The 70,534-nt window shown below is 44.3% G+C and overlaps 3 protein-coding genes across 7 annotated transcripts; 1 reads left to right on the top strand and 2 right to left on the bottom strand.

Annotated features, from left to right (window-relative positions):
- Positions 1–11,552: 11,552 nt before the first annotated feature.
- CBX5 (chromobox 5) lies at positions 11,553–45,360 on the bottom strand. Of its 3 annotated transcripts, none has more exons than XM_006203082.4 (5): positions 45,203–45,360; positions 29,396–29,574; positions 24,860–25,046; positions 21,690–21,790; positions 11,553–20,015 (listed from the first exon to the last, which is right to left on the bottom strand). In XM_006203082.4, exons 2-5 carry the CDS (start codon positions 29,530–29,532, stop codon positions 19,865–19,867), a joined length of 576 nt encoding a protein of 191 aa, XP_006203144.1. In that variant the 5' UTR covers positions 29,533–29,574; positions 45,203–45,360; the 3' UTR covers positions 11,553–19,864. The 3 variants fall into 3 exon arrangements, with proteins under 3 accessions (XP_006203144.1, XP_072828801.1, XP_006203145.1); XM_072972700.1 differs by lacking the exon at positions 45,203–45,360 and adding an exon at positions 44,873–45,025; XM_006203083.4 differs by lacking the exon at positions 45,203–45,360 and adding an exon at positions 31,397–31,483.
- A 516-nt stretch (positions 45,361–45,876) lies between these two features.
- Positions 45,877–52,424, top strand: HNRNPA1 (heterogeneous nuclear ribonucleoprotein A1). Of its 3 annotated transcripts, XR_001458903.3 has the most exons (12): positions 45,877–46,028; positions 46,585–46,701; positions 47,003–47,149; positions 47,263–47,473; positions 47,569–47,661; positions 47,747–47,839; positions 48,133–48,207; positions 48,415–48,573; positions 49,114–49,269; positions 49,537–49,603; positions 51,971–52,042; positions 52,280–52,424. XR_001458903.3 is itself a non-coding variant. In XM_072972698.1 (11 exons), the coding sequence occupies exons 1-10, from the start codon at positions 46,014–46,016 to the stop codon at positions 49,590–49,592; spliced, it is 1,122 nt and encodes a 373-aa protein (XP_072828799.1). In that variant the 5' UTR covers positions 45,877–46,013; the 3' UTR covers positions 49,593–49,603; positions 49,837–50,543. The 3 variants fall into 3 exon arrangements, 2 of the variants coding, with proteins under 2 accessions (XP_072828799.1, XP_072828800.1); XM_072972698.1 differs by lacking the exons at positions 51,971–52,042; positions 52,280–52,424 and adding an exon at positions 49,837–50,543; XM_072972699.1 differs by lacking the exons at positions 48,415–48,573; positions 51,971–52,042; positions 52,280–52,424 and adding an exon at positions 49,837–50,543 and having other exon boundaries at positions 45,878–46,028.
- Positions 52,425–54,808: 2,384 nt separating this feature from the next.
- NFE2 (nuclear factor, erythroid 2) lies at positions 54,809–62,422 on the bottom strand. Its single transcript, XM_006203087.4, has 3 exons — positions 62,176–62,422; positions 57,265–57,433; positions 54,809–56,078 (listed from the first exon to the last, which is right to left on the bottom strand). Exons 2-3 carry the CDS (start codon positions 57,376–57,378, stop codon positions 55,071–55,073), a joined length of 1,122 nt encoding a protein of 373 aa, XP_006203149.1. The 5' UTR covers positions 57,379–57,433; positions 62,176–62,422; the 3' UTR covers positions 54,809–55,070.
- Between the last annotated feature and the right edge of the window lie 8,112 nt (positions 62,423–70,534).

Genomic DNA, 70,534 nt, shown 5'->3' with positions numbered 1-70,534 from the left:
GGTGAAGGGCCGCTCGGCGGTGCTGCCAGTGGCCAGCAGAGGGCGCGCGGGAGGCGGGCTGGATCTGGAGAGGGCGGTACCCAGGTGGCTGGAGGGCAGGGGCGCCCTCTGCTGGGGGCTAGGCCCGGAAGCCCGGGCTCGCGGCTCCCACGGTGGAGCCTCCCATCTCGGGTTTCTGCCGCCGCGCCTGCTGGGCTACACCCAGAATCCCGCAGAGAACTGGGGTCCCGCCCTGGAATATCGGATCCTAGGTCTAGGACAGCCAGTTCTGGGAGCCACCTGTCGTATCTTTGGGTTCCTGCTCTAGCATCTCTGACAGTTGGCCCTGCAGCTTTTGCTTGACCGCCTCCAGGGACTGGGACCTAGCGCCTCCAAGAGCCTTAACTTGTGTCTGTGAGTGTGGGTGTCCCTCTGCCTGTGTACGAGGGCATCTGTGTGGCCTGAACTCCCACAGCTCACAATTTGCTTAAAATAGTGCTTTCACTTCCATTCTTATTTCCAACTGCCGGAAAGTGAGCGAGACAGGACTGCATCCCCATTACACAGATGAGGAAATGGCGGCTTCAAAACGAGGTCACACGGTTAGTAAGTGCAAGACTTAAAACCAGCCTCCACCCGAAGGTTGTATTTGGTGTCCATACTATCTGCGAATCAAGGTGTGGTCACCTTTCACAAGCGAAGGGTCACCTAGGGAAACAAGCTAGAGGACCAAGAGGCAGACCAGCCCGGCTGGCGAGAGCAGAGCAGGCTTCCCAAAGGGGCCCCTTCCCTAGAGTACAGAGTGGACATTTCAGGAAGTGCCCCGAGCGTGCCGGCGAGGTGCCGCGGGAACCTGTGAGCAGAACTTCCAGGAGGTCTGTGCCGCCAGTATGAGGTCCGAGACTCAAGACTTGGGCTCACCCAGACACAGTTCACCCCACTGGCTGGGGATGGGCCCCAGGAAGCCCCAGGCGGGGGGCGGGTCGCAGAGCCAGCCACCCAATGTCTGTCCCGATCGGGACACCTGGTCGGACTCCGCCTACCCCTCGGGACGCGCAGCCGCTTCCGTGGGGGAAGAGCGGCCGCCTCCACTTAGGCTTCTGCCAACTATGTCTGACTTTTTTTAACTATTATCTCTCTCCCGCTCACACCAACCCTGACGGGTTTCTATGGTGACGGGGTTTCAGGTAATTCGCCTCCAGCCCTCGGGTACGGGGCATCATCATCCCCTTACACCATACCCTGCAGGTCTGACTCCAATGGGGAAGTCCTTCTTGGTGTCTGACCACCGTTCCTCCTGCTGCAACTAAACCTAACAAGTTCTGTCCTCACGGGAGAAAATGGGTGCTTTAACTTTCCTTTAGCTAAACAATCCACGCCTCTAGCACCTTTTCCACGTTGACATCCCATTTCCCCAACCTGACAAGAATCCCTTTAAAGATCTATGCTTCTTCTGCCTTTCATGGACGAAGTAATCCAAGGTTGTTTTCTGATTGGCTGCCCTCTCCCTTCCAATTTCCCCCTCTCGGTACAGGACCTCCCCAGCTGTACTGATATCCAAGTCCCAGGCTCCTGCACCCATAGATGGCCTCAGTTTCCCCGGAAGGGAGTTGCGCTGCCTCTGTGGAGCCTTCCTGTTTTGTAAGGGTCCTGCTCCACGGTATCTAGGTCATCTCGCCCCTCCCCCAGCTCCTGAACAGGACACCGCCACGTTCTTTCATTCATCTCAAGAAAACCTTTATTCAGCGCCTGCTGTGTGTCCGGCCCGAGTGCCTCACCTTGACTGCCAGCCCTCCGGCTGCTCCCTAGGCTTAGAGGAAGGGAGGGGAGATCCAGGAGTACCCATCTCCGGTCTGGAGCTCAGAGTAAACTGAAGGTCGTCCGCAACCGGGTGAAGCCACTGGGGTTAGGGCGGAGCTGGCTGGGCGCCTGCAGATTTATCTGGGTGCCCAGGGACCGCAGAGAGGACACTGCGCCAGGCGCCCCAGCCTCCCAGCGCTCCAGTCGGGCGCTGGATTTCCCATTCTTAGCGCAAGGAAGACCCCTTGTGGCTGTTGTGGGAAGAGCTGGCAAGGAAAGGGGACAAGAGCGGAAGATGACAGTTCCCAGCCCAGACATCCTCCCAGGTCTTGCCTGGGGTGGAGACTTATTTCCTGAGGGGCCTTGGTGGCTAACTGTGCCCAGTAATCCTTCACCCCATTCCCACACCCTCAAAACACAACAAATGGGACTTTGGGAATAGTTTTCTCACCAAACCACAGGAAAAAATAAGACAGAAACAATAGCATGTGTGACTGTGGTTAGACTTCTGAAAGAATCTCTCTAGAAGCGGTTGGGAGGACGAATCGCAATGAAAGAGTGAAAGAAAACAGGCCTTCCGACCCTCCGCTTCTCTGACGGCAAGAGAGGCATCTCTGAGGCTGGGGCGGCTGTGGGATTATCAGCCCCTGCCCTGCGGCTGCTTCCGCACAGAGAAGGAAGCTCTCTGCAGCAGGGGCGCGCAGGTAGGGTCCGCGCCGGGAAAGGGGAGTTCCTCTGCCCACACCCTAGACGGGGTGAGGGGGTGCACAAGATTATCAAGGACAAGGAGGAAACCCCACGTTCGTCACGGTCCTGAATGGGGACCGTCAGGGCAGGGAAGATGCACACTTCCCCCCTACCCCCAGCCTATCTGAACTCCTTTGGGGAGCGGAAGAGCACTCACCAGGCGGCGCCCCTTCCCCCACCCTTCGACACTGCCAGAGACCAAGCCGGGGCCCGGGCAGAGTAAATTTGCATATATTTGCATGCCCAGCTGCGCACAGCTGCATCCGGCTTTGGGCCATAAATTCGTGGCGGGTGGCTGCGGGCCAGCGGGCTCCACGCGGGGCGGGCACTCTCCGCGCGCCTCCGCCGTGTCTGTGCACGCCCTGGGCGCTAGCCGGTTCTCACGCCTCTCTGAGCCGCCTCCCCCGGTTCGCGCCACCTTCTGGGCATCTGTCTGCCTCGGCCGGCCGCAGGCCAAGCCTGAAATCCCAGATCTCCGTCTCTCTGGGACTCCACCCGGTCAAGGTCCCCGGAACGTATTCAACTTTCTCTGACACCTCGGGCCAGGGACTTGTGGGCGGATCTTCCTGCCCGGACTAGTGCGTAGCCTCCTAGGTGCTAGTTCCGCCTCTGAAGCCACTTTGCCAAAAAACAGGACTAATCATGGTCAACAGCTTAAAACTATGGACTCCTTAGGCCTGCAGAATGAAGCTTGTACTGTTCTCTCACCAAGGAAAGCCCCTCACACTCTGCTGCAATTTCTCTTCTTTATCTTTAGCCTTGTCCCCTGCATCGTAGCCAGACCCAGGCACACCCTAGCGTCACACAAAACTGCGGGAGAGGCATTACACTCCCCACGAGCTCTCTCCCTCTGCCTGGCCTTTACTTGCTCCTTGTTTCTACCTGGACTGCCCCTCGCTCTTGTCGGCTTGACAAACACACCCTTAAGTCAGTGCTAAAACTTTCCCTCCTCTGGGAGAAATGAGTTCCCTCCCTAATTTCTCTCAACTGTAGCAATTTGTAATGACATCTGTTAACACTTACAGTATAAATGTTTGGTCAGTTGCACCCACCAGATTGTGGCGCTCCCTCAGTTAAGTCAGGGACTATGTTTGTTGTTGTGTCCCCAGCTCCCAAGCACAGAGCCTGGTGCCCAGGAGATGCTCAGAAATACTGAATGAGTGAATGAATGAATGAATGAATGAATGAAGCTGCCATTCCCCCAGGCACTTGGAGTATGACACACATATGAGACACTCTGCTGGTCCCAAGCATCCTTTACATGACATCTGTGAACCCACAGGAGAGTTCCTTCCCCCACCACATTCCCTTTTGGTCCAAGCACCTCTCCAAGCACCCCCAAGATTGTGAGGAGTGAGAAAGCAGAAGGATTATGAGTGGAGAGCTGGTGTGCTGGAAGAGCACTGGACTGAGAGTTTTGAGCCCTAGGGTCCAACTCTAGTGCTGTATGACCTTGGAAAAGTAACTACCTCCCACTAAGGCTGTTCCCGCAACCAGGAATAATGGGAATAATATTGACCACTTACTAGGGACTTCATAATGATCAAATGAAATGCTTAGTACATGTCAAAAAGTGTTGGATTCCTTGATTCCAGGCAGATGATGTGAGGATCCACCTTGTCCCCTTCCCCTGGGGAGGAGAGAACCTCCACTAACAAACCAAGCCAAGAAGCTAAAGGGATTGAGGCTTCCAGGGCCTCGAATTTCACCAGTATGCATTCTGCAAGACCGTGTGGCTCAGCAAGAGGTTCACCGGCTTGGGTGGAAGTCGTCCTGCCCATTCGCTGAGGACCGTCCTCACTGCTGTTCTCCTAGTGGCTACCAGGGGGCAGCACAAACCCCCAAACCACAGCAGGCAGCTTGATCGCAAGAGGCAGGAACCCTTCTGGGCCATCCTCAGAACTGAGTCCTGGTCCCTGACTCCCTTGCCTGTTCTTACCATCCCCTCCCCCAGACTGATCTTGGTGTCCTGTCCATCTCTCTCCCCCACCTCCACCCCTCACCCAGTGCCTCCTGTCTCTGGTGGCTTTGTGCTCCCCTGGCCAATTTACAGCAGACTCCCAGGTCCCCCTAACTGACCAGCCTCTCCTTGATCATGGCCAGTCTTGCCCTAAATAGGCATCCCCAGATTGGGGGGAGGGGCAGGGCGCAACCAAAGCCTCTGGGAGCAGAACACAGAAGGGAGTTCTGGGGAAGAAAGACCTGGGTTCTAGGCCTGACTCTACCACTAACCAACTGTGACACCACAGGCAGATCGCAGAGGGCTTGATCTCCTCTCAGTGTGAGATGTAAATGCATTCATTGCACAGAAAGCTCTACTTGACTCTCTGCTTATGTCCTTCAACGCTGATCCTTCTGACTCTGCCCAGGGTTCACCCTGCTCCTGCTCAGGCCAGAGCCTCCCTCGTATCAGCCCTATTTTCGGTCTAGTCTCATTTTCCTTGAATTGGTGACAAGAACCATCATCCTTCTGACACCCCCTTGGATAGACCCACACTTCCTCCACCCCATCCCACAGACAGGTGGCTTGGTAAATCGTCCCTGTCAAGACTCTCATCACCTTTCTTTCATGGCGATGGTGTCCAGGAGGTGCCTGGACACAACTCAGGTGCCCCTCCCTCGTGTGATGCCTTTTCCTCTACTCTCTACCATACCTCACCCGTCTGGCCTTCCTTCTCTCTTTTCTTTTTCTCTCTTTTTATGCACACACCCTTTCTACTTCCTCTCTCCTCTTTCTTCTGGCACTTAGTTTCTGCCCATCCCTCTAGAAATCCTGTCCTCTCTCCATCCCAAATGTTTCCCCTCATCTCCTAGCGGAGCTCTCCATTCTCTCCCCCAAATCCCTCCTCTGTTCTCTATGCTTCCCCTCCCAGACTTGAGACTCCACCAGAGCATTAAAGGATTTATGAGCCACTTTTTGGAGATTCTCAAACCCAGAAACCAAGGTCTTCTGGTGCTTCAAGGGACATAATGTGCAACCTCACTGCTGGGACAGCTCCACTGATAAGGGTATTGTGACCAAGACAGTCCCATGGAGAAAGCAGGAGGGCAGAGGGGAGGACTGTGGAGCTGGGCCAGCGGTGGCCAGACAGTCTGGGCAGCGAAGGTCTTGCCAGCCATGCTGGTGTTTTTGGTGAATCTCACACTTGCCGGTGCTGATGGAGACAAACCCAAATCTCCCTCAATGTCATGTCATTCTTTAAATTATATCCACATGCTTGTTGACTGTCCATCTTTCAGAAAGTCCGCAATGACCATCCCCCACCATGAACTGTGTCCCAGACTGTGAGCTCCACAAGGCAGGGATGCCATATAACTCCATCCTTAAAGCTCTGCACTTTGCAAAGCCTCCAGGATCCTCAGAGGGAGGCAGCAGAAGGCAAGTGGACACAGAGGGGACAGACAAAACAGCTGAGGCCCAGAGTTACAGATTTGGGGGTCATGAGCCTTATGTTAAGCAGTGGTTGAAATTATCAGAGAAGTTTAGCTCTCTCAGGAGGAGGAAGGAAACAGAGGGATGAGAATAAGAACTGAGGGAGGAACATTGGAACCACCACTAGTTCGAAGGTACGAGGCTGGGTTAAAGCAGCCAGAGAGGTAGAAGGGGGCCTTCCAGACCCCAGATCCTGATAGAACCCATACGCAGCACATTCATAATAATTTTAAACAACAATTGTTACGAATACATAGTGCTATTTGTGTCCCACCTGGGGGTACCAAAAAAAAAAAACCTGAAAAAGAAACAGTACTGTGGAACTATTTTATGATATGTAGAAACATACAAAACAGTACCCGGTATCAAAATAGAAATTTGTTTTCTATGGACAAAATCTGAGCAAGCACACAAATGTAAAAATACGTATTATATTAATGTGATAGGATTCGGATTTTTCCACTTTCTTCTTTTACCAATGTTTTATTATGATTATAATAAAAGATAAACTATTTTGTGAAAAGTGAAATAATTCTTCAACATTTGAGCTGACTCCCCTCAGGACACTGGTGCCCAAAAGGGGAAATTATCTAACCCATTTCACACCGCCCGTGAATGACAGAGCCCGGCTTGAATTCTCACCTAATGATTTTTCCCCAGTGCCTGGGCAGTGCTGGGCTGGTGCTTCGGCTAATTCTGGAGCAAGGTCAGTTGGGAGTTCCTATCACTTTCTAACCTCTCTCAAGCCACACTTTATCCTGCCACTGTCTGTGCCCTTGGCCTCCCAACATGCTTGCTGGCCTCACAGTAGTGTGCTGCCTGCCCCCGAGGCCCGTTCTGGCCTCCCTGCCTTTCCACCTGAACAGACACATTGCCTGCAATTTTCTGCTTCTGATCTGTATGGCTGTCCTGGTGCAGAGCTTTTCTTTGCTGTCATTAACGACTCCCTTGTCTTGGCCCAGAGAAGCCCGCCATGCACCTTCCAAAGCCCACCCTGAGCACAATCCAAAGCGCCCTTCAACCATATTCATAAGTGACTTGGGGATTATCTGCTGCCCTGAATCACCTCAGCCATTGCTTCCCCTCTGTTACAGAGACTCACCTCGGACTCCATTTAATATATTCAAATGAGCAAAACATGTATCTGGAGAGTTACACTCAAATTAACACATCCCTCCAACTCTCATACACACACAGACCTGCCATTTCCTTGGGGATGAAGAGGGAGCTGTTTGCCCCATCTGTTCTCTGGAGACAACAACAGCTATTCAGTTCTGAGAAATGTCTAATGCGTGTTAGCGCACACCTATCCGCAGCCCATGAGACCCCCTGCATTGCCGACCCCCCAATCTCCGCCCCCGAGACACACTCTCCTCTCAGACCTTTCCTGGCACCACCTGAAGCAGGATTGAGGATTGAAGGAAGAAACAGCAGGATTCCAGGCCCTCCACCCCCCACACCAGGGTGGATATTGAAGTCATTCAGGATGCAGATAGGCCTTCTGAAGTAATCAAAAACATTTTTTAGATTTTCAGGGTAGTCATCCAGTCCAGAGCAAAGACTATACTAACTCGGAACACGTGAGGGGATAAACACGGTGTTGATTCATGGCCCAGAACTCTTCAGAAGTGAAGTTCCAGCCGGCTGTGTCTGGGTGAAGAAGACATTATGCCTGGAGGCAGAGGATGCAGACTCAGAGGGCCTTGCAGGTCCCTCTGTGAGCACCCACAATCCTCGCATCTGTTTTATCACACGCCCCCCCCCCACACACCCCCTGCACTTCATGGTTTTCCAAGTCTCTCATCTCCATCCTTCCTCATTTCATTCTCCCAGGTTTTCACAGTGACAACCTTGTACGCTCTTCTCTCTCTCACCTCCTTTATCCACACCCTCTTCTCTGATCCAAACCTTCAAATCATCAATGAGTGAAAGAAGCATGGGGAGAAGTCAAGGGAGGGGATGAGAGATCCAATCACTGAGCCTCACCTCCCACTACAGGCAGGCTGCGCTGGCCTTTTAGGGGTGGGGGAGGGAATCAGAGAAAGTCTTTCTACCTGCCCCAAGATCCTTTAGGCTGATGAATTGGGGAGTTCCTCAAGAAGAAACTTTTCACTCCCATGCTGAATGGCAGCAAAAAATTCAGACAGAAATAAGGACCCAATTGGCTCGGCCGGATCCTAAATACCAGTGATTTCCAGCCTTGTTACAACACCTCAGACTCCAATCTTCTCAAGGAGGGTTATCAGATTCTTAAAAGTGACTATCTTAATATTTTTAAGGGGAAAATATCACACAGTGAACTTTGTTTTCGTAGGGATGGCAAGGTTTTTCTCTCACCTACAAATCACAAAGAAACCAATGAAAAATAGAAACTGTTTTTCAAGGTTAAGAACTCCTGTTTTAGACATCATTGCTGAGCAAATCGGGAGGGCTGAGGGTGAAGAGATGCTCCAGTGCCCAGGAAGACGGGCGTATTCCTCTTCCCCACACCTCCAAAGAGGAAGTGAAAAAAAAAAGTCTGTGTCCTTTATCTCTCAACCCCTTCCCTCAAGCCCTCTTATTAAGGGTCTGCTCCTAGAAACATGGAAATAAAAAACAGGGAGAGAAAAAAAGGGAAAAGGAACTGAGAAGATGATAAAAAGGGAAAAACAGGAACTGAGAAAGGATAATGAACAGGAGGAAAAGTCAGAGAGGTGAGCAGTCGGGAGAAGTGAGAAGGGCGGAGAACACGTGGGAAGAGCGCGCATGCTGTGTCCTGGTCTAGAAGCAGGAGAGGAGCTTGCATCCTCCCCAGCACCCCTGCCGAGCAAGTAGCCCCAGCCCTACTTGCTCCTGGATCACAGGCAGCTCCATCCCCTCTACCTCCCAGCTCCCTGTGCGGACAGGACTGGAGCAGTGAGGCGGGAACTAGAGAAAGGGGGAATGTGACAGAGGACAGAGGAGCACAGTCAGGCCAGGTCTCTGGAAGCTGGCTCTCCTGGCTCCTGCCAGAAGGAGTTGAGACAGAAAGCAGCAGAGGGATACAGCAAGGGTGAGAGGGGGGACACAGGCTGCACGGAGAGGTGCTGCATGGTATTGGAAATAGCAGGATGGAATGGTCCATCCCATCCCCACACAGCAGAGGCAAGGCGTTTCAGTTCACCTGCCCTCCTCCTCTTCGCTGCGGATACCACCTGCCCCCACCCCTACCCTTGCTGCAGATGCAGAAGCGGAATTTCATAGGCTGCAGCAGCTGTGGCCAATACCTCAGCTCCCCACCAGCTTCCTTCCCCAGAAGACAGCAGCAGCAGGAAGGGGGGGAGGAGAGGGGGCAATAAAACCCCAAACCCTTTCATCTCAGCTGCCCCCATATTTATCAGCAGGCTCAATTCTCAGTGGCTCTTCCTCTCTCCTTGGCTCATAACCAAATAATCACACAAGGCTTTGCTGAGAAGAGGCACGAGGCTGTTGGGCCAGCATTGCCTTTCCCAGTCTGGGAGGGGGCATCATATTATTCGCAGAGAGATGCACCTGTTTCCAGAGGTGGCATGGGGTAGAACGAGCTCGTAAAGGGTCCCAGATTGTTACAAGAAAGATAATAATTTGATGGGGTTGAAATTAAATGTCCAAATTGAGGCTGCTTATGGAATTTGAAGGGGGTGGAGAGAACACGGGGTGCAGAGACCAGAAATGAGAAGAAAAAAAAAAGACAAAGAAGGAGAAAAACACACACGATATAGTAGACAAAGGGGAGAAACCATAAAAAAATACAGACGCACAAATAAAGACAGAAGCTGAGAGAGGAGGGAGCTGGCACCTGGAAAGCAAGATGTTACAGCTGCAGGCGGGGTGGGGGAAACAGGAGAGCAGTGACGGCGAGGAAACAAAGGCCCGGGAGCCAAGGAGCTGAGAACCAGGCCCTTCCATTTGTGTGCCCCCAGCGTGTCCACGACTGCAAGCGGGGGAGGCCACGAGGGCCCCCACTCTGCTGGAGTAACAGACCCACCGTGCCCCTGCGGCACGCGCGCACACCAGTCGGCCCAGCTCTGCCTTGTGTGTTCCCCTGCCACAGGTCACACCCCAGGCTTGGGGAGCAGCTGGGCTATCCACAGGCTGTAATGGGCTCCCCTCTGCACACGCTCCTGTGCAAAGGGCGGGGGCTGCCTGGGGGCTGCTTTCCCTTAACAGGCCAGCTTCAAGCTGTGTGCTCAGCCATCCAACTAAGCGCGGACTCCCATACCGTGATCCTCCATTTTCCCAGGGCTGTCAGGCTGCATCGATTTCACGAGCTCTGCAGCCCTTTAGTGGAGACAAAAGGGGAGGCACGACCGGCTGCCCGGCCTTCCCCAGCACACTGAGAGGCAGGGACCCCGGGAGGAGAGCTATGAGCCATGGTGAGCTCATCCGAGCGAGTGCCAAGCGGCACACCCCGACACAGGGGGAGAGACAAAATCCACACACAGTTGTTTCGGAGTGGGAGCGGGTGTCAAAACCCTGGAGTTGTGCTTTCTGACAGGCCCAAGGCAGAGACGAAGTGGCGAGATGGTGAGAGAACTAGAAAGAGACCGAGAGGGACAGGGCAAGTAGTCCCAGGCATCAGAGGTAGGAAATAAATAATGTCCAGAAGGGTCTGGCTCTGAGGTGGACCAAATGGCTCTCCTGTCCCATGTTTATGGGGTCATGGACCATTAAACCAGCCAACCTACAGATGTCTTCATAAGACTTTACGAGATTAGACTGCAGAGACCCTATAACTCAGCAGCATGAAGGGAAAAAAGAGGGAGAATTCCAGATAAGAGATGGTGGAATGAGAGGGCTCAGCCTTTGGAGGAGGCACCCCTCAGTGGGAGGATGTCTGGGTCCTGGGATCCCTTGTCTTCGCTTCTCAACTCCTGTTTTTGTGCACGTCTCCATTAGATTCAGAACTGCATCAGGCTTGTATAACCCAATAAATTTTTGATTATCTTTTCCCCTCCTAATCCACCTTCCAATTGCAGCCCCCCTCCACCGTGACCCACAATCACTAGATCCTTAGAGAAGACAGTTTCTTTGGTTTTTGTGAAGCAAATCAAACAGATATTATATTTACCAACTCACAAATATTGGGGGATTTTTAAACCTGATTCAGATTGTCAATGTGATTTTCCACAAATTTTTTATTATTATTTTTTTAATGGAGGTACTGGGGATTGAACCCAGGACCTTGTACATGCTAAGTGTGCACTCTACCACTGAGCTACACCCACCCCCGGCCTTCCACAAATTGTAATAACCACGAGCTGACTTTCCCAGGGGTCCCTGGGTTGTTAAAGGTTAATGTTTATTCTCTGAGCCACTGGGAGCAGAATGGAGCTTGGAGCCCAGGAAGACATACAACCCGAAGGGGTTAAGGGAATGGAGTGGGGAACAGAATACACCTTCTTATTCCCTCAGGCCTGCGCCACCTTGTGGCTATTCACAGGAAGTCAGAGACCAAGATCCTTAGAAAAAAGCCCTAGTTCCCCAAATCTCCCTCCTCTTTCAGAAACACATGCGCAACTGCTGGCTGACGTTCGGGGCCCAAATTAAGTATGGAGTGTAAGACCCACATGGTCAAACCACCACTCAGGATCCGTATTTGAAAAGCAACCATTTATTAGAACCAATACAAGAGTATGAAAAGAGGGAAAAGAGGAGGGTGGAAGAGGGGGAGAGAATGAGGTCTGCATCAGATGTCAGTTGTGGAAACACATAAATTGCCTACTTTTAAACATTTACATTTAAAAGGCGAACATATATATATACCACTTATCCTAAAAAAAAAAAATCGAAAGCAGACATGTTTGGCTGAAATAAAACCAAGAAACACAACCAAAACTCCCCCACAAACCAAAAAGGTCCATAGAGAACTCAGTTTCCCATGTTTCCATTCAGAAATCTGGCTACAAAGTGATTTGCTTTGCTCCTCAGGATGGTACAGAGCGCTGAACGAAACCCAGCCTCTTGAGTCTCTTAGATCCCATCCTGTGGGAAGGGGTGGGGAGGCCTATGGGCCATGGGTGAATCAACCCCTGGCTACTCGGCAGGATGTCAGACCATGCTCTCTCCATCCTCCAGGACTCCACAGAACCGCCTGGTGCCGCCAGTGCAGTGAAGAGAGGAGCTGAGTCCACAAAACACCGAGAACCGGAATGTGACCGCGGCAAGGGGCCAGGACCTTGTGCTTTTTCATAGGTTACACATCAGGGCCAAGGAGAGGGAGAGGAGAAAGAGCCCTATTGGGAAGAGGAGCTGGCTGAGCCCCTAAACTGAGATGGAGAGTAAGGCTCTTGAGCCCACACCTGGGCAAATAGAAATAGTGTCCAAAGTTTTCCCAAACCACAGGGGAAAAAAAGGTCAAAGTCAGGAAAGTTTAGACTGTGGACACTGAGAAAGAGATGACAGATGCTGAACACAGTGAATTGGATGAAGCTTTCAGGAGTATCAATGCCCAATTCTGAATGTTAAACATATCGCTAGAAAAAAAAATTTCCAATGTGGCTCTTTTTCGGTGGGGGATAAAGGAAGTGGTTATGTTTACTGAACCAGCTGGTTCCTATAGGGAGGTGGAGGCGGAGGCTCAGGTACAGATGCCACGAAGGGGTGAAGTGACCCAGCTGTCCTGGGATCAGTTCAGGGAGCAACAAGCAATGATACAAATCAAACCCACTGTGTGCGCTTTGCTCCTGCGACAGCCCAAGTCTGTTCCAAGCCCGTGGGGTATGGGACCTTAATTCCCAACCTGCAGAGAAACAAGCAGAGCATCCCAGATTCCCTAATCCAATGCTCTTGGGTCTCAAACGGCCTCTCTTTGTGGATGCAAGACATAGAAAATACTAAGTGCCTCCCCCTATAACATCTTAAGTAAATCTGGACTATTAAGACTCCAACATTCACGAAAACACTGTCAACATCTGAACTAGCAGCTTTGATGAGGGGTGGGGGGCAGAAAACTTGCCGAGGTCACTAAGGAGTTCCAACCTTGGGACAGCTCAGTGAGGACAAAAGCCTATGGTAGGCCTAGACTTCGGCTCAAGGCATCCTCCGTTGAGGACCCTAAAGTATTCTATCAACTTTGATTTACAATGCCTCACAACACCCCTGTGAGGTAGGTCAGTATTATTACCCCCATTTGACAGATGGGGAACTGAGGCATTGAAAGGAGTGACTTGCCCAAGGTCAGCCATTATGAATCAATTGAGGAGGTTGGCACACATAGTCAGCATCCACTCCATTCTTATTCCACGCCCTGGAGCATTTCACTTCTTAGAGTGCACTTGGGAACAAAAGGAAGTCAGTAGGCACACCTCCCTCTGCAAACTAGATGAACTCAATCAACCCACAACTATTAACTGATGGCCTATTACCTTACCTAGCATAATGCAAAGAAACTTGGAGAAGAAACAAACCGCTTCTGAAAGTCATCTGTTAATGGATGTTTTGAAAATAAAATTACATTTTAAACGTTAAGGGCATGAATTCTCTTGTAAAGAAATACTTTATCCTAAGAGGTGAAGGATTAAGTCACACTGATTTCTCAAAGTTCTACACCGACTAACCCAAATTCCTAACATTCAGAACGAAGCAAGACCACACTCAAGCAGAAAGCTAAGAACCATTTCCTCAGCAGTGCTCTGAGCTGCAAGGTCGGTGGGGAAAGGGGTGCAGGGATCTAGCACCACCGAACACCCTCCTGCTGCCGCCTGTCCCTCCCCACAACACTCGGGGGCAGCATCTTTCCAAACTTTCTGCCGCTGTTCCAACTTCAGGAGTTTCAGCAACTTCACAAATAGCTCAAAGTTAAGGATATAAACGATGACATCTACTTTTCCATTCAGGGAGAAGGTGTGAAGTAACTGGTCAGAAGACTCTTGTAATGTTCTTGCCTCCTGCCAGCTACATAACTCTTTAACAAAAGGGCAAAGGAAAAAAACACTCTTTCCCCCTCATTTGGACTTACACTGAATTCTGGTGGAAATTATTATGACCCTTATCCTAACTCTAGAGGGAAAAATCTAAACCCACAGCCAGCCCTGGTTTAGACTCAAATCCTAAAGCTACTAGAAACTGCAAAACACTGACTTGAGCCTTAAAAGTGCTGGACACGACGAAACTGTCTTCTCAGCTCATCTCAAAGACTCTCCGGGCAGGAAGCCCTCCTTTCCTCTGTGCCCTCTTGTAGTAGCCAGAGCAACAAGACCCTATGTACATCAGAAGCTCAAAAAATGATTTATCAACACACACAATACAATGCTCACCAGGAATCCTCACGTTCCAGGAAGGACCAATCATTCCAAGACCTAAATATAACCCTTTTTTCATTGATTGCTGATCACACTGGGTAAGTCCAGGTGACAAGAAAGTTCAAGACTGATTAAAGCAGCAGTGACAGTTCTGGTTCAGTCTGTGTTGGAATTTCTCAAAAAGCATGATGAACAGGCCACTGGGACCTGGGTCAGCTGTGAGGGTCACACCTGCCAATGCCAAGGGACATCTCCAAATTTAAAAAAAAAAAAAAAGAGAAGAGAGAGAGAAGATAAAAAGTTCATTGCATTCAATTTGGCCTAATTTCTTGATAATAGTTTCCTATTAGATTTTCTGATTAATACTGATGGCTCTTACCTAGGGTGTGATAATTAGGTTTTGATCTATTGTGACATTAATGATCACAATCAGTTGGCTTTGAAATTGTCTTAATTAATAGCTCTTCCCTTGTCGGCTGCCTCCAGTGCAGGTTGTCCCCTCCTCCACCACCTTGTTTTAACTCCTTCTCTTACTGACCTCAGAGACAAACAGCACTGGAGGATCACTTTCTGCCCGTAAACCAAGGTTTTAAACTATCTTAAAAGATTTCTCTGACAGGAGCAACATGAGATGACGATAGGTGAAATGAGGATCAGGATAAAAGGCAAAGAAACATGCTTTCAGTGAATAGGAAATATTCCATCTTAGAAAACAACCAAAGCCAAGCACAATGTTAAAGTGACAACGACAAGCTGAAGTAACTCTAAAATAAAAAGACAAGATGAGGTAGTTTAAAATTCAAGAAATCCAGCACAAGCAAAAAGAAACCAGAATGTTTACTATCCAAAAACCCTTCACACTTTAATTTTCCAACACAGTTATTTTAATTCTTGGGAAGTTTGACTTCCAAAGCTAGTCAACTTTCAATTATTCAACTCTCAATTACCCAGGCAGAGAAAAGGACTGTTTTCCTGTGGTCACATGGCCAGAACTAAGATCAGACTGTTTCTTAACAGGGCTAGCCCGCACCCTAGACCTCCCTAGACTGACTGAATCCCAGACTCCAGGGCATGTATATTTCTGGGAGAGGTTTCCACATAACTGAAACAAGTCTCTGCTTAGAAATCACCATCCTACAGTCCTAAAGAAAACTGAACTGCCCAGAATAGATGCCCAGGTGTTACTAGAAGTGTCCCGAGCCTTCACTTTAGCAACTCTTTTGTCACTGGAAAGCATGTTCCTCCTTTATGTTTTAGGCTTCAAGCCAGCCTCATGTAAATTCCTTCAAAAGGGATGAGAAACTGAAAAAGGTGTGAGCAACTCTGATAAAATATCCACGAGGAACACATTTTTACAGAACCTACAATAATGTAACAACACTGCCACACAGTTAATACTTTCCACAACCAAGGATTAACTATACCATTCAATACGCTGTCAAAGAGCCTAAAATAGGGAGCAAAACCAGGGTGTTGTTTTGTTGTCTCAACGTGTTGTTTTCTCTCTCAGTAACAGCATTTCTAACCAACTCTCAGTTATCTTTATTTCCTGGAATCAAACAGGTCCTTGTTGTGGCCCATCTATGGCCAGTTAGTTCAGTTCATCCAAGGTCATACGTCTTTTCTACACATGAACCGTCAATCTCCTACTCTAGGGCCACAAACTATACCAACCAGTTGTCTCTGCCCCAAATCTGAACTGTGTACCCATTTATAGCACTTATTACGCTGAACTATTCATCCCACACCAGTATGGAAATTAAGGTTAGGGACTACATCTTTTTAAACTTTGTTGAATGAAATGGACGCCAACGTACACTAACGTGGCTGGAATATAGGTGGCTCAATAGAAAGCCATCATGATTAACTGGGTTGGGGGGGCACCCAATTTTGAGCATATGTTCTTGGGTGCAAGACATGTAACATCTGTTTTTGAAAATATAATTTTTTTTGAAACATAACTTTTATGATTAGTTATGCAAGAAGTAGAGCCAAAATGAAACTGGAAAACACCAGGTCCAGTCCTTTCCTCTCTCCACCTTGCAGCAGGTATGCTTGCTTGGTGATCTGATTACAAAGGTACAGACTTCAACACTAAAAATTTTCACTCTAAAAACCTAAACCAAAAGGATGGAGTCATGGTTGCAAAATGAGCTTTTCCTTTGACCTAATTTGTGAGAAACAATTTCCACATGTCCAATCTAGTGACATAACCCTTCCTGGGGTTCTCATGTTGTTGCACACTAGCATTTTAGGCCCTCAAATTTGAACCCTAAGGGCAACGACAATCTCTCACTCCCCAGCCCAAAGAGATTCCTCTGACTCCTCGCTGTACCTTAAGTGAACTGGGCAAAAACAGACCCAAGAAAATCACAAGATGAAAATCACAAGCATTTCCCTCAAGGCCCTAGGATTTGGCCTGAAGATAAGGGAAATGGACCGCAGGGAGGCCACGGCACAGGAACGAAGAGTTAAGAATAACCTACAATTGCCCAAAGTACAGGAACAGGCCCAACTTTTCATCAACAACAGTAGTACAGACATACGGCTGGGGGAGAGCCGAGGACCATCTAGACTTTCGAATGTTAAGGAACACCACAGGTCCAAATGCTCCCTTGAGCAGACAAAAACCGGACTGCAGGAGGGAAAATGATACAGACCTCTCCAGGTTAAAAATGGTGCTTCCATCAGGGCTGACGTTCTCGAACAGCTGATCTTAACGTGAGGCCATCTGCCCAGTCCAGGGCTTGGAAAAGCAGCTATGCTGACCTTGGTAGACTCTGCTGGTCAAAGCTCTGCTACAGTCTGTGGAAGGTGAAATCCCTGAATGCTGATTACAGTAAGGAAGAAAAATTCAGCACTAGAAAGATGTTTTGAAAGAGGGCTTAAAACAGGAAAAAATAAACTGTGAGCACCTGAGACCTAGATGTTTAAGAGTGCTTAGCTCAGGACTCCTAACTCTTCTGAGAGGAGACAGCCCTGTGAAAACAGGTTCCTGCTTGAGGTTGCAACTCTCCAAGGGCCCAGACAGCTACTCAGCACTGACAAATGCTGGAGGCGCAGGCAGGTATCTGGTTTCCTTTCTGCTGAGGGCTGAGATCAGTATTGGCTGCTGGCTCCCCCCATTCCTGCAGAAGTCACTGTGGGTAGGCAGGGGTAGAACAGGTTGTTTGGACAGCACTAAATACAAGACCATGATTCAGTAAACTGTGGACAGAAAAAGATGAATGGAGTGAAATACTAAAGGGGTGGTGAGTAGCAGTAGATATTGGGGTTATTTTGCTAAAAGAAATCAGATCGTGATGAATGTCTTAAATATTACCTATATCCCAGGCAACCACGTGTCCCAGGTTTCTCAGGACCAATCTCAGTACCAAATAACTGTTGCAATCTTTGTCCACATGCTCGATTTGGGCTCCAAAAATATGACGGCCATAGTCTGCTTACATGCCTACTGCTCCTGGGGGACACACTGGCTATGTGGACACACCTGCAAACTGAGAGACCTAGTTCACCTCCTCGGGGGCTCTGGACCACTTCTGTCCTAGTCTGTATACCCTAACTGATATCCTTAGTTACTTGTATGAAAAATCTCTTTCCTGACCAACCTTTCTTTCTTTCAGATGCCCATCAGATTAAGCACCAACAACTGTCAATTATCCAACACTTGATCTAGGCCTTTAATTCCTTCAGAGAGTTAAGGAAGATGGAGATAAAACTCCTACCCACTTGAGGTATGGGTTATGAGTTCTCACCCAATCACATTACCATTCAGAAGGATTTTCCTGGATGGCTGAAACCAAAAGCTTCATTGTTCCAGTCTGTCATGTCACTGCAGCAACAGCTGTCTTCTCAACTGTGCACTATAATTTTTGACATAATTTATACAAGCACACAAAATTCAATCAGCAGCTGAGCAGGGAAGCAATGTTAACAAATGCTATGAATGGGTATATGATTTGCATATTATTCGGCTCATCTGCGGACTGGAGCAATCTCTCCATTCCCCTCATTACTCTGAATAATCTAGAAATGGTTGAACGCTCCTCGCCAGACAGCTATGTTTTAAAAATCAGAAGCAACCACAAAAAACAACCTCAATGGCTGGTGAACTCTAGAGTTAAGGCTATTTCAAGCATTTATTCTTTTTCCCTCAGCTTTGGGCTGGGACAAGGATGCTCAAAACCCTGCTATTTCCTTACTTTTAGTCTTAATTCTCTAGCCTCCTTCATCTACAAGGAAAAAAAGGGTGAAGAGAAGTAGGGCGCTTCTTGGGGAACAAAGGCAGAAGGGTATGATTGGAAAAATAACCTCTCAATATAATGGTAACACAGGAAGAAGCCAAAAGGGAACTATTTTGCTCAATTGGAAGAGAAGGTCGTGTCAACATGCTAATATGGGGAGCCTGTCACTCTCTGAGGTGATAGTCTTCCAAATAAATGCATTGAAAAAAAAAAAGATACAACTAAGAGTTTGAGGGTGGAAAAAGGAAAGAGTATTACCACTTCGGGGAATCTTAGTGGCAAATCCAGGAGTCAACAAAGCAGGAAATTTATGATCACAAATGCTATGAATATTTAAAATTGATACTGTGGCCAATGGCTCCCCTCCAAGAATTCCCCACTGAAAATATTGGCATGGAGGGGAAATGGGTTCACTGAGAAGTGTGGGTCAGGTTCAAAGCCTCTTTGGTAACAGGAATGTTTTGGGAGGCCACCAAAGTTGGCAGGGTTGGCGGGTGCCTAGCACCTTGGCACAAGCAAGCACCAGGCTGCCACTCACACCTACATAAACACATAGTCCAAACAGGAGGGGTGGAAGGAAACAGTACAGATATACAGCATGTGACAATAAAGACAATTGTATCCTACCCTATCATCCTCATGTACTAACAGCTAAAAATCTCCACAGTTAATAATCTTGTCATTTTATGACAGACTACACCAACCTGCAGAAGCAGAATTAGGGACTGCTAAAGAAACAAGGCCCAAAGTCCTGGGGCTAAAAGGAGTGCCTTGACAAATCTGAATGTAAAATTTCAAGTCCTCCAAAGGATGGAACTATTATGAGAGGATGGGTGAGGATGAACAACAGAGGGTGGCCCAGAAGACCACACCAGGAACCCTGTATTCTCCTGGGGAGAGCTGAATGAGGTTGGGAAAGCCCCAACAGGTAGGCAGTTGCTATTGGCTTTTTAAAAAGATGGGCAACATCTTTTCCATCCCAACATCTCAACACAAAGGCTAGCTGGTCATCAACATGTTCTAAGAGCCAAAGCAAGAAACCAAAATGAATCATCATTGTAACAAAATCCCCCATCTAAAAAGCGACCAACCTTGAAAAGATCAAGACTCTAAGGTGATTAAAAAGTTCAAACTCATCTTGAGGTCACAAGGGAGCAGAGGGAAGAGAGGAGGGCAAAGGAAAAAACTGTGGGAATTACACACAGTATGTAAATGCCTGGTCTTCACAGAGAGACACTTTTCATGAATCAGACCATCAGTTATGTTACAAGAGAACCAATACCAACATTTCTCCTGTGGAGCACAGTGATAAGCACATTTTTATGGATGTGTTTAAGAGAGAAGGGGATGGGTAGAGGGAGAGGAGGCAGGGAGGTGGATGTATTATGTACAAAGAGAAATGACAAAGACCACCCCCTCCTTTAGCTCTTTGCTGTTTCTTTCTCTTTGTTTTCCGCATCCTCAGGATATGCATGCCACGTCAGTCTCTCTTCATAAAATGCTATCACAATCTGTGGACACTTAACATTAGCTTCTTTCGCAAGAACCAGGTCGGCTTCATCTGTGTCTTTCCTGGAGGGAAAGGGTATGAGACTTAGAACAAGAGGAAGTAAGAGTGAGAGAGTCTGTCCAAATACAGGTTTATGTCATTACATTATGATTTAGCTGACTTGATCTCCTCTTCATCTTGATTTCAAAGAAAAAAGGACCCTAAGAGTGCCACATTTTCCAGAAGTTTAAGTAAATGAATCAAATTATTAGTAAATATCATTTAACTACTACATCAGACAGAAACAGAAGACGTCAGCTAGAATAGATGGAAAACATGGCAGGTTTAATCAAAAGGGTGAAAATTAAACCACTAGATAAATTCTGCTCCCATAATTTTTTACTTGTGTGTATGAGCATGTGAACGAACACACAACCAAACCTACATTCAGCCCTATTGATTATGCATAAATTGCTCAATCCAGTTTCTGGATCATCTGGATCATGAAAGGTTCCTAACCCTCCTCCATCTTGTGGCCTTTTAAACACTCATCCTTTTGGTCAGAACTGTGGATTGGAACAATAAGAAAACAGAAATTTAAGTCAGCAACAGTACTTAGATAAGGGAGGCTGAGGGAGAATGTAAAATCTAGTCACTAAAATGAAATGTAGGAATCAGCTGCAAATTTCTATTACCCAAGTTACGCAGGCTCTATTATAAAGCATAACACCAAGATCTAGCAAGTCCTTTAAACAGAGTTCCAAACCAAGAAAAAAAGATATTTTAAATTAAAATCTCCACTGAGATATGAGCAAAGGCAACTACCTCCTTTTCTAGAAAATGGAGATGTTGAATTCACAGATGTTAATTATTACAATGAGAAGAGGGAAACACACAACTTAGAGCAGACACCCAAATTTGGACTGTGGTGGAGAAAGCTAGTTAAATATGTGAATGTAAATCTTTCCCACCACATGTGTCTGAGTGGGAAAAGCAGTCAATACAGCTACTTACTCCTGACAGAGTATAGTGATTCTTCAAATATAGGCTTCTGGGTAATTTACCAGCAAAACTTCGATCAGATAAAATATTAAACCTCTTGACTATACAACTTTTAAGGTAATTAACTTCCTTCGTGGCAGTGTAGAACGAACCCTCTATTTAGAAAACAAAATTAAATTGTAAGCCCAGAACACATGGAAACAGAGAGGTCGTGAGGGCTTCACCATAAATCACTGTCTTTAAGAAACCAAATTGAGGGGAAGTAACTACGCTTTCCTCTAAGAGCCATTCTCTCTTTACTGGATGAAATAACTTGTGCTTTGGCTAGTACTATTCTTAATGCTTTTTGTTAAGATTATTTTTCTCTTTTAGACATCATTCCGTGGTCTTGGTCCTCAGCGATGGCAGAAAGCCTCACTCAGCTCCTATCCCGTGGCCATAGGCTCATGGTCTGACGGTAAATGATTCAGAACTGTGTAAATAAATGGTTAGCTCACGTTTATACGTTTCCTACCTCAAATCTACCATTTTCTGGTATGTGGGCTAATATAATATAATATAATTTGGCTTAATATCAAAGCTTCAGAATGTCTTAAATCCATTCTGAACCATAATTTCCATTTAATACCAACAGTTGGTATCAGCTAAAAAGATTCCTGACAATCAAAATTCTTAACTGGGGAATACTCAGTCTTCCCTCACTATCTTCCATACAAATTCAAGTCATTGGCACAGAAATCCAATTTCTCTCTCACCATTTCATTAGGAACATTAAATCGCCACAGGAATCTGTCGCCCCAATGATCTTTTCTGGTTCCAATCCTCTCTCAAAGCCCCGAGCGATATCATTGCTCTGCTATAAATAGAAGAGGAAGAAAGGTTACAGCTTGGAGATAAGAATAAAAAACCTCATCATTTCTCAACTCAACAAAGCACAGCCTAAGTTAATATCGCTGGATACCATTTCTGTCACCAATTCATAAAATTCTTAGAACTTAAGAAATACAATACTGGGTCAGTCAGTGACAGTGATGCCAACAGATATTTTTGTAGGAAGATGCAGTTGTCCTTCCAGTATTCCTTCAAAGGATTAGGAGTGGCCCCTAAAACTGTTTAATTTCCCTTAAAATATTCTGAAGTCACCATCTAGGAACTCCTCTAGTCCCCTAATCTAATCTCTTTAATACTATAAATTGACTATCCCTGAATTGCTGTTTCTGTCCATGGTTAAATAAACCAAACCCTTTTTCATTTTATGAACTTCAAATATACCACACCTCAATCTTCATTTTCTTAGACTTTTAGTTCACCTAATACTGATCAATATTTTTAATACTTCTTTTCCCATAATCATCTATACTTATGAAAGAACAGAATTAGAATGATTCAAGGCACTACCATAAAACAGCAAATTTCTTTCGGAGCTCACATACTGTAATACTCACACACTTGAGGAAGGGGCCTTGGTCTGTGCCCCCCACCCCATCCCCTCCCCTGCAAGTGGATGTGTTATTAGCATTAGAGAGCAGAAATGGACAGTGATTTAAAACAAACTGATAATTCTGTAGAGGACTATTCAAACTTGGTCAAATTGCAATTATGCAATCTAGGTAAGGAGCACAGGGTCTGATTCAGATGTGCTGGTACTGGTGAGAGCAAAATGGTGAAATTTTATACAAACTTCGTAATTTTAAAAACCTGACTACGGAAAATAATGCAAGCTTTTCTAGTGGCAACAACAACAAAAGATTTCTAGAATGACTGCTCAAATGAACTAAATCTCTGATGTCTGATTTTCATAATAAAATCTCTTTGATCTGACATTCACCTTGCTTTCTTCTGAGAGATACAAAGCACTCAGGGTCCAGGTGGTCCCCAAAGATACCGGAACCCATTGGGAAGGAAATTCCATGCATGGATCAGGGGACATACAGACTCAAAAACATAGCCTCTTTTGGGGGCGCTTAAAGGGAGGAGGTTCCCAGATGTGCACACAGCTGCTCACAGCTGGAATGCTGGCGCCCAAACTGAGTTGTAAATCATAGCTGGCGGCTGAAAACAGTTTGCCACATAGGGAGGGAAGGGAAGAAAAATGTTCAAGCTGCTGAAAAGGAGCCGAAGCGAGGAAATGCTAAAATCATCACACAGGCAGTAATCTTAAATCAGGCATAATGCCGACTAACAAATTTCTTCTGCAGTGGTCTAAAGCAAGAAATGCAATCCCCTCCTGCACCTTTAAAACATACAATCACCTATCTTCCCAGCTGCCTACCTGACAGCCGCCAGCACTGCTGAGAATGCTGTCAGGGGCCCCAGATAAACATTACAATATAAGGGACATGTGGGGGTGGTTTTCAAGGTCAGCAGCATCAGAACCTGGCCTGGGAATGCAACCCTCTGCACTGGCCAGTGGCTCAAAGCCAGACTGCTCCTGTTTAGAAGGACAGAAACCTTAGGTTGAAGAAATACACACTATTATGTCACAATGGCTACAGAAGTCTTATGCTGTGTTGTTTTCCAGTCTCTTTACTTAGCTAGAAATGAATCAAATGACAAAAGCCAGAATACAAAAGACTAATGAAAGAAAAAAGAAAGAACCAAGTCCTAGCTCCTTAAAGAAGGGAAAGCATTCTCCAATTATTTACCTGTACACTGTGTCATAATGATAGACACCCCTCACCAGAATAGGGCAGTTTTAAAAATAAGATTGCAAAAACTAAAATTAATCAGGGAAACTAATAAGGAGGCAGACAAAAACCTAGAGTGCACTTTCACTGGTAGCCTCCAATCTCCCACTCTTATTTCAATTCTTTTTGGAATTCTTTTTCTCTCTCCATAGAGAGAAAATGGAAGACCAGGAATCACTTGTGTAAGTCTCTATAAAATGCTGATGCCTAGGACCAACCCACAGAAATTTGAATTTAATTGGTCTAGGGTGCGTACCTTGGGGCACTGGAGGGTTTTGATGCACCCTCCTCTCCTCATCCTCTGCTGTGATTCTAATGTGCAGCCAGGGCTGAGAACTAATGCTCTAGAAAGATGGGCACCCAAGGAGAATGAAGATAATAGGGATGCTTATGGCAGTGATGCTAGCAGACTCAAAAGCAGACTTATGTTTTTATTTTATTAAACTTTAAGGGTATGACACATTTTCGGCACAAAAGGCTTCACAACCTTGAAATAAATGAAAGGAATGGAAGCGAGGGGAGTGGAATGAGTATGTGTATTATGTGTACACAGATGGAAACGATACAGATGAAAAAAGAGGCAGTAACAGTGCTCATGGCTAGTTACCTGAGAGCTAAAGATCAGAAGGACTAAAGCAACTGAATCAAACCAAAATTTCATAAACACACTGTCCAAACTGAATAATAAAGGGATTCAAAAGAAAGATGAAAATTAATTAATTTGGAGTATGTAAAAAATAAAAGGATCAGAAGAGAATATACATGCCACTGAACTGTACACTTTAAAATGGTTAATTGTATGTTGTGTGAATTTCACCTCAATTAAAAAAAGGAAATAGAATATAAAGGGTTGAAAATAAGTGCTATCTTTGGAACAAAAGAAAAAAGTGAAGTGGTAAACATTTTAAAGCGCCCTTCTATCCTTAAAAAATTCACCAAAGGCTCATCCTCTCTAAGATAACTTAGCCACCTATTCATGGATAAGGCACAGAGTGGCTGAATGTTTTATAGGGATTTAATTTTGCCACTTTACTACAATTCAGTGGACACATTATGATGTTTCTCACTCAGCCAGGAGAGGGTGCTGTAGGTAATCAACATTATCTCCCTAGGAGCTCTTTTGTTCAACAATTTACCTTGGAACAGAAATAACCAAAATAATGCCTTTTGGCCAGGGGTGAGGGTAGGGGGCAGTGCAGAAGAACAGTTTGTGGGGAAAAGAGGGAAATAAAGCTTACCTCTCTCTTTTTTTTGGATTTGATATCATCAGCACTGTTCGCGAAACTGGATTTCCTCTTGTTACTTTCTGACTTCTCCCTGGGTTTGTTATTTTCACCCTCCTTCATTTTCTTATACTTTTTCATAAACTCGGAAATTAGCTCAGGGCAATCCAAATTTTTCTCAGGCTCCCAAGTATTGTGCTCCCTGGCCAAGAGGAATGGAGAAAAAAAGGAAAGAAATGAGTGGGGGGAAATCCAATGTCTTATTTTAAAGAAGACAAGTAGGCAAAAAGGGAAGAACCTTATGCTTACAGGAGGCAACAAATTTGATCCTAGGAATCTATCCAAGAGAATGAACAACTATATCCCCCATAATAACTTGCACACAATTATTTACAGCAGCATTTTAATAGCCAAAGACAGAAAACAATTTAAATGCCCATCAACTGGTGAATGGATAAACAAAATGTGGTACATCCATACAATGGAATACTATTTAACAACAAAAAGGAACATAATACTAATTAATACATGCTACATGATGGAAGAACCTTAAAAATATTATGCTAAGCGAAAGAAAACAGATACAAAAGACTATACGTTGTCTGATCCCATTTATACGAAACGTCTAGGAAAGACAAATTTTGAAACAGAAAGCAGATCAGTAGTTCCCTGTGGCTGGGGTTTGTGATCAAATACAAATAGCCAAGTTCAGAAGAATTTGGGGAGGATATGGAAATGTTGAAAAACTGGGGTGTGATGATGGTTGCACAACTCTATATATTTACCAAAAATCACTGAACTGTGTATTTCCAATAAATGAACTTTATGGTATATAAATTATACCTCAATAAAGTCAAATATAAATTCTGCTTTGTAAGTACAAAATAAAAGTTATTTCATACTTATAACCATCTATGCAAATCCTGAAGAGAGGATTTCATACTTTTAATCATCTATGCAAATCCTCCAGCTTATACTGTCTTAATGTGTTACTTATATTTTGGAGAAATATCAACAAATTATTGGAAGATTGAAAATAGTTAATTAGAAAAAGCAGTAAAGGCTTAAATCTTTAGAATACAGGCAAACCATGAGAAGGAGAAGACTCAAAAAAGTAGAATCTGGACTGCATTAATTCAATGCTCTGGATTCAAGTCTACTGTCACTAGGTGGTCAAAATACATTTTTATATTAATAAGCAAAAACAAAAAGAAACTAAGTAATTGGGTCTAATTAAACTTGGATCAATGGACTCCTATTATGAGGAAAACAAACAGCTGGTATTCACAAAGTTGTTCTGTGTATTTCTGGCATAGGTTTTAGGAAAGCAAACCATCAACTACACAGTAGCTTACAGAATCAAAGCAAGAAATGTATTTCCATGGGAAAAACTAGACCAGGCATCCTCTCTACTCCTAGCCACTGGCAGAGGTTCTTTGGGTTATATAGTAAGAACTAGCTTTATTTTATTTATTTATTTTTTAAAATGTAGGTACTAGGTATGGAACCCAGGACCTTGTGCATGCTAAGCATGAGCTCTACCACTGAGCTATACCCACCCCAAGAACTAGCTTTATTAAGATACTTCTGTAAATATATCATAGAAGCAGTTTCTATGATTCCTTCATTGATTTAGGAAAAAATGTTTAAATTTATATACTATTCATTTTAGATATTTTATTGCTCCTGTCTTTAAAATAAGGTACCTTTAGAAAGGAACATTTTGAACAATGCCATAATAACTCAAGTAAAAAGAATGATGGAAAAATCTGAGATATTTACTCTAGATTTAAACTTCCTGCAAAAAGGGTTAAGAATGAGACAAAATTTATTTCTAAATCATTTAAGCTAAAACTGAAAACCCTCTCTTTCATAGCACTTCTTCAGGAGGAAGGAAAAAAAAAATTCCTTATACAATAACCTCCCAAATCCACAGACTATACATATAGTTTACTATCCCAGAAGAAATTAAGACACCAAAATCAAGAGACATGCCAACACTGTAGCATAATAAGCAAGTAGATGTGGAGGTAGGAGAGAGTTTCTGTTGCTAGCAAAGAAAGCCAGTCCTCTAATGGGATTATCCCTTTTCCTACCATATTGGTATTGCTATTTCTACGTCAATCAATTTTCACCCAAAAGACAGCATGGTATTATTTTTAAAGAATCTGGGCTTTAGCGCCAAAGAAATCTGATGGCAAATCCTTGTTTCAGCACTTACCAGTTATGTCATCTTTGGCAAACAACTTAACTAATTTCCTCATCTATAAACCGAAAATACCTCTTAAAGGCTGTTACGAGAATTCAAAAAAATGCATAAAGTAGACTCTGATCACTGCCTGGCAAACAGTAGGTACTTAGTGGTAGACAATGCTAAAGGGACAAAATCTGTTCCAGTCTTCAAATGAAACCCTGGGTATTTCTGACAAATGCTTAATCCACCTACCCTAAACCTTTTCTTTCCCTCATTTATCGATGTAAGGTACCAGCACCTCAATTATAGATGCAGTTTTGAAATTTTTCAAAACACTCAACAATTTTCAATGGTGATTCAATGGGCCACATAAATACCCTTACAATCTTTAGGTGTATTTTAATTCCGATTTCACAGTGCTCAAGGTCTCTCAAACTCACAGTTCTCATCTCTAGAGGATGTTGTGATCTTTAGAAAAAAGAGGGCATATTCTGATTGCTGTGCTACCCACATTTAGTGCTCTGTGTGCTGAAAACCCTGCAGTGCATGAACTGTCCCACCTAAAACACCAGCAGTGCTCCGGATGAGAAACCTGATTCACACAGTAGAATAACCTTAAATATATTTCAAAGGCTCCTGGTCATACTTTTGTCCAAAACTACCATCAAAACATTGAATCTTTTATTATATTTAAGTCCCACACTTTAAAACTATGATGTTCAATATGATAACTACCACCTACATTCGGTTAATGAGCACTTGAAATGTGGCTAGTCTAAACTGAGATGTACTATAAAATGTAAAATATACATCAAATTTTGAAGATTTAGCATGAGAAAATAATATAAAATTTCATCGGCAAGTTTTGTATTAATGCTGAAACAGCATTTTCATGTATTGTTGAAATACATTATTAAAATTAATTCCACTTTTCTTTAATATAACCACCTTAAAATTTAAAATTACGTATGTGGTTGGGAAGGTATAGCTCAGTGGTAGAGTGTGTACCTAGCATGTACAAGGTCTTGGGTTCAATCCCCAGTACCTCCGCTAAAAATAAACAAAAACCTAATTACCCCCCACAAAAAAATAAAAATAGAAATAAATGAAATAAATAACTTAGTTAGCCCCTAAATAGATAAATAAAAATAAAATTTACATATGTGGCCTGCATTACATTTCTATTGGACACCACCACTGTAAGGAGCCTAAACCACTTCCTATCCCAGGGGTTCTGAGAAATCTATTCTTTGTTATCAGGCATCCTGGGAAGAGAATTAATGCGAAATGGAGGCAAAATGCCCAACGATTACACAGCTTCACATATATCACCTTTCAAGCTACCTCGCCTATGCTTCAATATGTATCTAGTTCTATTTATTCCAAAGGAAAGAATAATCTACTTTAGCATTTTAGCATGAAGTCAATCACTGCCTAATTATGGGGAGTCAACACTTCAGTATCATTCTTTTTGTTTGTTTATTTGTTTTGGGGGGGACGTAATTAGGTTTCCTTATTTATTTTTAAATGGAGGTACTGGGGATTGAACCCAGGACCTCGCGCATGCTAAAAAAACGCACTCTACCACTGAGCCGTACCCTCCCCCCACTTCAGTATCATTCTTAAAGCTCACTGACTTAAAAAGAGGGATTTTAAGGTCTTTACATAATACTAAAAAAAGATAGATTGATGGATAAAGGGATAGATGGATAGATTAAAATGTTAATTATAGAAACTAGGTGGGGTGTATTTGAGTGTTTACTCAATTTCTTTTGCCTCAGCTGTATATTTGAAAAATTTTAAAATAAATATTGGGGGAACAATGTGGCCTCAGATTTAGTACCTCCTTTAGATGAGTGCTTCATCCTAGGACACTTTTGAGGTCCAAGGATCATTATGGAAAGGTATGGGCTATGAGATCAACTCTGACTTCTTCTGCTTAAACATATGTATTTTAGCTTAATTATATCCAAAATAATATTAACAATAATAGTTTATACTTACACTGAGCTTATGTGTCAGACTACACAGCTACCCAACATCTCTAGGATATACACTATTTCTTACCCTTATCTTACTGAGGAGGAAAAAGATGAAGGAACTTCACTGAAGTCACCATTAAGTGGTGGAGCAAGAATCTGGACCCTAGCAATCTGGCCCTCAGGCTATGCTCCTAACCAGTTCATTTTACTGCCTCTCAAAAGCATTCTCATTAGAATACCTGCTCAAAGAAGGGGGAGACTTTGTTTAGTTTACTGCTCTGTCTTTGAAAAGACAAAGATGGTGATGGCTCATGGGCAAGTAAACCAAAGGTGTCTATGTGCACAGAGTCCCAAAGCCTCAGAGAAGGCACTTACTCGGAAAAGCCTTTCCACTTCAGTAGATACTCCACTTGCCCCTTAACCACACGCCTATCTAGCACCTTCTCCACGACGTACTCCTCCTCATCCTCTGAAGAAGAACTGTCAGCTGTCCGCTTGGTTTTCTTTCCCATGTCTCACGCTGTTCCACCTGAAGGACTAAGGCCACCGGGTTCCTGCAAATGGAAAGGGCAAAATAGTCAGAATCCACGTAAGCAGTTAAAACTTTCTGTCTCTTCTTGATGGGATGTAGGGTATAACACAAAGTCACCATGTACCCTTTTCTTGGGTCTTGAAGCATTCTACAGATGAGACCTAAGAATTTAATCAAAAATGGGTAGATCCCCACTTTACCAACCACAACTTTCTCCTCAGCTAACAGGATGTAAATTATTAGATGGCACAATTATCTAACTCCTCTAATTTCAGACTCCAAAAGACAAGTAGTGGGTGGGATTTTACTCCTGGCTACTCCTGTAACTGTTTACAAGCCAGAAACTCAAAGAGAAATATGGATAATCTTCAGTTAAAAGAACCATGATAGAATTCCTCCAAAGTCAATAAAGTTCTTTATAAAAATTGAAAAAAAAAACAGCCATCAAAATTTAACTTTCCTCTGCTCTGAGCATCTCAAACAGTCTCTTAGGAGCACAAAAAAGGCCTGCTCAGGCATCTTTCACCACATTTTCAGTGACTCGGTACATTTCCCTTAAACAAATTGAGCCTGTTCCTTCAGAGCATCCATCAGCTCACAAAAGCAAGGCTGACATCTCAAACACACTAAGCTTCCTTTTTCATTTAGGATGGGAGGGAGGCAGGGAGGAGAAAAACATTTTTTAGCCCTAAATATCAAAATTAGTCATTGGGTTGGTTCAGTAATTCTTAAGGTTCAATTAATCAAAATATTAAGGAGGTACCTCTCCTCTTAGCTGGAGTTGACTTTGGGCCAAAGGAAGAGGAGGAGGAAAAAGAAGTCTGGTCCCAGACTCACATCAACATGAAGCCTCAAAACACAGAGGAGCCATTCATAGGCCCAAGGAAAGCTGAAGCAAGGCAACACAAATGGAAATTGAGTTAAGCGCAGAAATATGCACAACCAGGGGGTACTCAGCAGAGATTCTAGTTTTTTAAATTCCCACGTTGTTGTCACCATCATCATTTTTAAGAATTCTTCCCTAACCATGTTACATGGTGCTTAGATTCTGGATTACAGAGTAGCCAGAATTGTTTGCTTAGCTGAACTCCATTTTCATTTTTCTGTAATCTTTAAAGATTTTTGTTTTTCAGCACTCTAAAAATATTTCCATCCTGATCAGAAGACCACCCCCAGGAGTAAGGAAGACCACTAAAAATCTAAAAATTTTGTTTCAAGTTGAGTAGTATAAAAAGTTGCATTTATCAATTTACTTCAAATCAGCAAAATGTGGGAATTATTCCAAGAATATTTATTTGGAAACAATACCTCTAGAACTTACTAGCAATAGGTCTGCCCACACAAAAAACTGTCTGTACTCATTACTGCCCTGTAATAAAACTATGTTTTCATTAAAATGCTTTATTTGGAAGACTGGGTGGGAGGGTAGGGGAATGTAGGGAGGGGGCTTCAAAATAATTTTTCCATGAATTGAGAAGAAGGTCCTAAGCTTCAAGGAAAATAATCTGATCTGATTTATTTAAAATAAAAGCAGCCTCCAACCTCACCAGAGACAGGAAATGTCATATTCCAGGGAGAATTCCCCACCCCCACCCCCACTCACCTTGGAATTTCCGGGAGCTGAGCAGTTTAGGTCAGAGCGCTGGGGTTAAAACCAGCCCCGGGTTAGATGCATGCAGTTAAGCATTGTGGCTATGGCCTCCCCTGCCTCACGAGGAAAAACAAGGATTTACATATGTGTTCTTCAGTTTGAGGGAAGAAAGAGGAAAATCTCTCTTTCTACCTTCATGCAGATCAGGAGCCCCAAAAGTAGAAGATGAATGGGGGTTCCCTCCTTTACCTACCGGATCGCCCCAGTTCTTTCTTTCCCTCTGGGCTAACAGGAGGGGCCTCCCCTCCCAGGTCTGGGGCTTGGCGGGCTGGCAGCTCCCCCGCCCCCACCCAGCTGCCTAGGCGCCACTGCGCAGCTGTCCCAGTCCGTTGCCATGGCAACTGGCAGCAGCACTAGACTAAGGGGGAGAGAGGCAAACGGAAAAGTTAAAAGGCTTAACTTTCCTTTTCAGTGAAGACTGGGTGGAGAAGTTGGAAGATACCTCCCTTGGCCTCAAGGCCAAGGCATTCAGAGCTCTGGGGAACTGGTTCTTGGGTTTTAAATCCAAAACTTGTGCTTATTCCTCTAAGAGCACAGGGAACTAATCAATAGCATTTTAAAATCATTTAACAGGATTATAGCTCAACTGGAAGGTGGGGGGCAGGGAAAGGCTAGATCCTTCTACAACAAGATCAGTACAAATTATCCACCCCCTAATCCAGCCCACCAGCAGCACTTTAGACAAGGCTTCTCCTACCATCTGTCACTGAACAGTTAAAATTGCTTGGAGGGGGGAGGGGGTAACAGAAAAGGGGGAAGGGAAGTATTTCAAAGATACTATACAACTTTCCTTCTTGGGCGATTACTAGATCTAGAAACAGAATCGAGAGACTTGAAGCAATACCAAAGAACTTTTAAACCGAAACTCTAGGTAGAAAAAAAATGTTAATCCTTAAATAGTTTTAAACAAGAGAGGGGAGGGAGCAGTCCAGTTACAACCATTACTGTTAAATTAAAACCATTTCTCATTAGTCGTTCTTATGTTATAAAACAGTTTTAAATAATACTCACCTGGAACATTAATTTTACAATATAATCATTAAAAACTCCACATATTAAGAACCCCTGATAGTTGAGAAAAGGAGGATTGAGATAAAGAGATACTTAAGAGACTTGCAGTCCCATGAATTTTCCTTTCTCCTGGCCCTAAAGAACATTTTAGAGAGCCCCAAACCCCAGCTCTGCTGTACAGATAGATGCAGGTCTTTAGAACCAGAGAGAGGTTGGTGCCATAGAAGAGTAAGAAAAAGGGACAATCAGTGGCAAAGAACTCGATTAAGGAAAAAAAATTGATTATTTTGGTTATCAAACAGGAGAAATTACAGAGTATGAGAGCAAAGTGGACAGTTTTCAACTACAGAGGATTTCTTTAACCTTGAGTAGATCCATCAGGAAATCTGAGTAAAAGCAGCCTTTCTCGACTCTTCGTAACTTTTAAAAACTTTTCGTGGTTAAGGGATATGAAAACAATGCCAAAGGAATTAGATCAGGGTTATGGTTCTGTGATTAACTTGCCATGTGTGATCTTGAGTAAATTTTAGATCTAACCCCAGAATCACTAAAATGTGCCAAATAAATCCCCATTGCCTACCTCCTAGGGAAAGAGTGAGTTTATGTTGAAACCAAAGGTCTGCTAAGTCCCCCAAAGAGAACCTTTTGTAAAAATATTATAGGGCCTAATACAACAGCAGCAGGAAATACGTGACCTTCTAAATTCCTAAGCCATTAAACCATATCATATGCAGTAGTAACTCCTGCAGTTCAACACGTTAGACAGCAAGAAAGGAGGAACAGTGTCTTTGTTAACTGGCGCTAGCAAACTAATAAACCTTCGGAGAAAAAGCAGGTACCTTTTCTCCCAAGGGCAAAATCCTTATTCTTACTCCTTAAAACTCAGAAAAGCACTGGAGATGGCAGAATGGAAAGACTAATAGCAATTGTGTGAAGGGATAAAGGGCAGGAAAGAATGACAGCAATACTAACATATTAGTGAAACCTTTTAGAGAAAACAAGTGAATTCAATAAGGAAAGGAACACAAATATTCTGGTGTTCATCCTTCTCTCTAAAACATCAGGAAATAAAGAGCCAAATCAGTTCCCTTCTTCCCACTCTTAAAAGGCACATGGCTAAGATCCCTTTCTCTTTGGGAAATGGGTTTTGTAACAGCTGACAAATCAAATTGGGCCTGATGCCAGGAGTCAGAGTCCAACCATAATATTCTGTAAAGAATGGCATGCAATTGTCTTATAAATCTCCCGGACAGTCACAGATCAGAAGCTGGCAAGGATGACGACATAGTTCTGATGGAATGTGTCTTATCTTAACCTTGAAGTTACAGATCTGCTCAGGAGCAGCAGTAAGAAATGAGAAATGCACTCAGACATCGGAGGGGACATAATTCTCTTTTAGACAGTGCGACCCAGTGTATTAGGGTCAAATGAAACACAAAGCCAGACGGACAATTTAAGGGCTAGAGCCTGGACCAGATAAAGCATCAAGACTGGTGGTTCGTGCTGAGCTTGGGACGAGGGAGAGGTCCAGGGTGAGAAATGAGACGTGGCTGGCAGGATGATGGAGTGATTAAGGTAGAATCCCGATACCATGACAGAGGAAGAGAGGCTGAACCTCTGAGCACAACCTTATTATCCTTGTGGAAATCTCCATGGGAAGGGGTGGGTAGCCCCTCAAGTTTCTAGAGTCTTTCAGACGTAACAGCTCTCAGCCTTTTCCTGAACACACACAGGAACTCTCTGGTAAACGCATCAACAACCACAGACACAGGCCAGCAATTTAACTGCCCGTCAGATCACGAGAAAGAGCAGGCCCCACCAACCTTTCATATCAGCAACACAAAGCAAATTCACCTTGCAGGCCTCTGGGTGCTAGGGAAAAAACACCTAAATCGGGGATCTGGTGAGAATTCAGCCTTGGACAAACATCAAAGAGCTTTGTGGTCAGGCACAGTCAGAACCCACATTCCAAGTCGATGACAGGAAACTTCTTTAACAGATGAATCTTCCAGAAAAAAAAAGGGGGGGGGGTGGAGGTGAGGAGGTGAAGCAGAGAGGGACCAAAAAAACTCATACATTATAAGAGTAAAAGAAAAAAACAGATAAAAATTGCCAGTCCCCAGAAATTAGAGAGGGCATTCCAGAAAGCTGGGGCAATCCAGAAGAACAACAGATGTAATGATTAGGTCTCTGCATTACCAATCCATCCTGGAAGCATGGAGCCACCCACATGGAATTGCTGGTATCGGTCTGCTCAGTCCAGTTCAGGCTCTGCTGTGGTCCCTCCAGTTACTATTTTTCAATGCCAGCTGTCCTGGTGGCTTTTCTTAGATCTTGGTGTAGCATGTGTTTTTTAAAATCACTACTTAATGAGCAAAAATGTGTGTGTGTGTGATAGAGAGAGAGAGAGTGAGTGTGTGTGTGTGTGTGTGTGTGTGTGTGTGTGTATATATATATATATATATATAAAAATATAAAAACATAATTCTAAAACTTTCTCTAAGCTTTCTTTGTATTATTTAAAAAGTAATGAAACCAACTGCTAAGTTGCCTCACTCAACTACCCACTGATCTATCTGGAGGGGGTAGTCAGACCAAATGTCAAAATACAGAATCAATGAGCTCTGTCTTCATTTTAGAGTTTCAATATAAATTCTATAAGTCCACTAATAAGGCAAAATCCTCTACACAGAAAGCCATTCTAGAGTAGGAAAGGGCGAGGGCATATGCAAAGGTCCCTATCACGTGTATTAATTAAATATGCCGCTGATGGCTAACTTCAGTTGGTCCAGGCTTGAGAAATCTCCATTTCTCCCCGTAAGGCCCCTGGGGAAAGCTGGTGGCTTATGTGAAGATTAAATTGTCAGCTACAGCATTCTCTTCAAGGCATCCTCTTTATAGCCTTATTGTAGCAAATAAAACATGAAAAGAAACCAAATTTACAGAACCGTTTTAATCTGGTCTATGTTCTTTGCTCTTTATGGATCCAGAAGTACCAATGGTTTTAGGTTTTGTAACACATACAGCATAAAACTAAAATACCCTCTATAAAGATGTTTTCTTCCGCTAGATTTATGATTTCCAAAGTATTAGCCATGTGGCATTTTAACAGAAACACAGCATAGAGATGCACATTACAGCTGTCCTGGCTGTCTCAGGTTTTGTTAAATGGGCTGATAACTATCACTCCACCTCCACCAAAAGCCTATGAGCACCCAATTCAAGAGGAGTTAAAAGCTTTTTAAATGTCTATTTAAGAGACTGGATTAGGAAAGAGTTGAGGAAGAAGATTAACTGTGGTCGTTAACACCCCTATCATTAACAAGCCACATACAGACAACACAAACTTTATTAATAGAGAGGAGTGTGTAAAGAGGAAATGCTCTCCCTTGGCTAGCACGGCTCCAGCTTCGTGATCCTTTAATAATCAGGCCAAGGCACTGCTTCAACCAGTCACAGAATTATTCTGGGGCAAAGTATCCTATTTGTTGATTATCTCAGCCTTCTGCTCCAGCGAGCAAGGTAGTATAAAGCCTTTTGTTCTTTTAGATTAAAACATATACATTATAAATGGAGATAAAGGCTGCCTTGTAAATTTCAATTGGCTGTACTATCCTCCAAGCTCTGACCACCATTAAAAGATACAAATGAATGTCTACTCCAGCAATCCTCAGAACTGCTCGCAGTTTTAAGTCCGGTTCACTGGTATATTTAGCAATAACACACAAATTCTTGGTATCTCATTACCAGACCACAATCCCACAAAATAATTTTACATGGGATTTTTTTTTCCATTATTCAAATCAACTGAATTTCTTCTCTCAAGGGTCAGTCCTCTCTGAATTTAGTTAGGTCACACCTAAACCCATCACTGAGCAAGAGGTCAGATATTCACTTGTTCCAACATTCATTAGGAAGTAGAATTTGGTACCTCTATGGGCAAATGTCTTCCAGACGGTGCCTTCCAATGACCCTCTCCTTGGAATGTAGTGAACTCATCTCAAAGCACCATTGTCTCTGGTGGGTGTTAATTTCACACCCACTCCTCTCTATTAATTAAACGTGATGAAACATGAACTAGTAGATCTTGTCACCTTTCATGAAGAACCTAGTGATTTCATCATAAATCTTAAGAAAAATGGGTAACAGCAATGTTTGAGTAGATTACCATGAATCTTAGATTTTTACATGCCACTTTGGCAGACCACGTTCACACAGGATGGAAGGGTTAAAAGAGAACTGAGGTATCCAGCCTCAAATAAAATTATGGCCATACAAGCATTTTTCAAACAGCCATTAAAATTAAGACTCATGCTTATCTAGCTTGTACAGATTTGGGACATTAGCAGCTTAAGGGTTACAAGGGCCCCTTCAGGTCATTTCAACAAATCCTCTATTTTAAGGGAGAATTTCTACTGTGCCAGACAATTTACATTCTCTCATAGTCTTAGTTTAACAGATACTCAAAAGACATAAAAATTAATTTGCATAACCACAAACTAAAATCTCTAAAAATCTCTAATTTAGCTGTTGAGATGGTATTAGACTTTAACTCAATATGCTAAAATCTGATTAATATATCCTGATAAAAAAGGAGTTTTTATATAATTGGAATAGATAGATATCTCAGACTGTAAAACTTTTGGGAGTAAAAGAGAGCGTTCCTTCAACATGAGGCATAATTTTGTGCTTTGCCATTACCTTAGTGTATTAGTGACATGAATTATATTGAAGTCATAGCCTACAATTTAGATAAATAAAATCAAGCCAGTATTGAACTTTTCCCCATCCCATACAGTGGTATCCTTGGCAGCTCCTTGGCCATCTATTATGATCCTGACCAATTTCTCTCTGTGGCAATTTAAAAGCTGTAAAAAAATATATAATGGGTGATGACAGGAGAAACAAACCCACACCAGAAATTATTGAACCTTGTACGTCTTTGCAAGTGTCTCTATTGACATTTAAGTGTGAGTTACTATGCCACAATATCATAAAAGTGTGCTCTACACTTCAGATATATTGATAGTTAAATGCAAAGAAAGGAGGCCACCATCAGATAAATGGCTAAAGGGATGGCCAATCTCAGACCATCTAACTCTTCTGCTGAGCACTGACACACTGCTTAAGCCAAATAAGATGTTTCCGACTTTTTTTGTTCAGTTTCCAACCATCATCCCAATTCAAATCCTATGCCTAATACAGTAATTCTGGCCCTTCCTCTCAGATTGGTTGGTTATGGGACATTTATTGAGGGCCTAGTGTGTCAAGCATTGCATGGGCACTGAATCTAGCCCAGTCTTCCACTTAAGGACTGAGGACTTTAAGCTTCTCTTGTTTAAATCAGCACCAGTTAGCATGTCCCGAGGTTGTCATAAACAAGCTGCTAAAGGGGCAACCTGTTAACAGAGGCAGTATCAGGACTCGGAAGGAGATATGGGTCTTATCCCAACTAGATCACTGCAGGGTTGAACTGGACAGTTTATTTACCCTTAAGGGTGTTAGTTATTTGCCCTAATTATCTCATAGGTCTGCTGTTGGTGGGGAGGGAATGAGAAAACACTTTAAAAATGTAAAGCAAATAGAAATTAAATGTCTGATAGTAAATGATGTTAAAAACAACACTTTAGTAACTGTTCCCTCCTCTATTTTCTGGAAGTCTGTGTGGAATTGATTTTATTACCTCCAAAAGGTTTGGAAAATTCACCTGTGAAGCCAACTGGACCTGGAGATTTCTTTGGGGGAAGGTTTTTAACTACAAATTACATTTCCTTAATAAATACAGGACTAGTGAGGTTCTGTATTTCTTCTGAACTGAGCTTTGGTAGTCTTTCAAGGAAGGGATTCATTTTATCTTAGACGTTGAATGTAATGGCGTAACTATTCATAATGTTCTCTTATTACTCTTTTAGTGTCTGTAGGATCAGTCGTGATATCTCTTATTCCCAGTACTAGTAATTTGTGTCTTTTTCCCCCACATCAGACTTGCTCATTAATTTTATTGAATTTCTCAAAATAAAAACAACTTTCAGTTCCATTGATTTTCCTGTTTTTGTTTTACATTTCAACTATTTACAGCTTTTACCTTCACTATTTCTTTTCTTCTGCTTATTTTGGGTTTAATTTGCTCTTGTTCTTTTTATTTGAATAACTTGACATGTAACACTGTGTAAGTTTAAATATGATGGACAGTGTAATGCTATTTATCACGTTACATAATTGTGGTGTTAACACTGCTGTCTATATTCATTATACCGTGCATTAGATCTTTAGGGTTTATTTACTACTTGTTAAACTTTGCACCTTTAAACACCATTACTCTTATCCTTTCTTTTTCTAGGTTCTTAACCTAAAAACAGACTCTACTTTTTTCTGCTTTTTAAGTAAAAGCGGTTAATAATATAAATTTCTCTCTAAGCACTGCCTTGGTTATATCGCACACATCTGATATCATGTTATCGTTCTTACACAGTTCAAAATATTTTCTAATTTTCTTTGTGGTCTTTTTTGCTCCATGGGTTACTTAGAAGTGTGTTGTTTAGTTTCCAAATATTTGGGGATTTTCCAGATGTCTATCAGTTATCGACTTCTAATTTAATTCCATTATGGTCAGAAAACACTTTTTTTTCATGTTTAAAACTGACAAGGGATTTATTTATAAAATACCAATGAGCTCCTTAAAATTAAAAAAAAAAACTGAAACCAATAAAAACTCCATAGAAAAAAGAAGACATTTATAATATCCTCTTTATAAAAAGAGAAATCTGAGAAACCAATGGGTATATAAAGTGTCTTTATATTCAAGAAAACACACTTTATTTGATCAAATCCTTTTAGTTTTGAGATCTGCTTTTGACAGAAGATGGTCTGTGTTGGTAAATGTTTCTGTGCACTTAAAAAGAATGTGTATTCTGCTGTTGTTGGGTAGAATATCCTACAAATGTCTGTTATATCAGGCTGGTTGATAGCAGTGTTCAAGTCTATTTCCTTACTGATTTTGTTTGTTCTATTAATTACTGAAAGAGTGTGTTGAAATCTCCAAATATAATTGGAGATATCTATTATCTCAGTTCTATTGTTTTTTCTTTCTTGTGTTTTGACAATTATTATTAGTTGTATAAAATTAGGATTCTGTCCTTTTGATGAATTGACCCCTTTATTATCTAATCTGGTATTGGATATTTGCCCTACCTACCTCATGTCTGTTACAATAAAAGAACAAGAAAATACTTTGGAAAATATACAGGAAACAGAAGGTAAAATGTTTGCTAGAGGAAGTTAAAAATAACTTTAATGAATTTTGTGGACTATCTGTAAGTTTTATCTATGGTTGTCTCCAACTACACATATAAATGAGGTTTGCCTATGTTTTATCAGATTCTTAGATATAATTTATTGTTGTGAAATAACTGAACAAATTAGCAGTATATTACCCTCCACAACTCCCTGTGAGGTAAGGGAGTCTTGCTGATTTAGGAATGAGAAACAAGGTACATGGAGTTCAAGGATCTGCCTCAGAAACCAAACTTCAAATAAATATCCTAGCCTGTTGGTTGACCTCTTCAGCACAGGGCATTTTATTCCGACATAATTATACCCGCTGGCTCAGATGTGAACTTGCTTTATTCTAAGAATTGTAGATTACAATCAGAGAAATACTTGAATGCAATTTAGTTCTTCCTCTCCAAGAAGAAATAAATAGTAAGAGTGTGTTATAAAACTTGATCATGAAATACGATACAACAGGCACTTAATAAGTCTGAAGAATAAGACTGCATGTGAAAAATTTAAAAACTAGGTCTATGGCCTAGTTTCAGGTAGAAAAATCTGTCAGCGTTAATTTTTTTCCCTTAAAATTCTTATTCACTTCCCTTCTAAAAAACTTTAAATTGTGTTTAATTTTGATGAACTATTCTTACTAGAAACGAAATCTAGACTACACAGTCCATGGCCTCATTAGAATGAGAGTAAAAAATGGCCCAGCTAGTCTATTACACTCTTTAGAAAATCACACACAATAACAAGCACAGGTTTGTTATCCCGTGTTACTACCCTGAGGAGCTGAAAACCAGCCAATAACTACAACTCAGTCTTCTGTCCCTCAAGCCCTAGGCAAGACCACCAGGGGACTACACTGGTCCAAAATACTAGAATGAGTTCTTGATTAGCATTTTAAATTATTAACTTCAAAAACAAACTCCACGACAATCTAGGTGTCACTTCATAGAAGTCTTAGGTCTAAAGGGCTATTAGCTATCACCAACCAATTCCTTCCAAATAAGAAGAAAGTAAGGACCAAAGACGGCAAATGCCTCACTTTCGGATCTATCACTAGCTAATAGCAGATGTGGGAAGAAAACTTAGGTTTCCTGAGGCATTTTCCTCCCCACTTGTCCCTCATTTTTAAAAAATAACCTCTTCTCTTTTGAATTAGGTAAAATTTATTTGGTTACAGGACAGACAACCAGGATGTAGTGCTCTGAATGATGGCCCCCCAAAGATATCCATGACCTCATTCCTCAAACCTATGAATATTACTTTATATGGCAAAAGATGTGAGTTAAAGATCTGAAAGAAGAAATTTAACCTGGATTAACAGCGGGGGCCTTAAATGCAATCACATGTATCCTTTTAAGAGGCAGAAGTTCTGAGACAGACACACCGAGCAGACAATGCGAAGACAGAGCAGGGAGAGATGGCCATAAACCGAGGAATAATGACAACCACCAGAAGCTGGAAAGACAAGGAAGGAAATCTCCCCTAGGGCCTCCAGGATGGGCTCAACACTTTGATTGCAGACTTCCGGCCTCCAAAATTGTGAGAGAATAAATTCCTGTTGTTTGAAGCCACAAGAAACTAAGACACAGGGAAAATTAAAATTTTTAAATCATGAACCAGACATATAAAAACAATTACTGACCTCAAAAGAATTGTTCCTTAAGTGACCCAAAGAATGCCTAAAACCTTTAATCCTTCATTTTAAAGGGTAAGTTGTGATCGAGGTGATCACAGATGCAATTTACCCAGAAGTATGGCAAATCTGAGAAGACAAATTCAGAAAGGTCTAATATTTACATAGCTGCTAACAAGAACAGTGTAGGTTTTTCCCCAAACATGCTAGCTGGTAGAGCTCCCGGACAGACTAAACATAGGCAACAGTTGTCACTGTGGGTGTTCTGCCAACACAAGTGTAAAGTTGTCATCAGAAATGAGTATGTGGCTTCAAGTGGCTTACAGAAATCCAACAAATCTGCGTCCTGGACTCTGCACAAGCCAACTCTTCTCAGGATGACCTGGACTCCTTCCCATAAGTACAACGATCAGCTAAAGCCATCCTCTATACAGAGGGAAGGAAAATCAAAGCTTGTGTCAGGGAAAAGTGACAACTGCCCAAAGTCCAGGTTCATCGATAGTAACAATATGTAAATATCAACCATACTGAGTCAGTTATAAGTGATACCTCACACTGCAATTTATTGCTTTTAAAATCAACATCCAGAGCACTTAGGTCCAATTTCATGTAAGGCAAATGGAAATAAAAATAGACCAAGTTAGAAAAAAAATAGACCAAGTAAAAGGAAAAAGACAGGAAGACATGCCTTACCAGAAGTTGTTAAATGGGTTATTTCAATAAGATGTATAAATCATGCTATGTGGTTAAATTAAAATACCTCAATAAAAGCAAAAAATACTAGTCTTCCTCAGAAACCCTTGTACCCTGGATACCTTTCTCTCGTCTCTAGAGCTAGTCAAAGCCTCTGAAAATCACCAGAACTTCCCTAGATACATAAAAATCCAGTCACTTCAGAGGTATGTTCTTTCTTCTTTCCTCAGCTGTCATCCTGCTCACCTCCTACAAAACAGAAGCCGTCTGGATTTCAGACAGACCAGTGAAGATGTTATTTTCCCTTTTAGTGAACAATCCTTTTATGTTTGGATGCTATGGTATGCCTCTAAGTGCCTGAAATTTAACTTTTGTAACACAGGCTCAGCATTTTGTATTGTGAACAGAGTGGCTGGTACAAGTTAACAACCAAGCCAAGTTCTCCAAAGGCAAGAAATACAAGCCTAAACTTAGGATTTTTTTAATGTGATAGTCTCAGAATTTCAATGCAAAATTACCCACCAAAACTTCCCCAGCAGAGAGAAATGTTTATCAGATCTATTAACTGTGACCTTGTAAGAGAATCCACAAAAAGACAAGCAGTTTTTATTTGCATACCACAGAAAACCAAAAAAATCTAGGTTCAAGTCTTGAAATTTTACAAATAAAAATACAGACTATTAAGAACATCAAAGAAGGGGTCACTGATTAATTTATTTATAGACCCAAGTAGCTGAGGCTGAAAATGAGAGGAATCTACTCGGAGAGCAATCTAAGGTGGCATGATTTGGTTACCTATTCTTCAGATCAGTTGTTTTTCTTTTTCCCCAAAGTGTGGGTCTCCACACAGCTTTAAAATCAGTTCAGCAGAAACTGACCCGTGTTTTTGAGAAAATAAAATAGTATACTATACATGAGAAAGTACCAGAACGCTTTGCACGTTTATTTGCGTAGTGAAACTTTCAATGTGTGTACAGTCAGTGTAAAATGTATTTCTTACTGAGGGTCAAGTTAAAAAAGTTTGAGATATTGATACAAAAGAATGCAAGTAAAGGAATGAGGAATAAATCAGGTGAAAATGTAAGAAGCACCTGAGACAAAGTCCACCTTCTTCAAAAGCATATTTGCCATTATTTTAGGAAGTCAAATAAACACAAGATGCAATCAATGTTTAAACTGTAAGAAGTGGTAAAAACCTTTAATGAAATTTTCCTTTTATCCAATGGAACAATGATCACTCTGTATCTGAACAGGTAAGTATAAGGATTTAGTGATCCACTTACCAAAGGACACTTCCTAAACACTTTACTCATCTTCTCCTTCTAATTTCCAATTGGCAAAATAAAAGATTTTTGACAAGATAATCAACTTTACCATCTGTCATTTTAGATCAATGGTTTTCAGGTGGAAATTTTGCACCCCTCCCTCCTGGGACATTTGCGACATTTTGATTGTCACAAGCAGAAGTGTGAGGGAGGTGAGATGCATTTATCAGACTAGAAATGTCAATGGTGCTGAGGTTGAGAAACCCTGTAGTAGATCAAGATTGTATTCCTCTCAAACTTAAATTAGGGACAGATACACTTAACCTGTTATCACTTTCGCTCTTATAAACTAAGCAGCTGCATTATTAGCATACCTACAAATAGTTATAACTATGAAATAGGTTTTCCTTTTTCAAGTGCAGAGAACATGAACATCTATTTTCTATTCTTGATAAGCTCAGTTAAAATCATCTTTCTTTTGTGCAATGTCAAAAAGATCTCTAGTCATAAGAGTACTTCATCTGTATTTGAATTTAATACAGTAAACATTTTCCCCTTGACTCTAATTAAATCAGTGAAGAGAGCAGTATAAACTCTGGTACAGCCAATATGTAATGAAAATTTCTGTATTTTACTAAAACATACTGGAATGAATAGAATGGGCATTACCAACAGGATATGGACTGCACATAAAATATTTTGAAGAAAATATATTCAAAGACAAAAAATAACCCAAGTGATGAATTAGTCTCCAACACCCTAAGTATCACTCTCTTTAAGCAACTTCCTTTTTATCCAAGTTCAGATATCCTCAAAGGAGTAGCAGAAAGACAGATTTAGAAGATCTTTAATGTTGTAAAGAAACAGACATACATGGAAGGAAAAGTTCCTAGAGAAGAGCCTAATATAAAAGCACTGGGGACATGGACAATGCTTGAAAAGCACTTAGCATGATGCCTAGTAGGTACCAGGCAGTATTTTTTAAGTTACCTTTCGAAAATTTGTATTTTCAAACCGAAAGTCACCTTAGTTCTTAATGGAAAAATAGCAAATTTTTGAGGTGTAATGAGTAAGGAGGTGGTGAGAAGTACTTGATTATAACTGAAAACACAAAAACAACCGGCTTTCAAGTTTAATTTTAATCACAAATTATCCCTGCAAAGATTTATAAACTGGAGATCCAACCTGTCTCCACCCCACTGTGTCCCTAGAGGTAACACACTTCGGTATGTAGCTTTCCACAACTTTTTTTTGGATTATACAAATATCTGTTTGCAGTGGAAATAAGCATTGTTGCTACGACGGCGATTTTTCTTGGGTGCCTTTCCACAACAATACAGAGGTTTATCCTATTCGTTCTAACATTTCAAGCCAGTCTTCCTAAAGAAGCGAGTTCTCAAAGTCAAAGGACCTCCCTTGTTCCCTCGCAAACTCTAAAACGTGGTGGATGGTGGGATGTGTCGATGTGGGGAGCCAAACTCGCAGCATACAGGAGCAAACTTACAGCTTCCCTACCAGAGATGTGTGTGGCATGGAGGCCCAAAGGCTTCGTTAAAGTCACTGCGGATAAAATTCCCACCCCCACGCGCCATCACAGGCACTGAATCCCCTTCCTCGCATCCCCAAATCTAGCACCTCCCTCTTTTGCAGCGCTGATTGGACGACCTGCCCGAGCGCTTTCCGTAGCCTGCCCGCCTACTGGCTCCAGACTTGGTCCATCCATTTACCCGCCCAACTCCCGCATTCCCCATTGGAGTCAAACCGCTGCCTCCGGAGGAGCCCGACCTACCGCGCGCTTCGTGCTCATTGGCTCAGCGAGACGCTGCTCAGGAGGAGAAAACCCGCCTCTCACATACCGATGGCCCAAGGACCGATCACTCGGCAGCTAAAGGCAGACCCAATTGGCCTATACACTCGCCAGTCAAACTCTTCGGCTGCAAAGCTCCACAGAACCTACGGGGATAAAACACCCCGCCCCTGTTCTTCCATTGGTTGGCCGGACCCACCGCTCCCCCTTCACGAGCCCCCACCCCGCGGTCCATTCATTTCACACAATAACGGGCCCAACTGGAGTCGGTTCAAAACCGCATATGAGTAGGCAAGACTGTCCGCCACTTACCCGGGATCGAGACCGATCACTCACGTTATCGTCGCCCCTGTTCCTCTGTGGAGAGGCCGGACCACAAGCCACCGCTGCCGCCGCCTTCTGCGCAACGCCAACCGCCCGCCAAAACGGATCCTTCCCTGCGCCTGCGCGACCAATCCTGGGCCCAGACCCTTTCCCCGCCCATTACGTCTGCGCAAAAAGGGGCCCAACTCCCGCCACTGCGCAGGCGCCTTAGGTTAGCCGCCGTCTCCCGCCCGCCATTTCACGTGTTCCAAGCGCCAGGCGGAACTTCTTAACGCGCCTGCGTAAACTCGCCATTTTACTACACATGCGCTCAGCAGGCGTCTTCGCCAAAAAAAAAAAAAGGTTACTTGCTAACTACTTTTCTAATGCATAGTATCAGTCATAATTAGCCGAATGAGTTGAATATAATGTTCGGGGCGTAGAAGATTAAAAATTTATATAACTACCTTAAGTGCTTTCAAATATGAATGATTGGTTGGCTAGCCAATCAGACTATTTAAGACTAATACTACTCGGGAGCCAATGGACCCCCCCCGCCAGGGGTGGAGACTGCGTAGAACGCCCAGACGGATGACGGCACGCTGCAATGCAGCACCAGAGACCAATAGAAAGGGGAAGCTATTTCAAATATCCAATCAGAGTTGCTCAGGGGCGGAGTCTACCAATGCCGACAGCGAGGAGGCGGGATAAAAAAGCGAGGCCGAAGGTAGGCTGGCAGATACGTTGGTTAGATTGCTCCTTTCTGCCCGTGGACGCCGCCGAGTAAGCATCGTTAAAGCGTCCCTTCCCGGCTGCCGTCATGTCGAAGTCAGAGGTGAGTAAGACGCTCTCTCCAGCTGAATTTTGTTCCTCGCCCTTTCCTGAGTTCGGTAGGTTGCGGCCTGGTTTGGCTGCTAGCACTAGTCCGTTCGGCAGTTCTTCGGTCGCTGCCAGGGCCTACTCCTCCCTGAGTTCAGGTCGCCATTTTGTCCTCGTCGCCATGAGGCTGCCGTCTTGCAGCCCTTAGTTATCACGCCGGTCTCGTTCCTCCTTGCAAAACTCTTAGGCACATTCGGTCTATTTTTTTTACCTTGTCTCAGTAGGCGACTTTTTAAAGAGCAGCTATAGTCCAGTATTGGCGGTGTGGTCCTCCCCCGGAATCCTTTTGTTGCGCTTGCGTTGGAGGGAAGAGTAAGGGACGCATGCGCTCGCTGCTTCCCAGCACTCCCAGCCCCCAACACGCCGTGTCCCCTGATAGGGGGAAGCACGTGGCTTGTTGCGACCCAAAGGAACAATGTGTGCTTCGTGTGTTGCTAGCTTATTTTGCCTCTGCTAACTGGGAGATGCTTTGCGTTATAGCTCCACTTAACACTTTTTCCCCCTTCTCCTAGTCTCCCAAAGAGCCCGAACAGCTGCGGAAGCTCTTCATCGGAGGTTTGAGCTTTGAAACAACCGATGAGAGTCTGAGGAGCCACTTTGAGCAATGGGGAACGCTCACAGATTGTGTGGTAAGACTTGGAAGTGACAAAGCCGTAGAACTAGTCGATTTCCTTGGGCTATCTTGCTGTAGTTCCTATTTGAAGGCTTGTGGAGATTGCTAATGAGATTATGGTTGGGAATGATACGATAGAGGGTGTGGCTTTCTTAACTGATTTTAAAAGCTCCCTCTCAATAGATTACATAATATCTAGTGGTAAATTGAAAGGCTTAGTGCTAGGGTTGGTGCAAATTTTCCTATTGCCTTACTCAACGTAGAAATGACACTAGGTTCTGAGATACTACTTACTGTGTATTAAACTAACATCTAAGGTAATGAGGGATCCAAACACCAAGCGCTCCAGAGGCTTTGGGTTTGTCACATATGCCACTGTGGAGGAGGTGGATGCAGCCATGAATGCAAGGCCACACAAGGTGGATGGAAGAGTTGTGGAACCAAAGAGGGCCGTCTCAAGAGAAGTGAGTGACATTTTCCCCTCCCATTGGTCATTTGGCTTTACGTTTGAGGGTGTAATAGAATTTGGGGATAGATTTTACTAATACAAATAACTTGGGTTTTGTTTTCCTGTTAGGATTCTCAAAGACCTGGTGCCCACTTAACTGTGAAAAAGATTTTTGTTGGTGGCATTAAAGAAGACACGGAGGAACATCACCTAAGAGATTATTTTGAACAGTATGGGAAAATTGAAGTGATTGAAATCATGACTGACCGGGGCAGTGGCAAGAAGAGAGGCTTTGCTTTTGTAACCTTTGACGACCATGACTCCGTAGACAAGATTGTCAGTAAGTACAGGTGAAATCCTGGAAGTAAGGGTTCTGAAATTCATGTAGTAGTTTATACCTTGAGATCACATGCTTTCTATCTTTTTTTTTTTTAGTTCAGAAGTACCATACTGTGAATGGCCACAACTGTGAAGTAAGGAAAGCCCTATCTAAGCAAGAGATGGCTAGTGCTTCATCCAGCCAAAGAGGTGGGTTTATTTGTAAATTGAAACTTAAACATAACTTTGAGTAATTCTAGTCTCTGGAGTTTAACGCTCAAACTTACCTTTTCAGGTCGAAGTGGTTCTGGAAACTTCGGTGGTGGTCGTGGAGGTGGTTTTGGTGGGAATGACAATTTTGGTCGCGGAGGAAACTTTAGTGGTCGAGGTATGTGTGGTTATGGTTTACTACTAAGAATTAATGATAAAACTTGTAACTTAATTACCCCCAGATGACTTGTTTTTGCCACCTGTGGTGGCATGTAACTCCTGTCCAACATTTCCAAAGTTACATTTTACACAATTGTAGTTCCGACTTCTCGCTGACCAGAAGTTAGTCTTTAATATGGAAATAATTGTTGTAATTTTTTATTAATTGTCCCTAAAATCTAGACTTACTAGGGTGTAACTTACGCAATTCACATACTTAAAACCAGGTTTTTAAATTCTGTTTTCTTTCAGGTGGTTTTGGTGGCAGTCGTGGTGGTGGTGGATATGGTGGCAGTGGGGATGGCTACAATGGATTTGGTAATGATGGTAAGGTTTTTGTTGTTTTTTAAGGAACCATGGGTAAAGTTTTGGCAACCTTTAGAATAGGCTAGTAGAGACTAAAACTAGTGCATGATAAGTTCAACACTGACCATAACAGCATGTTGTGAGCAGGCCTTTAGCCATCATGCTTGCACAAATTTTGACTGTTTTTTCAATACTTTTGTCTTATTGAGAAGAATTGTATTCTTGTAGGTGGTTATGGAGGAGGCGGCCCTGGTTACTCTGGAGGAAGCAGAGGCTATGGAAGTGGTGGACAGGGTTATGGAAACCAGGGCAGTGGCTATGGCGGGAGTGGCAGCTATGACAGCTATAACAACGGAGGAGGCGGAGGCGGCTTTGGCGGTGGTAGTGGTAGGTATCCAGTGATCCAGGTACTTGGTGCAATAGCTAGCTTAGCCTTTTAGTTTATCCGTATGGGGACTTGATGCTTTGAAACGTCTGGTATACTGCATGGTGCTTTTTTTTAATGGGCTTGCAATGCTACCTCCTCCTAGCTTTAAGCTGGGGCCGCCTCACTCCCAAATAGATGGATAAGTGGATAGTGGTGCACTCAATTGAAATTAGATTGCCTTCTAGCAGGATTTTAGTATCTTAACTCTTTTGGGACCTTAGGCACTTAGTTGATGTATCCAGCATGTGTTTGCAGTGCCCCTGGATGGGTAAAGGCCTTCAAGGCTAGAAAATACATTATACTATGTGCTATACTGTGGTAAGTTGGGGGTGATTTTTTAACTACTGGATTATTCAACTGAATGCCTTGCCCCGAAAGGATGTAATACAGATAATAGAGTTTGGGAGAAAGGCAGGAAACTAATGTAACTTGTGCTCTGAACATGAGAATTTTTCATTTTCCCCAAATGACAGATAAAGGGCCCTCTTTTCCTTTCTTAGGAAGCAATTTTGGAGGTGGTGGAAGCTACAATGATTTTGGCAGTTACAACAATCAATCTTCAAATTTTGGACCCATGAAAGGAGGAAACTTCGGAGGCAGAAGTTCTGGCCCCTATGGTGGTGGTGGCCAATATTTTGCCAAACCACGAAACCAAGGTATAGTATAAATGTATTGGAGAGCCAGGCATATCCATAACCAGTAAGTACTATTAAGGAAAACGTTAGATCTTTAGGCAGAGCGTGTGTAGACAACAAAAAGCTGATGATTTTTAAACTTTGAGAAAGTTTTAAGCAACTAGTAGCTTGTAATTGAATTGGGAAAATCATGGGAGCCCAAACTCATGAATCACCCCAAATAGAAAAGCTGTTTCTACTGTTAAATTAGCACTTTCAAAGCTTAAGGGAACAAATTTTTTTTCTTAGGTGGCTATGGCGGTTCCAGCAGCAGCAGTAGCTATGGCAGTGGCAGAAGATTTTAATTAACTGCCAGGTAAGTAAACACCTTTTTGTGTTTTCACTTAATTTTTTATAATTGATAATGAACCCAGTAACCCTAATGTAGCTGAGCAGTGCAACATAGTTAACGTTATAATTGCAGTAAAATTGTGGATATTAAGTTAATGTTCAGATCAGCAAAATTTGTGGGAAACAACTTGCTATTGGATTGTAGCCTTGAGTCTTAATATGTTTAGATTAACAACTTTATTCCGTATTGTTCAACAGGAAACAAAGCTTAGCAGGAGAGGAGAGCCAGAGAAGTGACAGGGAAGCTACAGGTTACAACAGATTTGTGAACTCAGCCAAGCACAGTGGTGGCAGGGCCTAGCTGCTACAAAGAAGACATGTTTTAGACAATACTCATGTGTATGGGCAAAAAAACTCGAGGACTGTATTTGTGACTAATTGTATAACAGGTTATTTTAGTTTCTGTTCTGTGGAAAGTGTAAAGCATTCCAACCAAGGGTTTTAATGTAGATTTTTTTTTTTGCACCCATGCTGTTGATTGCTAAATGTAATAGTCTGATCATGACGCTGAATAAATGTGTCTTTTTTTAAATGTGCTGTGTAAAGTTAGTCTACTCTGAAGCCATTTTGGTAAACTACCCCAACAGTGTGAAGTTAGAATTCCTTCAGGGTGATGCCAGGTTCCATTCAAAATTTATTTACAATCTGCTTGGGTGGAGAGGCCATTGTCTTCAGAAACTTTGGTGTAGTTGAACTGACAGTTACTGTGTTGTGACCTGGAGTTCACCGTTAAAAGGGTCACCCAAGCAGTCACGGAGTTTTTGGTTATTAATATGTTTGTTGGCACATCCTATGCAATATATCTAAATTGAATTATGGTACCAGATAAAGTTATAGATGGGAATGAAGCTTGTGTATCATCCATTATCATGTGTAATCAATAAACGATTTAATACCCTCTTGAATGGAATGACAACTGTATGGATTTGGGACTGGCAGAGCTTTGGACTTTTCCCTACCCGCTACCCCTGATAATGTTGAATGCTTCTATCACAATTCAAGTGCAAAACTCTGCCAGAGAATAGAAACTAGCTGCTGGCTAATGCCACTCCGTAAACCCACAGATTAGAAGGTTTGAGAGACCTTTTAAATTAAGTAATACCAGTAAGAATTTATTCTTGACACAAAAACAGGCTTAAAGGAAAACTGCAGTTTTTCTGGTTGGGTGGGTCTTTATAGAGGTTTATAGATTGATCATAGTAACATGTAGAGTAAAATTGGAAGCAGTGAGGAACCATATTATCAACTTACATTCATGCTAACTGCAGTTTTCCTTTAAATGTGACACAAGATCACACAACCATCCTAAAGTGTTGATTGTATAGAAAATGATTTCTAAATCTTTATAACAGGTTACTGTTATAACAATATCCAGTCATTGTTATTTGTACATAGCTTCCTTTGAGCCTTTCCCTTGCCCCCAATTTCAGTGCCATTGTACCTAGTAGCATAGAGATGTGTTTATCACTAGGACTGTGTATTCCATCCCATGGGTTTGTTACTTGGAAGTTTCGGGAGGGATGGGTGGGGTTGCGCGGGAGGTGGAGGTGGGTGGGAAGGCATGGATAATAGTTCCATGGGTTTGATATTGGCTGAGTTTGCAATGGCAGGTGGAACCTTAACTATTGAGGGAGTTTGCAGATACCTCAGGATTCGTGAAAATGCCTTTAAAGATCCAGGAGAGATGTTCAGCTACTAGGAACTGCTAGCAAGTATAGCGCGAATGACTCCGAGCTCAGACACTCTACAGCTGAGAGTAGACACTTGTGGTATGTGGAGTACAGATAAGCCAGGGGCAGGCCACGGCACCCTCCATGAAAGCTAGAGGGAGTGAAATTTCAGTGACCACCGCAAGGAAGGAGGCAGACAAGAGTAAGGCACACCTGACTCTTAGGACTAGCAGTCAGAACCAGGAGAAAAGGTTTTATTACTATGCTGGTAGGTAAGAACAGATTTTACTTACATCCATATAGTTAATCTAAAATCCAGTTTTCTGTTATATTTTCCTTAATATATTGAGCCAAAACTAGTCCAGTTAAGCTGAATTTGGTTTTTCTGGAGATAAATTTGCTTTAAATTCACCCTACTCTTGGTGGCTCCCAATTGAAGGAATTTCTATACTGTAATGTATCTTTACCCTTTAATTTCTATATCTCCTACCTTCCTTTGACCCATTTCTTTAAAACAATGGCTCAAAGTAATGCATTAGAATCTTCCCCAAAATGATGGTGGGAGGCTGGGTGGACCACTAATGGGGGTGTGGAGGGGATTTAGCCTGAGATGGGACTTGTGCCATAGAAAAGCTAGTTCTAAAGGCTGTTTACTTTTCTAGGGAGGAGTCTACTACTACAGGCTTTTCAACTCTTAAAACAGAAACTCATCAGTTAAAGCTCATGACCAAAAGGTAAGTTTTTATAAAGTAACAGCAATAATGTTTAGTATTAGCCAATAGAAAGATTGACAAGCTGTGCCTCAGAACCCCCCTCCCAAAATCTGAGATCTAATTTAGTCTATTTGGTCTCGTAGATTTAGCCAGTAGAGAGCTATTAAAGCAGTTTGGTTCTCAGTAAAGAGAATGGATATAACTACAGTGTTTCACCTGCTTATATATAGACTTAAATTCTTTTTTTGTTTTTTGCAGGAACATCCTTATGAGGACTTTTATCTGAGCCACTGGGCATTTCATTTCCACTGCCATGCAGTAGCCACCAGCTGCTATGCAGCTTGAATCAGTCATTCAATTTTGTGAATGGACTTTTTAAAAATAAAGTGCTTTTATTAGCTTGGTTCTGTTTGTTTTCTTTGTCTCCCTTCATGGTATTATGGGAACTTGAGATAACTGCACATTCTTCACCATATCAAGTTTGAGAATGGGAAATACGGAAATTAATGACATACCAGAGGTCTGGCAAACCAGCTTTTTTAGCAGAGCTACCCTCTCCCCTCATTCCTTACAGATTTTTGAAGCTAGCAGTTTAGAGAAAACTAATATAGATGCTTTAACTAAAGCTTTGTGCTACTCAGATGAAGGAGAAAGGATTGGCTTTAGAAGTGGTTTACTAAGTTAAAGTTTGCCCTGTCCACATCATGGTTTTGTAAAACCAGAAACTGGCTCCCACTGCAGGAGTATATTTTGACCCAGTTAGAAGTAAGCTGTTTACTACTGCTCTTGAGCATGTCCTTTTTGTAGCTACTCTGGCAAGGGAAGATGAAGTTGTAGTAAAAGCCAACAGCTGCTGTTGAATTCAGTGAGTCTCTTCCGGGAGCGATGCCTGTTAGGTTCTGGAAGGGCATAGTAGGTCTTTTTTTAATTTTACTTTTTCTGTTGGGGATTGAATCCAGGACTGTGTGCATGCTGAGTATGTGCTCTACTTCTGAGCTATTCCCACCCCCTTGGATCTCCTCTTTGAACAAGTATTAGCTATTTCAAGCTTGAAAAATACTGAATTAGATGTAAGATAACAATAATTTATAAGCAAATGCTTAGATTTTTCTCTACCTTCAGAAAAGGTCATTATTCAGCCTCAATTTTCAGCCTAACTGAAGAGGGATGGGGAATGAGGTGTGTGAATCCAAAAGTCAGTCACCTAATTGGAATTTGGAATAATCTACACTGTAACTTGAAGTTACTAAATGAGGTTTCCCTTTGTTTGACACAGTCATGGTTGGGAGGGATGGGACGACTCAGGCTACCAGTTTGCTAAAAAATAAGTTACATACTTTTTTAGATGAGGAAATAGCCTCAAGGAAGATAATTAGCTTATTCAAATTATGGAGACTTGTGAAGAACCCAGGTTGTTCTTCCACATTTTCCCTTAGGTGACCCCTTACCAATGTGTATCTGAGGGTCTCCCCCACTACGGTGTACCTTGGTGAGAAGTTCTTGTCTCCTGTTCACTGTATCTCCAATGCCTAGAACAATACTTAGAGCTTAAGTGCCTACCAAATACTTGTTAAATAAATGAAAGTCTAAATTGGCTTCTGAATTACCATCTTTGCGAGCTTACGAATTAAATGGTAAAAATCTTAAGTGAGCTCATCAAATTGAACAGCTAGCTCCCACGTGCTGCCTGTTACAAGTTGATCCCACATTTCTTAAGTTTTTGAGAAAGCTGACAAGTCAAACTGTCTTCATATCTATCCAGAATAGGAAGTTTTCATCCTCTAAACCCAGGCTAGAAACTTTTTCAGAATCTGTAGGCATGACGATTCCACATCTTTGATCACTTCTGTCTGCTTTTACATCCCACAACTGTAGTGACCATCCAAACTTGGAAGTAAGGTTTCCCTGTTGGGAATGGAGCTAGTAAAATTAAAGTGTAAATAGAAGTAAAATACTTCAAAAAGATAATTTGTGTGATTAAGTGACTGGGAAGATTAGGAACCACCCAGCTCCAAGCAAGGAGATGAGGGTGTGTCAAGGAGGTTTGATTGGACTTTGATTGGTGTGGCTAAGAATTCTGAAACTTAATTGTGTTCTATTCTAAGAAAAAAGTGCATGCTAATAAAACATCCTAGATCTTACAAGATCTAGAAAAGGGCGGCCCCCAAGCAAGAATGGGTAACATCTGTCTAACACAACCAGGGAGATAGACTTCACCAAAATGCATACTGTGCTCTGCCGTGGAGCAGGTTTTACCCAGACCTGGGTGTGAAATCCCCTGAAACTTGGGTGTCCGATCAAATTCTCTCACTTCAGGCAAGAGGAGCTCACTCAGTCTCCTGAGAGAGCAGAACTTGGGCACATCAGGACCCAGGCTGAGGGAGTCCTGGAGAAGCAGGCAAGAGAACAGCAACAACAAAAAGCCTGTGGGCATTTTAGGCTTTTCCGTGCTCCAAAGTTTGAAAAAGAAGAGGCCTAACCCTCAGGGCCCTCTCACAGAGGGTCTAACCTGCTTTGGCAGCAACACCTGCTCTATAAATAGGGGGCCACCAGAGAGGGTGGTGTTGCTCAAATCACCTATGGCCCCTGGCTCTGAAAACGGGGGTGAAGGTGGTAGATTTCCACACTGCTCAAGCCCAAGGGTTGTGTGTCCCACTTACACAGAGCTGCAGGGGGAAGAAACAAGCTTGGCAGAACTCTCCGCCACCCACAAGTGGTAAGCCCTGAGCAGCCCTCCGCTCCGTCACCCTCCCTTCAAGAAGGAAGACACAGTGGAAGACTGTTTCAGTAGAGTGCTTTATACACCAAAGCTTCAAACAAGAGATCAGATACCTGAATCACGGAAGAGAGATTCCAGCCCTCCCCTCACATCCTCGCCTCCAGGCAAGCCTCATGGAACACAACTTGGACCTTCCAAATGCCAGGTTTCCCATTGTTACCCCTTCTGGTCTACAGAATTCAGCTCCTTCTGGGCCTTGGGGTTGGGGAGCACCTTTATCAGAAGAGAAGGCAGGAAATCTCCATCACCAGTCCCACCCCTTTGGCCAGCTCAGTCTGTGGCCTCCATCTTGGTCCCCCGGGGCACCAGGAAAATGGCCCCATCAGCAGCCTGTTGCAGTGCATACTCTTCAGGGGAGTAGCCGTTGCCTGCTTCATCCCGCAGGTGCTGGAAAATGTCACGGTACAGCTCCGTCAGCTGTTGGCGCATGACCTCCAGGGTCCGGTCGGCCTCCCCTCGGGCCCGCAGAAGCCGCTCCCGCTCGCTGCCCAGCCTCTCCAGTTCCCGCTCCAGCTGCACGATGGTCTCCAGCTTTCTCTTGCGACAGTTCTGGGCGGCTACCTTGTTCTTGCCCCGCCTTCGGATGTCCCGGACTAGTGCCAGCTGGCTCTCCGTCAGCGGATACCGCGCCAGCAGCTCATTGAAGTCATCTACTGGCAAGTTGACTATCTTGTCGGTGGGGAAGGGGATCTTCATGGCCAGGGCCCGGCGCTCATCCCGGCTCCCCGCCTCCCCCCGTGCAGTGGGCTTGGCCCGCACAGGGCCTGAGGAGGGCTCTAAGGCTAAGGGGGTCTCAGCAGGTGGCAAGGCATAGTTGGGGTGGGCCAAGGAGTTGGGCATTAGTGAGTAGGGGTACTCCACTGGATACATCTCTACATACTCGCTGCGACGGCGACCAGCCTCCGTCCCTTCCAGCTCAAGAGATTCGGCATCACTATAGTTGAGGGATAATCCTGAGTCAGATTCTGGGTCTTCTTGGGGCTTGGATGGCCCTGCCGACAACCCAATGTCCAGGAGGGCCAAGGGGTCTGGGAGGGGGTCACTGAGCAAGCCCGAGAGGGCCAGTGGCTTGGAGACTGGTACAGTCATGTTGCCATAAGAGTATGGGGGGTCTGGGACATGAGCTGTAGGTGCTGGGAGCTCATAAGGTGGTGGGGGCAGGGGGAAGCCGGCATCCGGGTGGATTGAGCAGGGGCAGTAAGTTGGAGGCGGCGGGGGCCCAGGGTATGGGACTGGGGCTGGGGGCTCGAACGATGGCTCACTTGGAGCATTTAGGCCCTGCAAGAAAAGACACAAAGAGATTTGGAGACAGGCTGAGGGTGAGAAACCAGCTCTCTCTGAGAACAAGGCTGGGTTCTGCTGAAAGACCCAGTGAGATAATAACAAGGGAACAGAAAGGTTCTAAGAATCATCGAAAGCTTCTGGCAAAGCTGCGATACAGCTATTTCACGAAGAAAGCAGCTTAAACAGGAAGGGACGTCACTGAGGTCAGACTCCAGAGAGGACTATCTAACGCTGCCACAACTGTGGAGTCCCTCCTCTTCAGTAGAAATTCTTACTAGGTTGAAATGGCTCAAGTCCCTTTATTTCCTTCAGGAAGGCAAGGAGTTGTTATCCAGAATGACCCCTCAGAACCTTTTCCTGCAGCTGTTATCTAGGGTCAAAGGGTCAAGTTCAGACCCTAGCCATGCCCTGGGTGTCCAGCAGAGGGAGCTGCTGTGTGGGAAGAGGGCTTAGGGCAGATCCTGAGGGCCCAGGCAAGGTGGCAGGGGACAGAAAGGGGTGGGCGCAGAGCCAGGTCGGGAGCTAAGAGGTACCTCCAGGAGCCAGCACAAGCTTTGCCCTCTCCCCTTCAGTCCCTCTGTCCCTGCCCAGGTGCAGAGAGGAGGAGAGAACATGCTGGAAACAGGGCCCCCAACCCACATCGGGGAGCCACCCTGCTCCAGCCCAGCTGGGGACAAAGGCATCATTGTTAGGCCAACAGACACCCCTTTGTCCAACTAGCAGGAGGAGAGGACCCCGGCATAGTCTGACCCCCCCCCCTTCCTGAGGCCCCTGAACTACAGCTCTGCTACCTGAGGGAAAGGGGCCCAGCTGCTGAGGGCAGGGTGGGGAAAGGAAGGGAAAAAGATGGGCAGGACTGGAGGAGGTCAGAAGAGAAGGTGAGGAAGGGAAGGCGGGGCAGGAGGTGGGGTGGAGAGACATGAACAGAGTGGCTGCTGAGAGAGCTTACACCCCCAATCAGATCCTTCCTTCCCCACCACTCCTATCTCCTGCTCATCCACACCCCCTCCCTCTTAATGTTCTGGTCTTCCATCCAGATCGCCCCCTGACTCCAGCCCTTCCTTTTACAGTGCCTGGAACACTTCCATCTTGAGACCCTGCTTGCTCCAGCCCCCCGTCTCAGTCCCAGCAGACTCCCTGTTTTTCTGCTCTTCCCTCCCCCATCCCCAGCCCTGCTCACCTGCAGCTCAGTGATGGACATGATCTCTTGCCAAGTCAGTTCCATCTCACCCAGCTCCGGAGTGGGCAGCTGTGTCCCCCTGTTCCTGCTCTGCTGGGGAGGACACGGGGGCATCCTACTGGGCCAGGGCCTGGTCCAGGGTCCCGAAAGCCCAAATGGTCCCAGCAATCTGTGTCAAAGGAGAAACAGAGGGTTAGGGCTTCTCCTGCCACAAGTCAGCAATTCTGTCCTACCTCCATGGAGAGGCTCCCTCCAGCTTCTCCTGAGGGTAGAAGACACCTCATCCCCCTCTTTTCATGCTGGACCCATCAAACAACTCCTTAAGCTATAAGGCCTTTTTCTGCCGTGTTATCTCCACCTCACCTGCTATGGCTGTAGGCGGTTCCTTTGGAAGCGCAGTAGGTTTTTATCTTCTTTTATCTTCTCTGTCTCCTACTTCTTACTCTCCAAAAGCATATTGCTGGCTGGGACAGAAGTCACATCATCTAGGGTGGTTTTTTTTTTTTTCCTGTTTCCTGCAGCAACATCAGGGATCACTTCTGCTCCTCCTCTGCCCTCAGTTTTAGTATCTCAATCTTTTCTTTCCAAGGTGAGAGTGAGTGCTTGGGGATCCCCAAGGAGCATGTTGTGGGAAAAGCCAAGGAGACAGCCCTCCCCTTCTCTGAGATATGGCCCAGGCCTGGTGGCTGATAGCAGCCCTGCCCTCTCCTCCTATCCTGGCCCCGGGCTCCCCTGCCTGGGCCAGATAAGAAGTTTATCAGCTGCAGGCAGCAGAGGAGGAATGGTCTCTGGAGACACCGGACCTCTGCCCTGTGTCCCCCAGGGTCATCTTGGCTATACCCCACCCCACACAACCAGGGGGCTCTCCTCTCCTAAAGTCATATACTAACCATAGCAAAGACTCATTCAGCATTTGTCAAGAACTGTGCTGGTGTTTTGTAAGCATTCGTCTACGAGATTGATTTTCACGAAGATCCTATAAAGTCCATTCAGAAATGGAGACTCAAGCTGATAAACAGCAGGATCAGGACTGAAACCTACAGTTGCTGACTCTACTAGCTTAGCCTGCCTTCCAGGGACCTTCCCAGTCCCACTCCTGGGTCTCCACGTGGCAAGACTCTTGGTGGTCTCCATCAGTCAACTGTCTCTGGAATCTCAGTCCCTTCTCTTCTAGGGAATCTCTTTTTAATTTAATCAAGTTTATTGAAGTATATTTTATGTACAATAAAACACATCGGCTTTAAATGTACAGGTTGATGCATTTATGTGTATACACACACACACACACACACAAACACACACACACACACACCCATTGGGTATATGCCCATATACCAGATACCACAGTCAAGATACATAACATCTCTTCATCTGCAAAGGTTTCCCTTATACTTCTTTATATTTAATCCCACCACCTGCACCGCTGCCTCCAATCACTGATCTGCTTTCTGCTACTATAGATTAGTTTTCCTGCCCATCAAAGGGCTTATATGTGTATGCATTTTTAAAAATTATTATTTTTTATTGAAATGTAGTCAATTTACAATGTTAGTTTCAGGTGTACAGCAAAGCAATTCATATATACATACATATTTTTTTCAGGTTCTTTTCCATTACAGCTCATTATAAGAAATTGAATATAGTTCCCTGTGCTATACAGTAGGCCTTGTTGTTTATTTTATATACAGTAATGTGTATTTGGGGAATGTTTGTTTGTTTGTTTGTTTGTTCATCTTTTGGGGGGGTGTCTCTTTAGAGGCTTGAATACCTCCAGCCCCTTTTCTTTAGGTCTGGGCTCTGGCCAGAGTTCTGCCACAAAGCAGCAGTGTGATGTTGGGCAAGCCATCACACTTCTCTGAGCCTCTGTTTCCTCATTTGTAAAACCAGGGAGTTAGACAAGTTGAACTCAGAGGTCCCTTTCTGCTTGGACAGCTCAACGTTCTCAGCAAACCTGGACCCCTGCCTTCATCTTCTTCTTGGTCAGCCCCTGTCTTCATCCGAATTCCCTATTCCCGAACACCCGTCTCACCCTGCATTGGCTCTTCATCAGACTTCAGCAAGAGATTCCAAGCAGATTTGGCAGGGGCCTCCTGATCTCCTAGGGCCAGACACCACACCCTACCTTTGCCATGTAAGTAAAGGCAGGCAGTCTGAGGGCAGGGAGGGACTTATAGACGGAAAGCGCATAGGGCTGGATGACCTTAGATCACACAAAAATGGCCTTTAACAGCTATTTAATATGGAATCCACTCTTTGACTCGCCACAAAATTAGTGAGAATTGCAAATTATCCTTTTGAAGGAGGATCTCCCCAGCCCCTGCCCCCACCGTCTTGTTCTATTGCCATCCTCAGAGCTGGGAGTGGGTGTAGGCTCAAGCCCTTGGCCAGTGGGCAGAGGGTGGGGTGTTTATGTCTGTCCAGGATGCAATTTCAACACCGGAACCCCACCTTCCCCCACCCAGGTTCTGGCGGAAATTGCCCAAAGGCAAAGTGAATGGAGAAGGGGTTTAGGGGGCAGGGACAATGACTCTTGCCTCATAGTTCTTCACACATACACATACACATCCCGTTTTGTCCCTCCTTATAGTTTCCCGGATCTGACTGTTAGGTGCAGTACAAAGATCCTGCCCTAGGAGGCAGGAGACCAAGTTCTCTGGCCTTCCAGATGTATCATCATGAGCAAATCGCTTCTATGCAGTCTCTCCTGTTCAATGGAGACAGATCTGGAGAACCCCCTTGCAGTAGATTGCATCTGACTCAGGCAGCCACAAGCTTTATCGTGGGCCACAATCACCTGGGGTACTTGTAAAAACACAGAATTCTGAAAGCTACCCTAGACCTACCAAATTGAATTCCTAGATGCAGGTACCCAACAGTCAGCATTTTAATAAGCAGCCTGGTGTTTCTGATGCCGGAGGCCCACCCTAGCTTGAAAACTACTAAACGAATCCAATCATGTGGACTTATCTGAAAGAACACAAAGTCAGAAAGGAGCCTGGCAAATGATCTCTAGACTTCTGGATCTAGCTTCACATCCTTGACCCAGGCAAGGCTGGGTTCTAGACTGCCCCAGTCTCTGAGACTAAATAGCAATTCCTTCTCATAAAGACCAGAAATTCAACCTTCCCCTGATGCTGGGACAGGGAAATGAGAATGCAGAAGGGTTGATAGGGGGAAGCAGGAGGTTTGGGAGGAGGGAATTAAAAAGAACCTCAGGATTGGCTCCAACAAGCCCTATGGTGCAGTGACAAGTTTGCACCAGGCCCAAAGGGGGTGGTATATTTTCCTCTAGACACTCAGGGATACGTGGTGCTCTATACCCCAGGTATAGGCCCCTCTAGGTCTTAGAAGCCTACCTTCCTGAAGATGGGCCAGGGGGCTGGCAGCCAGTGTTATAAGTCAGGGAGGAGGGTATAGTCAGAATTGGATCAAATAGACCATCACAGAGGGTTCAGAAGCTGGAGAGACACTGGGAAGGTGGAGTACACTTCCCTGTGTCCTTTTTCTTGTACAAACTGTCCCCACTTTCCAGTTTAGCCCACACTTTGAGGTCACACAGCCATCTTGCTCCCCAACATTGCAGGTAGGACTGGTGCTATCCCCAGGGACTATAATCTGTCCTCTTTACTCTCATCTTGATGAGCCCACCCAGGAAGATCTCATCACAGTCCTTGAGTACACATGGAATGACATGGAGCTTTATGTTTAAGGATACAGAATGAGGGCCATTTGAGGAAGGATGCTGGAGAGAGGAAGGTATTTGGCCTCATCTGCTCTAACGCCTTGACAAGGGGGAGAGACAGAGAGAAGGCTTGCCTCTGGGATCCTGTTTTGAGGCTTACTAGACCACCGCACCTCACCAGGTGTCAACAGAGGCAGTGAAAGGATGGGGAGGGATCAGTAAAACTGGGAGTGCGCAGTGGCAGGTGAGCAACCTATTTAGGAAGATTACGAAGAATCCCAGAAGAGGGAGAGGCACACAGAGGTGAGAGAAAAAAACAGAAAGGAGGAAAAAGGGGGTGGAGGAGAGGTGGGGAGGAAGAGTGAGTGGGGTCGGGGACGGGGGGGAGATTTGATCATAGTAAGATTCAACCTCCTGGGGCATATATGACTCAAACAGGTGTATGGGAATGAGGGAGAGAGGGACAAGTGTCTGCCATCCTGTCACTTGGTCACTAGGCTCCAAACTCCAGTCCTTTGGGGGCCAATGGCTAGAGAATCTTGGCCCCAGCAGATCTGATACCTGGCCTCTTCTCTTCCACTGCTTCCCAGCCCTCTACTCCGCAAGCTGCCAAGGTTTCCAGGCAGAAGGAACTATACTGAGGGGGGATGCCTCCCTCTCCCTTCCAGTACCAGCTGTTCTCTTCTGCCTCAGGTGCAGAGAAGAGAAGGGGCCAAAGGAGGCAGGAACTCAGCACCCTCTACCCCTACCAGCCAGTCCTGCTGCAACTACTCTTCTCAGCCATCCAGGCATCCACTGTCTCCGAGTCCTTAGCTTCCCCCAAACCTTCCCAGCTGGCTAGACAGGGCAGCATGATGGAATGGAGTAGGGGAAAGGGTGGTACCACATACCTGAGAGTCTCTCCCAGCTGCCCCAGGGCAGCCAGCCCACTGAAGGGTTACTCAGGGTCATTCCCCAGCCCTTCAGGGGTGCCTTAGGGGACCACTGTCTTGTACCCCGTCCACAGCCTTTCAATCCTAGATTCCCACAGTGCTCAAGGAGCTGTCTAGGTCTTCTCCCAGGGAAATTCCCAAAGACGTCAATTTCCTAAACCAGGGGCAGCCTGGGAAAGTCTGAGATCTCCTAGGAATGCGCAGCGAGTTGGTTAGTTTCTCCCTCTGCCTCCTCCACCTCCCCAGCCTGCCCCTGGATCCCACTGGAATCCTCCTCCCACCCTGCCCCTCAGGCACCTGTGGCAGGGTCCGAGCAGGGTGAGGAGAGCTGAGGCTCCGGGTGCTGTCTCTGGGGAGGCTGGGCCTGGGCTGACACCTCCTGGGTGAGGATCCCTGCTACCTCTGAGAACCGGGGAGGGCCGAGCCCCGCCCCCGGGCCATCGCTGAGCGCGGAGCGTGGAGGCTCCGGCTGAGTGCGGGGAGCTCCGGGGCAGGCGCACCAGCCTCCTCTCTGAAGCCCTCGGCCTGAGTTCTCCGTCCTTCCTCCAACCCTCCCCTTTCCCCGTGGCCCTCCTCTCCTCCTGCCCCTTCTGGCCAAGAGAGGAAACTTGAGCCCGGTGTGGTTTCTGCCCACACCCCGCCCCCACCTTGCTCCCGGCCAGCGGGGGCACACAAGGCTGCAAGCCTCTCCCAGTCCTCCTTTTGAGCCCAGGAGTCCAGCCAGGTCTGCGTTTCCCCCATGCATATGATGAATTCCAAGCTGAAGATCCATGGCAAAGTGACCTCTAAACTTTATACAAGTTGTAACCTCCTTCCCTCTGCCCCGTTGACTCTCTTAGGGACAGGGAAACTGAGTCATGGCAAGGTGGAGGGCAGAAAAGTACCAGGTGTCCAGCATCCCAGATGTTTAGGCAGATGGGCATTCTGGGCACTGCTTTTATTTAAGGAAAGCCTGGGTTCTGGGAAAAGGGTAAGGGAGATTTGAGGGGGGGAGGGGCCGGCTGCTTTGATGTGTCCTTTCACCTGTAGCCTTCTCCCCTCCCCCTGCAGCCTCAGATGTCCTAGGACAAAGGCCTCTTTCTTGGCCAGGTTTGTTGTCAGTGTGTGAGGGGAGTTGAGGGGGGAGGCGCCCAGCAGGGACATTATTCACCTCCCTTAAAGGGGACCCTGGATGCCCTCTGTCCTTTCTTCCAGGCAAGGCACCCTAGCCACATGGCAGCCACATACCCTGGATAGACCAGGACACGTGTATATGACATCAGGTCCATCCCCTAGCACCCACAGCAGCTCTGGGGCAGGCCAGTAAGTGCCCCCAGAAGTCACTCATTCATCCCTTTGCTTCCAACACACAGCCCAAGTCCCAGGCCAAACAGATCTCTCTCCAGAGACTAGGAGAAAAGTCTTGCTTCCTCCTAGCTTTTTGTGGCTTTCAGCTCTATGGAAAGTCCTTCCTATGTCTAGCTTCTGTCCTTACAGCTGCAATTTACATTTGTTTTTCCTTCTATTTTTCTTCTTATGATATTCAAATTAAGTTGGAACAAAGACACAGAAGGCAGGCAGGTACCATTCTGAGGCCAGGCTGGCATTCAGCCAGCATTCTCTGATAGGGCTGTGTTCACTATTAAAATAATGAAAATATTCTGTCCTGGTTGGTAAAGAATAGCTTCTGGGAGCCTTCCAAGTGTTCCCCACCATTGCACCAGTACATCAGCCACCCCAGTTCTCTCTCAGGACACCCCACAACTCAGCAACCCAACCACGCAATTCCAGAGGCCATGAGATATCTACCTCTTTGCAGCCTATGTGTGTGGGTTGGGTCAATACCCATGCCAAACCCATGGTTCAATGTTTTAAATTCCATCCCCATCCCAGGAGATCATGGTTCTACATGCATGATCTGTATAGGACAGGAGGGTGACCCATGGTATGTTACCTGTGGGTTCAGAATGTCTTCATGACCTGAGTGTGAATCTGGGTCACAGACACGAGCATTCAGATATAGCTCTCTCACTTGCATGTTTATTTGGGCCCCTCAGAGGGGTTGAGGGGTGGTGATAATCACACTTGGGGCTGATTAAATAATGATATCAGGTTACTGCTAGTCAACACACACTTACTGAATGAAAGCTACCAGTTCAGGACACTATTTGTGACAATGCAGATTACAACTATGGATAACGCGTATTAGCCAATGAATGAACAGATATTTATTGAGTATCTACTCATCACTTACTCATTCAACAAATATTTATTGAGTATCTATTATGCTTCCCACTCCAGCAACACAAAGATGAATAAGACATAGTCTGCATCCTCATCGACAGTGTAGGTAGGGAATTACATTAATAAAGGTCTACATAAAATGCTACGGAGCTGAATTTCTTCTTGGTGAAATTCAGAGCAGGTTTTACAGAGGAGCTGACAGTTGATCTGGGCTGTGGAGAATAACTCGGGGTTCCCCTAGCAGAGATGGGGAGAAGGGTATTCCAAGCAAAGATGTGAAGGCACCGAGGCATAAAACACAGAGGAGTACTTTGGGTTCCCTAGGGTGGGGTGTGGGGTAGGAAGTCGGAAAAGATAAGACTGGGAAGTTTGACTGGGGCTAGATTGTAAAGCCTTGCAAGTCAAACTAAGGGAGGTTGTATTTCATCCTGTGCGCGAATGAAAATGTTTGAAGCAGTTTACTATTTATTTAGGGGACAGACAAGGCTGAGCTAGTTGAACAGACAGCCTTCATTTAGGCAACTGGCCACGCCGAGTTGTTTCTCTCACCTCACCAGCACTCCCCATTTGTAGGAAGAGGCTGTTACTGCCGTTCCTAGGTTGCCTCCTGCCTCCAGGACACTCTTTATAGCCCTCAGGAGTGGGGATGGTTCCTTTAGCCCCCTTCTCTCAGATTCCTGATGTTCAGAGTCAATTCCCTTCTATTTTAAATCTCCTTGAATTGATTAGGAGGGGATTAGGAGCCTGAATGGGGTGGATCATGCCTTTGGCTAGACAAGGCAGGATACCTATGATTTTCCCATCCCCAAGATCCTCCTGCTTCAGCAAAGGTGGCAGAGGCAGAGTATAGAGAAAAACGTGGCCACATATCTTTATTGTTATACCAGTCTGCATCCATGCTTGTCACGCATCCCCAAAAGGCTGATTTGCTGTCACCCCTGGTCATTCCACCCCACCCTCACCCCAGTGTGTGTGCACACCACCACCAGCATCAGGGCAAGCCACAAGCAATGTTGCCAAACAGCCCACTGGGTTATGCAACCAGCTTCCCGAGTAGGGCAGGGTGGGTAGAGGTGGAACCAGGGGAGGGCCATGGGTCCCAGAGGGAGCTGGCTGCCTTGCCTGCTTGCCGGCTGGTTTGACCGCAGTGGCCCCAGGGGGAGAGGGCAGGGCTGGCCCTTTTATCAGTGCCCTGCAGGGTTGCACCCGCCACCCCCTGGCTTCCTCTCTCAACAGACGGAAAGGGGAGGCAGCCACAGGGTGCAAGGGAGGGCTGGGCGTTATCCTAGGCTGCAGAGCCTGGCGGTTACCCCGGATGGCTGGGGGAGGTGTTGGAGGGGGTCTAGGACCAGGGAATAGTGAGGCCCCTCTTAACTAAAGTAAGGCAGTGGAGATATAAACTGAGGCCCAGTTGGTGAAGCCAGATCTCCTAAGCCATCCACTGGATTTTTCTTGTGTTTTAGTTTGGGTGAGCATAAGATTAAAAAAAAGTCTTTGAGGACGTTCCTTTCCACAGATAAAAATTCTTAGAGGATTGACTCAGGAGTTGCGGGGACACTGAGCTGGACCCACAGGCCAAAAGAGCTTGTGGCTTTCAAGGGTCCAGGCAATTGGGCAAAACTTAGGCTCCTAGGCCTGGGCATCTAGGATTTATGTCCCGCCAGCAGAGCCCTGCACTGAACCCAAATCCGATGAAGGCTGATAGATGAGTCCAGAATAGTGCAGAAGAAATAACCCCTGGAGCTTAATTCTAAATCTAGAGTAGGTTGCATGGTATAGAATAGGGTGAAGGAGGACCAGACCATGAATCTTAGACTTGGGCTGGAGTCCCTGCATTCACTGGCTATATGGCTTTGGGCAACCCAACTTTTCAGAGTTCTGATAATGATAATATCTATTCAATGGAGTTTGGGGGAAGATAAAATGAGATCAATAAGAAAGTGAGTCTGTTATTATTAGGAGATGGGAGCTTAGAAACCTGGAGGCCAGAGTGCCTCAGGAGCTCAGGGACTAAGAACAGTCTATCTGGAAGCCAGACTCCGGTAGAGAGATTCTTGGGACAGAACTGAAGCCAGTAGGCAGCCTGGTTCTGGGAAAGAACCAGGACTGGGATGCAGCAATGTTTGGGGGGTGGTGGTAGACTTCCAGGAACTAGCCCTCAGGCCATTGCTCTCCCACCCCAGCACTACTGGGCGGGGCCAGTTTTAGCCACACAATGGGCATAGTGCCAGCCTTATGGGCTTCAGTCACCTTCCAGGAACCTCAGAACCTCCCCCCACCCCGCCCTGTTGCAATCCTCCACAGTGGGCGGAGCTGCCTAGAAAGTCCCACCCTCTCTGCTCCTTAGAGGATGGAAGGCTGAATGCTTGACTATTTATTTCCTCCTTTTCAAAGCATCCTGCTCATTCCAGCCTCCTGTCTTTCTTCCTGCTCCTCCCTTGCACCAGAATGCTCTCCTTGGCTGTTCCTACCAACCAGAGGGTGTATGGAGTGGAAGCGAGAACTCGGTTTGCTAAGCTCAACACTTAGCAGTGTGGACTTGGGCAAATTATATAACCCCTTGAGCCTTAGTTTCCGCCTGGTAAATGGGGGGAACAGAGCTTCCGTCACAGGTTGTTGTGAGGGATCAGAAGAGACAATGTACATACAGTGTTTATAAGAAAGTACGTTAATTTGGATCCCTTTCTCTGATCCACTCTCCAAGGCCCAGCTCAGTTCAAGTTCTAGCTCCACAACACTTTCTCTGGCTGCCTCAGCCCTTACACGTAGTTCTCTTGCCTACCTCCTTTTGCAATTGTTCTATGTAACAGAATTAATAACTTCATTTACATACCTTCTTTTCCAACTGAACCATATGCTTTTGTGTTTTGTTATACCATCCTGTAATAATGATGATAGAAACTGCATTATACAAAACTTGTCTCAAGCCTCGTAGTATAATGGTTAAGAGCACAAGTTTTAGAGTAAGAAATGCCTGCATTTCAAACTGGGCTCTGACCCTCACTTTGAGATCTCAGGCAAATTCTTTAATCTCTCTGAGTTTAATTTTACCCATCGGTAATTTGGGGATTATAACATTACCTATCTTTCATGATATTGTGAGAAGTTGAAAACTGAGTATGGGGGGGGAGGGTATAGCTCAGTGGTAGAGCATGTGCTTAGCATGTACAAGGTCCTGGGTTCAATCCCCAGCACCTCCATTTATGTGTGTGTGTGTGTGTGTGTATATATATATATCTGTATAAATATATATATATATCTGTATATATAAAATATGTATATATAAACATAAACAATTAACTCCCCCCCAAAAAAGATATTAAAAATTTTTTTAAAAACCCAGGTATGTATGTTTAATTCAGCAATTCAGTGTGTAGGATATAGTAAGCACTATTAAATGGTACATATATGGTACATCTAATATTATGATTAAATAAATATTAAGTTAAATTATAGTTAACTGATAAACTTCTTATGGGGGATTGCATTTGATGTTTTATCTCTTTTAGATATATTTCAAGGTGTCTAGTTCTGAGTACTAGTATACTGTCACTAACTCAAGAAATGTTTAGAGTATTTAACAAATTGCTAAATTTGGAGGATACCAAGATAACTGAGTGATCCTTGCCTTGGAACAGATATGTGTATAAAGAGATAAATGGATATGGCCAGCGAGGTGAGAATGGATAAATTGTGTTTTCTGGGAACACAGAAAAGGAGCAACTAGCTGCCTCAGGGAAGGCCTCAGAGAGTAGGTAAGCTTTCAACTAATCTTGAAAAGTAGAAGAATCTGAATTTACTAGGGATAAAAATGGGGGACACATTCTGGGCTGAAGAAACAATTTATGTAAATGCACAGTTGTGGAGGAAAATTCTATAAAGGGTTGATCAGTTACAGAGCCTGGGAGTCCCAGGGTTGTATAAGGAGGTTTGCGCAGAGGGGAAGTTTCCTCGGACAGCAGGAGAGGTCGTGGTGACCAGGCTCAGGACCCACTCCCTGCCAGGAGTCTAGTTGCCTATCAAAGTTCTCTGATAGTTCTCTCCCTCCAAGGACTCAGGGGCAGGTTGGGCTGCCCTCCCCTGGGAAAATTCAGAGAGCTTTCCTGAGGTGCTTCCAGTCTCTCCAAGGGTCCATCTTGGCCAAAACCAATAAGAAGAGGGCATCGTGGGGTTCTCTTCAGTGTGGTGAGCTCGGGTTCTTCTGATTCCCAAAGACTCACATATGGTGATGGGGACCCAGGATGAAGGTTGTCGAATTTGCTCAGTGCCTCTGGGCCTCTTCCCAAATTCTCTTGTGTTGAAAGCTCTTTCTCTAAAGGCTGTCTCCACACCAGGGCCTCCCACTCTCCCTGTTGGTGGTTCTTGTCTGTGTTCTCCCTGGTTGCAGCTGAAACCATGCTCCTGACCTGGTTGCTGCCTCTGGTCTTATTTTCCCCAGAGAGGTTGCTCGCCAGAGGAGACCTCCTCGGGGAGGAAGGTCAAGGGCTCCTGGCCTCCTCATCCCCCAACTATCAGCTTTCCTTTTCCTGAAATGAAGAGATAGAAAGAGAGAGACAGACATCCATCTGAGGCTTGGTAGAGAGCCAGCCTCTTAGTTGTCCACACAGAAAATGAAGAGCAGATTTCACTGCTTCTCCCTCTCTGGTGCGAGGAGAGGTAGAAAGAAGAAAAAAGGGAAAACCAAGGGTTGGAAAAGAAGAGAGCTGGAACAATTCAGTCCAGATGAAATCCTCTGAAATTGCAAACACCTCATCTGTTACTACTTGCCTTTCCTCCTCATACCCTAATACCCCTCCTCTCCTCTTAATACCCTCCTGCCTCAAGGAACTCTGAACCATTAGTACTCTCTTTTTATTTTGTTTTTGAAATAATCCATCCACTCCCCTTCATATCCAGAACTATAACTTCATATCCAGACACTGTTAACTTCCTTGCCCCTAACCATCTCCACTAAACCTTCCTGGAAAACAAAACAAAACTAGACATTTATGGTTCCATTAACAGATGACTGGATAAAGAAGTTGTGGTATATTTATACAATGGAATACATCTAAGCCATAAGAAAGAATAAAATAATGCCATTTGTAGCAACGTGGATGGACACGGAGATTGTCATTTTAAATAAAGTAAGCCACAAAGAGAAAGAAAAATACCATATCATCATGATATATGATATCATTTATATGTGGAATCTAAAAAAAATAAAAGACAAATGAACTTATTTACAAAACAGAAACAGACTCAGTCATAGAAAACAAACTTATGGTTACTGGTGGGGAAGGAGGTGGGAAGGGATAAATTGGGAGTTCGAGATTTGCAGATACTAACTACTATATACAAAATAGATGAACAACATGTTTATATTGTATAGCACAGGGAACTATATTCAGTATCTTGTAGTAACCTATAATGAAAAAGAGTATGAAAACAAATATATGTATGTATATGTATGACTGAACCATTATTCTGTACACCAGAAACTGACACAACATTGTAAACTGACTATACTACAATTAAAAAAAAATTCTGTTTAAATCCAATAATTCAGCTCCTCCATGTCTATACCTGGGCAGCTAAATATTGATGGAGAAAATCCCAGAATCTTGCTGACGAGATTTCAAATTTATGCCCCCTAAACTCAACATTTCCAAATAATTCTACATTTCCCTGGTAAATTCTCTTTTCTATTCTGCTCAATAACTATTTCACATCTACTCTCTCTCTTTTTTTTTTTTTTGTGGGTGGGGGGCGGGTAGGTAACTAGTTTCATTTATTTATTTTCTTACTGGTAGTACTGGGGATTGAACCCAGGACCTCATGCATGTTAAGCATGCACTCTACCACTGAGCTGTAGCCTGCCTCCCCATTCTCTTCTAAAATCTCCAACACCCCCTCCACTTCCTCTCAGCAGATGGTCTGGTTCCATATTTCATTGATAAAATAGATGCAATTAAATGAGGTTGCCTTATTTTTCCAATACCAAATCCACCAGCTTATTTTGCATCTCCATGCTTGGCTGTCTACCTTATTACGATGAAAGAAGTATCCCTGTTCCTAAGTAAGGCCATCGCTTCTCAGCTCTGTGGAAAGAGGAGAAAATTGCAGTCTGCCGAGTGCATAGCTAACATTGAACTCTGCACCACAGCAAGGTGGCTGCATGGTTGCAATCGTCAGGAAGAGTAATAAAAGAATTCAGAGGCAAGGCTGCATCACAAGGTGGCAGTCTTAAGAGTTCACCCAGGTAGAACTCCCCACCCATTCTCTTGGATAAAAGCCACAGCTACATGACCCCAGGAAGCTTCCTGTTTGTGGTCTTAAGTTTCATCATAGCTGTGTGTTGGGGAGACACTTCCTACACCTCAGAGACAAAGCCAGACTGCTGTTAGGTCAGAAAGATGCTACCTTCTTCTGTTGTCTCCTTAAGACCTGCTTC

Source organism: Vicugna pacos, chromosome 12 (genome assembly GCF_048564905.1).
Source record: "Vicugna pacos chromosome 12, VicPac4, whole genome shotgun sequence".
Taxonomy (NCBI): Eukaryota; Metazoa; Chordata; class Mammalia; order Artiodactyla; family Camelidae; genus Vicugna; species Vicugna pacos.
Note: the sequence above shows the minus strand (reverse complement) of the source record. Positions and strands in the feature narration are given on the sequence as shown.

Bases quoted from the DNA above. Each gene is read 5' to 3' on its own strand.
- NFE2 (XM_006203087.4), bottom strand. From the start codon at position 57,378: ATGCCCCCGTGTCCTCCCCAGCAGAGCAGGAACAGGGGGACACAGCTG. The intron at 56,079-57,264 runs GTGAGCAGGGCT...CTTTTCTTGCAG, and splicing joins TGTCCATCACTGAGCTGCAG to GGCCTAAATGCTCCAAGTGA.
- HNRNPA1 (XM_072972698.1), top strand. The intron at 47,150-47,262 runs GTGAGTGACATT...TTTTCCTGTTAG, and splicing joins AGAGGGCCGTCTCAAGAGAA to GATTCTCAAAGACCTGGTGC. The intron at 48,574-49,113 runs GTAGGTATCCAG...TTCCTTTCTTAG, and splicing joins CGGCTTTGGCGGTGGTAGTG to GAAGCAATTTTGGAGGTGGT.
- CBX5 (XM_006203082.4), bottom strand. From the start codon at position 29,532: ATGGGAAAGAAAACCAAGCGGACAGCTGACAGTTCTTCTTCAGAGGAT. The intron at 21,791-24,859 runs GTAAGCTTTATT...TTCTATTTATAG, and splicing joins AATCCAAAAAAAAGAGAGAG to CAGAGCAATGATATCGCTCG. The intron at 20,016-21,689 runs GTGAGAGAGAAA...CTTTCCCTCCAG, and splicing joins TTAATGTTCCTAATGAAATG to GAAAGACACAGATGAAGCCG.